Here is a 60948-nt window from a genome sequence, read left to right on the forward strand (position 1 = left end):
AACTATCCCATATAAGGAACATTGGCTCAAAGTACCGACACGACGTATAAATTATTAGTGGACACCGCCGTAGTGGCGGTATCGATGACTTTGGGAAGTCTGCTATTAAAAAATGTTTGGCGAATTCAATCTTTCTCGACTTTGATTATATAGATGAAGTTAGAATATGTATTTGCTGATTGTTACCGGAGGTAAGGAATTTGTAATTACTTTGAAATAAACAGTCAAAATATTTTTATTTTCATGTCACAAATTTTCATTAGAAAATGGGGTTGGACACTAACATATTATGTTCATTTTTTCATAAAAGGAGCAGCGTGTATGTTTGAAAATTTACACACAGGAAGATTATCATTATGTGTATCAAACAAAACATCCATCATTGCAAAGTGTTTGCTTAACGAGGAGTTATACTTGGTTTTATGACCGTCGGTGGTGAATTTCCTTAAAAACCCCAACTTCGTGGACAGACCCACATGTAATATTTATTTAAAACATAATCATCAACATGCCTCTTTCAGCTATTTTCATAAGGGCTTCAACATGAGTTCCCTAAATCATACAATCAAATAAAACATAGATCTAATTGACACAATAACTGAAATATGTCAAAACTCAAAGGCACATACAGGTCAATCATAATTATACATTAATAATATCCAACAATATCGCCAGTAGGAGTTTAATTTAAAGAGAGACTAATACTTAGTTTGAAAAACTAGCCTTGCTTTTATAATGTCACATTTGATTTGACCTTTCCCCTACAGAACATGTCTTTTTTATCGAAAGAAATAAAGATTAATTATCCAAATATGGCAAAACCTACTTCAACACTAGTAGAGGGAGTCGAAGATAATCTCCTTTCCTCTTTTATAAGGGCCGTGATCTTAACCTTTTTAGATATAGAGTACTCTCTTGTGGCCGCCTCGCCCCACAGCACCACCTCCATGCTGCTTCCACCCCTTTCTATCTGGATGGACCTTCTTGAGTACTCCGGTGTCGTTACACACCCTCCTACCTAAATATATATCAAGATGAATGATAAAAACAAATTAAGTTGAAAATAATACTTTAATCCACATTATTTAACAACATCATTTATAACTGAATACCTCCACACATTTTGTACCACAACATTTTACAACAGCAAAATACAAACCTCAATGATGTTTCCCTCTACCTTTTTACCTTCGCCTTTTTATTGCACTCCTACCCCTGACCTCTGACACAGAAACACTTTCCGGTTTGATATAAGTGTCAACCAACTCTTTGTTAAATCCTACCTGTCAAACCATTCAGTGTCTCTCGCATGAACGCATAGTACCCACTTGATTTTGTTCCTGTTGGAAGGGCATTTCGTTTTCTTTTGTTCCCCCCTCTCCTCCAGTATGCTATCCATTTCTAGATATTGTCAGATAATTACGGTGCAGTAATATTTCTCATCTGGGCCGAAAGTTGGACGTACAGACCAATACCAAAGTTTCCATCCTCTTGGTTATTATCCTTAGATAATTTGTACCAAGTCACTTTCGGTGTTTCCGTCAGCAACAGCTACTAATCTATCTATTGAATCGGTTATGGTTCATTGGGTCGGGTCTCCCCTACAATTCCCCTACCCTAAGGTGTGGTATGTGTCTATTCTAAATGTATGCTGTAGATATGTGTATAGGGTGTATAAAAGACAGTGTTGGTCTTGATGACCAGGGCCTCAAGTGTGTCATTCCTTGTGTACGACTCCTGGGGGTGATCAACATCTAGGGGTTGCCGAGTTTGCCTATCTTCCTGTGGAAGAAGAAGAAAAAGGAGTTTCTAACTAAATTCCCTGTATGGACCACCATGTAACCAAACAGTAACTTTTGGAATTTACACCGGACCATGACACAGAGATATGGAGATTCCAGTCTAAGAGGTTTCCCATTGCTACTAAGAAGGAGCAGTAAGTGGACTAAGAAGGAACAGCAAATGAACTATGAGAAATTCCACGTGGAGAATTTCTAACGAACTGGTTGACACTATTGTCGATTGGGCAAGGTCCAAAATGATCTGTGACACCTGGGCATTGTTGTTTGTTTGAATGTCTGTAACTGGCCCATCCATATCAATCCAAAGAGTGTTCACAGCATCATGTGCCAAGCTTTCATAGGTGTTCTGTAAGATACCTTGGTGCCACAATGCCATCGGTGACTGATTGTTCATGGTCCTGAGTCCATGATGGTTCCATGTAGAAACAAACTGATCCAAGGACTGTTGGATTCGAGGCAAGAAAACTCTATGCAAACAGAGTAAATGTGTTTTGTTTCTTTAAATGAGGATACCACTATCCTCCATGTATTAAAACACTACTTTATAAAATGAAGCAATCACTCAATTTGTTTCACCCCATAGTCTCTCTATTCTCTGGTTGTGAACACTTCGTCCGGTTATAAAACTACCTCGACCGGGGCATCTGTTGTCTATCATAAACCGTGCCACGTCCACATTTTCCATCCCATGGTCAGCACTTACCCTTGAAGGTATTCCAAGGGTGGTGGCCAATTCCACACTGCCATCTTCATGAATTGATACCATCTTCATTTCTGATATCAATTCTTGTTTGTTTTCTACACAAAAACACAAAAAGAAAATCATATTGTAACCAGCTGTACTTACTGTAGTACTTGACAGGTTGTGTTGTTCGTAGCAACTTTCAAGTACGTTAGGTATTATGATACAGTAGCTCTGCTTGCTCCATCAATGCAGCCATGCAAAATAAACCGCCACATGAGAAATCAGTCATGAAATATTTTGGTTTCCAGTTTATTTGCTCCCTCTTCATCCAATCTTGTATGGTCTCCAGTCCTTGCTTAATAGCAGCCTTCGTCTCATATTGGACCATGAACTCTGCCACCACACTGTATCCAACATTGGTCTTCATAGCTAAGAAGAAGAGAGGCAGAGCATACTCTTGTCGTTTTGTACATGGCATCCAGTAGGCATAGGTCATTGCCATACCTAGAAGAAAATTAAATGGAATACATTTTAACATCTACTAGGGACACAACATCACAAACATTAACCTTTCTTTTATAATGTCACATTTGATTTTAACCCTTTCCCTACAGAACATGTCTTTTTTACAATGGCAACATTTATGGCTCTATAGGTAAGCATCATACATGAAATATCTAAATCTAACTCGGTGGCATCATCATCTTTACATCAGCATTACACTTATCTACTAATATTTATTGAGTAAACTTTGGTGACAGTAACTATTTAGCCTGATAATTCCAAGTTTCTTTTTAAATGGCTTCACTTTCAGCTGCTCATTCAGCTGCTCCAGCTCAGTGATGTTGGAGACTGGCAGGTGAGCCTCCTCTCCCATGTCCATGATGTCTGCCTCAACACTCTGGCCTTGAGTATTCAGCAGACTTTGCATCAAGGTGGCATTCTGCCGACCCTGTTGTTTTATTTCATTCAGCAATCGGATATTGTTGTGGGCGTGGAAGGCGTAGACGGCCTCTGGGCGCTAGTTTTATTCCGTATAGACTGACAAACTGGAAAGGCAGGAGGTGAGTGCAGCTTTTTCACCCCCGTGACAATATCGACCGATTCTTCTTCGCTGCTTTCTAGATTACTTATCAAGAGGACGTATTCCTCACGACATGAATACTTACGCAATATAACATCTGTAATATCCATTTTGTATATTCCGACCTTGAACTTTGATTCAACTTTGACGCAAGTTAATCGCTTTATATTGCTTTCATAATCTGAGCAACAACCTCCTTCTCGGTTGCTCCACCAAGCGTACCCAGAGGTTAAATCTGTGATATAAGGAGATATAAGCAGTGATTCTTCTTCCCTGCTTTCTAGAAAGCGTTCAGGGGGTCTGTTGAGAGAATTACCTGTAATTCCATCATCCTGAACCTCGCATGCAAACCAAGGCTAGGTGTCTTGTGACAAGTCGTGCCGCTGTACCACACTTGCAGCGTCCCAGTGGGGCCATCTGCAACTCTGTCTCCCATCGTTCTTCCCCAGCCACTTGGAGGAGACCACTTCCACTTCATTCGTGTCAAGATACTCAACTATGACATATTTATCCATGGTCTGAAATAACAAAATTATCTAGTACACATGAACAAAAGAAGGTTCACTTTCATTGTTGACAAAAACATTGGTAACCTGAAACGCATCCTCCTTGCATAACCAATAAAACAATGCTTGTTACCCTTAATCTCAACCAAGAGCTCAGAATCCAGTGGCACGGTTTCTTCTTCGGAACTCTTGTTGGGCGCCACCCTCAGCTCGCACCCTTTTCCTTTGGCCAAGGTTTCTTGGCCGAAGACGACCTCCAGGAGACTTACTAGGAGAGTCTTCTTCGTCAGGCCTTTCCTCAGGCACTCACAGTGTACACAACGGTTACCAGTTCCCCACGTTCAGCAGAGGTGATTGCGCCGACCTGTTTTTTCCCCTTCTCGGTCACAACAGCAGCAGGCTTTTGAACTGTGGTGCGCCCAGTTTCGTCTGTGTTGTAGATTTCACTTGGTGAAAACTTGTATTTGTCCATCACCCGGGCAAGATTGTCAAAGAACTTATCAACAACTGGTCGGTTGAACGCAGTGGCACGTCCTAAAGATGTGGCCTCTGGATGCCTTATTGCCAGGTTTTGTCGCTTCTTGAAGCCTAACCACCAATCCTGGCCTGCCTTTTTCTCACGGTCCCAGCTGGCTGGCACATCAACATTGTTTCGTTTTGCAAACTCATATGCCAATGTACAGCACCTGTTCACTGACAGACCATGAAACATATCTGATAACTGTTTCACATGATCTCCCAAATCTGTCTCCATGTCAGGAGAAAACACCTGATGCCGCAAGGCGACGGGTGCATAGGCAGTCCCTTGTTGTCCATCTCTCCTTTCAATATAACGTTTCAGCATCATTCGATCAATGGCAAAGTCCTTAGCTGCACTCCGCACACTCTTTCCACCAGCAACAGCATCAGCCGCTCGTTCCATAACATCGCGGGGAGTTTGTCCTCGATTCGTCTTTCGCTTGTAGTTACGCATTTCTCATGTGCTTCTGAAAGATAATAATGGATATAAAATATATGTTTAGTACAAAGTCCATCTCAAAACATTGTTATTCAATTCTAAATTCCAAAATACAATGCGAATTGTTTTGTAATACTCATCCAACACTATTTAGTAAGTTGGTCAGACCCTACGGGGTAAGTTGAGCTCAACTTGCCCCATAGGGTCTGGCTCAACTTACCCCAGTCTGAACTTTCTGAGATATCACCACATACACACATTTTCTATGCATTCATTGTGTAAAAGGCACATGTACATTTGACAAAGCGCTTCGGCATGTCAATTATATCTTTGGCGGTAACCCATTCGTCGTACTTTGAAGCAGCCCATACCTCATCCAGGTAGTGAACCTTCACAGATAGTTCGTTATTTACATTTTTTGAGTCCGTAATTTCCAGTTCAAATAGTATGGTTGTAGACCATGTCATGGGTTTCAGTCCTTTCCGTGATACTGTTTTCCTCCTTTAAATTTGATGGCTCCCTCCGAGCCCACGCTCCTTGCTTCTTCCTGCACATTTGTAAGGTTTTCGATAGAAACCTTTCTTTCATCGATCCAGTAGACGATGCAAAACTTCTTCATTCTGATAGATAAAAACTTAATCTCAACCAAGAGCTCAGAATCCAGGGGCACAGTTTCTTCCTCTGAACTCTTGCTGGGGGCCACCCTCAGCCCGCAGGCTTTCCCTTTAGCCAAGGTCTCCTGGCCGAAGACAACCTCCAGGAGACTCACTAGGAGACTCAGTAGGAGAGTTTCCTTCGTCTGGCCTTTCCGAAAAGCTTGCCGCTTCAATACATCGGTTAGGATGGGTTTCCCCCCAGGGTAAAGGGGCACCAAGGTCTGATGTGGAAAAAGATAAAGAGAATGAAGTACTTGAAGTTCTTTTTTCAACTGGCACATGAAATACCAACCAACCAACACAATTTACCCTAAACCCACTGGTGCTTAATAAGCCTACACGTACATGGTTTCATGACTTTTCTCCTTGGGAGTTTGACTTTTGGTTCCCTGGTGCCTTCTTTCTTTGGTATCCCTCCCATTTGACAAGAAGTGAAGTCCTCCGCCAGGTTCCTTTTTTATTCGCAATATTTCCTCAACCAAGTACTCTTTCTCTGTGAGAATGATATTTGATTTAATAAAGATACAGATTTGTATGCATGCATGTCTAGCTCTAACTCATTTAATGAGATAGTGATGTCCTCCTTTCCCCTTAGAATGTACAACTCAAGTTCTGAAATTGCCACTGGTCCTTTATCCAAACTCCTTCTTGAGGATTATAAGTCACTTTTCGCCTATTCATTCTTCTTGTCTTTTCTTTTTGGCAAGATGAAGTAGTTATATGATACACAACACTTGACTTCAAGTTTTTGTTATTTAGTGACATGCGTGCTGTCCCACACTTCGAATTGATTTTCTCGTTAAACTCCTGCGTAGTCATGCAAGGAAGTCCGGAAGTTGTCCTGAATCGCTTCAGCACACACTCTGGGGGAAAAAAAAGAGAAAATGTTAATGACTTTAATACATCATAAAGAGAAGAGATGTATTCACATATGACATATTTGTAACACAATTTCTGTTATGTCAATAATTAAAAGTGATATGCTACTGGGAATTCATGGGGAAATGAAATAGTACACAATTGGCAAGGTGGTCCTTATTTGTACACATCAGCCCGTTCATCATGGGAGCCCCATGGACAAATCCCTGGATGTATCCCTGATAATTTTCCTTGTCCCAATATGTGCATTTCAATTCAACAAGGTTCCCTTGTGATTGCAAACTGGCTTATTGATGGCACAAAAACAAATTGGAATGAAATTTATCCACCCCCTGGAAAAGGCTGTCCATTTACATGTATCTGACATTGCACCATGTACACTCTTTACCTTTGATTTGCTGGATTTTGTCTTTGTCAAGGGTCTGCCGGTCGTTCTGGCCGACTTTGTTGGCAGCAACCCTTAACCCACAGGAGTTCCCATGGGCAAGGGTTTCATTCCCAAATACCACATCCAGGAGGGCGTATAGAAGTAAACCTGGAGAAGTACCCTTTGTAAAGGCTGCTGATTTCTTGCCAGGAATGAGGAGTTTCTTTCCTTCTGGGAAAAGTGGAACTGGGTACTAACTGTTGTCGACCTCCTGATCCCTTTTGCCGACCTCCTGATCCCTTTTGCCGTTTAAATGCCTTCCAAAGTCTAACCAATTCACATTTTAATGGCTTTAAACAATTAAGACATCCCCTATCTTGAGAAATCTAGTAGTCAGAAAGTATTGGTGCGAGTATGTTTTGAACATTTTTGTCTGTCAGATACCCATCAATGTAAACTGAATAGGAAACTATCAGAAACATCAATTTCAATAAATAAGGGAAGCTTTCATGTTCATGAGCATGGTTGGGAATGGCATGTACAGGACTAAGTTGCAAATTCATATGAAATTGGTATCCCCTGTGCAACAGTTGTTTGAATCCTTCACTTGTGTACTCTTCAAGTGGTCGCCTCTCTGACATCCAATATTTCAATGTGCCCGGTTCAATATGAGCGAAATCTCTCTCCTCGTTGCAGACTCTCCGATGCCATCCTTCACCCATAATGCAATCAAAATCGGACAGAGAATTAATCACAAAATGGGATTTCCTTGTGCTGTTGTTTATGATTCTTAGTTCCTCAAACAAACTTCTTTGTATTGGAAGTTCGATGTTCACGCCGGAGTCGCCTGAGTTCCTTCTGAACCTGTGCAGCCGCCTCAACGGCTTTGACCTTCTGAGTCTTGTTGGTGGTGGCTTTGGTGGTGGCATATTCCCAGGCCTGATAAAAACCCGATTTAAATCGGTTTCCCGATTTTTTTTATTTTTCCCGATTTTTTCCCGATTTTTTTTCTTCTTCCCGATTTAAAAAAAAAAAAAAAAAAAAAAAAAAAAAAAAAAATCATTTTTTTTTTTTTTTTTTTTTTTTTTTTTTTACCAATTTTTTTTCCTTCCCTATTTTATCCTGATTTTCCCGATTTCCCTCTTATTATCTCTATTCTTCCCTATTTTTCCCCCAATTTTCCCCCCAATTTTCCCAAGTTTGTCTCAATTTTCTTACTCGAAAGGGGGGAATGTTGTTAGATGCCGTTTTTTCCCCGCGAATCGTCTTTTTTTTTTTTTACTCGAGGGGGGCGTGGTTGAGGGGAAAACAAAAAACCTATTTTTTTTTTAGTGCTCACTATCACCCCTGTATTCCACACTGCCATCTTCATGAATTGATACCATCTTCATTTCTGATATCAATTCTTGTTTGTTTTCTACACAAAAACACAAAAAGAAAATCATATTGTAACCAGCTGTACTTACTGTAGTGCCTTGACAGTGCTTTGGCAGGAACACATGCGTTGTACTATGAAGCAGCCCATACCTCATCCGGGTAGTGAACCTTTACAGATAGTTTGTTATTGACATTTTATGAGTCAGTGATTTCCAGTTCAAATGGTATGGTTGTAGACCATGTCATGGGTTTCAGTCCTTTCTGTGATATTCTTTTCCTCTGTTGAATTAGATTTCTCCCTCCGAGCCCACGCTCCTTGCTCCTTCCTGCACATTAACAAGGTTTTCTATAGAAACCTTTCTTTCATCAATCCAGTAGACGATGCAAAACTTCTTTATTCTGATAGATATAAACTGCAAAACTAAGCCACCCAACTAAAGAATTGAAATCTTTTCACAATCTCGTAAATGACGTAAACTATGTACTGCGTGTATTGTCATGAAGATGATAAAGTTTTACAACCTTGCACTTTCGATCTCTTTCAAATTTTGGCTGAGAAAGGAAGTAATTTCCATATCAGCACGTAGGGCCGGGGAATATTTAAGCGATATCAAACCACCAAAATATCTTCAGGACCTTTCCGTGATAAGCTTTTCCTCCGTTGAATTTGATTTGTCCCTCCGAGCCCATGCTTCTTGCTCCTTTGTGCAGGTTAAATTTTTTATTATAGTATTTACTTTGCTCTTATAACAAACCGCAGTCCCAACGAGGGAGAATCAAAGAAACAAAAATATCAACGAAGCGAAACTTCTCTTTCAATGTACAAATCAAGTTCAGAAATAGCCACTGGTCCTTTTCCCAAACTCCTTCTTGACCATTATTCATTCCTACATGTACGTGAATCTTCACGAAAACTGTCAGTATTGCCAATATAAAATCTTAAACATTGAAAAGTTGTCCCCAGTAGACAGTGCCCGTCATGGGTCATCGTACCCAGATACCAGCAGTATGCCTCCCAACCATGGTCAATGGTGAAGCGGACAACTGCCGACAGCTCCTTCGGCACCCTCCCGACTGGGTGTCCACAAATCTGCCGTACCGTCTGCTGGCGACCTGACGTAGTCGCTGGCCTTATCTCCTTGTCATACAACTCTGGAGCAAGGTCAAATAGCTTGGGAGCTACCACCAAAGTTGCCGCTTTATCGAGCTTATTTCCCGACTCAGGCCTGCAACGCATCAGGAATTGTGATTCTGGGTAAGGCCTCTTCTTGAAGTGGTGATATATCTGGAAAAACAAATATAAATAAAAGAGAAAAGAACTTGCTAAGTTCAACCTTGGAAAATAAAAATAAAAGATTAAAAAATATGTTGTCATTGTGTGTGATTGGCAAGCAGCGAAGGAGTTATGCATTTCATGAGTGATTTAAGACAAGGAAAATCGGAAATAGAAAACGAGTGAATAAGAACATGTATTTCTCATTACTTACCAATTGACTGTTAAAGTGAAACTTATCACTGCCTTCCCTGGAACACCCCAGCCCCTCTCCTTTACAAGTTTCTTGGTTTCTTGGTTTCTTGGATGTTCATGATGTAATAAAGCCCTCAATTGAATTGGAAAAAGAACTTTAAAAGACAAGTTCAGATTTTGCGGTGAAATTCTAGTGACGCGGGGTCGGTTCCTTCTTCACTTCCAAAAACTCATTGACCATTCTCCTTGGGAGTTTGACTTTTGGTTCCCTGGTGCCTTCTTTCGTCGGTATCCCTCCCATTTGACGAGAAAGTGAAGTCCTCCACCAGGTTCCTTTTTCTTTTGCAATATTTCCTCAACCAAGTACTCTTTCTCTGTGAGAATGATACTTGATTTAAAAAAATAAAAGAAAGATTTGTATGCATGCATATCTAGCGCTCACTTGTTTGATGAGAAAGTGAAGTTCTCCGCCCGGTGCCTTCTTCGCTTCCAATATTTCTTCAACCAAGTACTCCTTCCAACAATGTTGAGATGCAGTCCATCTACAGCAGGATATTCATCTGTTGTACTAAAGTCTATCACACCATTAAATATTCAAAAATTATGGACTGTAGATAATTCTTTTATTTTTTTATATTATATTATTTACTTGCTCATATAACAAATCTTTTTTGGCTTGGAGTGTAGAATGTCGTCATCCAAGGTCCCGAAAGCAACTTGCCAATGAGTCCAAGAATCTGGATTTCCACTTGTGCACAAGGATTCAGGAAATCCTGTCTTATCACTCCCTGAAGACAACCACAAGTCACAGTGCCTTCTTCGAACAGCTTCAGGAAAAAGTCCTGGTGGCAATGCAGTTTTCCAAAGATATGAAACATAATGTGGAGGCGGTTTCCCCTATATCTTGGAATTAGTCCTCTTGGAAGTCCAGCATTATCCAAGTATGTAGTGAACCCTTTCAGATCCCCGCGACCGTCTTTAAACCTGAAAATATTGATTGCAAGTATCAGTTGATGGCTCAAGCACTCTGTCCCCCATAGCTTTTTACCAACATCAGCAGGCTCCATAGGTTACTGTCCGTCTCTGCCGGTTGCCTGTCTTCCGTTTCCTGGACGTTTCAACAGGCAGCCCCTCGCCATGTGGTTTTCTCCCCCGCACCTGTAGCAGTGGATACAGCTTCTCCACAGGCCTTGCATCCTCGCTCCCTCTTAGGCCGTTGGTTGGTTGGTAGGCGTGATTCCTCCCTGACGAGTGTGGTGGACTTGGTGATTGTCTCCTGCAAGAAAGCTACCGTTGCCTGTACATGTAGGTTAGCCAACTTTTAGGGCTAAAGGTGAGGGCAGTATTTGGCGTCTGCTAGGTCCAGTGGTTGTCTGCTAACCTTCGCTGGCGTCTGCTAAGCTTAATTTGGACCCTACTACAATGCGTTCCTCAATCTTTTGCCGAAGTACATTTACATTTATACGGTCTTGTTAAGCCCTATCATAAATTGTTTTTATGTTGCTAGTTCCTTTCAGAGATGATGTCTGTTTCTTTAGGTACAGTAGGTGATTTTATTTTAGACTGCTTCCTATGTGAATTTTTTTTTCATTCATTTTCCTTAGAAGATATTCTTGTTGTTTCTCTGATTGAGTAAGCTTGAGTTGTGCTTCATCCAAAGCTGCTATCATGTCATGATAATCTTGTCCTTTCCTTTCAGTTTTTGGCACTGCTCTTCTAGTTTCTCTATTTTCACTTTCCGGTCTTTTCTCTGCAGTGTTCGGTTTACATTTTTGGTATCCAGTTTAGATAACCGCTCTTTTGCTGAGCCATATGCCATTTCGAGTAATAGATCATGCAGTGATGTTTATTGATGACGTTGTGCTCTGGGAACATCTCCTTGAAGTGTGTGTGTTCTCCTCTATGATGTATTTGTCATACACAGTCTCTGCAAGAGCCGTGATTTCTGTGTTTTTCTTTGAGTATGAAAAAAATAAATCAAACGAACAAGAAAACAAAATGAACAAGAACAAGTATCTACATGTATAGAAATCAAGTAAAAAATTTCTTACATATTCGTAGCATATGCAGCCTATTATTCCAAGGTCAACTTTGCACCTCAGACTAGCATCGGTAGAGAAGGATATTTGCAAATACTCAAGCGAGATCCTTGAGGGCCGAGTGTATTTTTCAACTGAAATTCACTCCAAATTCCACAGACCTGTCTCTCTCATTTCTTGCATCTACCGTTATTGAAACTAACTTGCCTTCATGATGGACTTTCCTTTCAAAAAGTCTTCTTCATGAAAATCTAGCTGAAATAATTCGCAATGTTAGTGTCTCTGATGGCTAAGCCGTTATCTGCAATTTGGCCCCTGTCTGGTTCTTCATATTCAAGTTGATCAATATCAAAGTCTACTTCAGGCTACTTCAGATCTTTGGCCACATTGTGTAATACGGCGCATGCAGTGATGATCTTACACACTCTCCTGGGTGCCATTTGCATTCCATTGAGTAGACACCTGAATTTGTGCTTGAGTTGACCGTTTACTTGTTCAATTCTTACTCTTGTTGTAGCATGTGCTCTGCAGAGTAAAGGAAAGTATTAGAGTATAACAAATGAAAAAACAAAGAATTAAGACATTAAAAAGAAATACATAAACATGTATTTAGCGTCCCCCGCCCGCTTCCTTTTTTTTTTTGGCCCCCTTATTGAAGGCCGTCCTCTTAGCCATCTCTGTAGTGACTGGTGTCCCACCAGAAAACAACAGCACCCTTTATTCCGTTCCACAGAATCATCGGTGACGGCGACCGATTGGTTGTCTTCTCGATGTGCGCTCTTGCCACCACATGGCACTGGCCAAACTCGTTCTGAAGAATAGTCCTAGCCCTGGCATACCCTGAAATAGGATCCAACCAAGCACAATTCTCAAATGCCTCTTTGGTTAAGAGTTTTCTTCCTTGCTGCTAGTCTGCTGTTCTGTAAGATACGGCTGCCGTGTGTCAAACCTGGCCAACGAGCAACGACATTGGTTATCTTGTAGTGAGGATCACCCACAAGTTGTACGTTGATCGAATAACGTTGGTGCCAGTTTCGGTATATGTACTTGTGTGCACCAAGTTTCGTCCCATGCAAACCAACATGTGTACAGTCGATAACACCTGATATTCTGGGACAACCAGCAGTTTGGTGGAAATCTGCCATATTTCTTTGAATTTCCTCATTTTCTTTTGGGAACTTGATAACTTTTCTTTGGTATCATAAGGTTTCGGTTTATGTACTTGTGTTCACCAAGTTTCATCCCATGCAAACCAACATGTGTACAGTCGATAACACCTGATATTCTGGGACAACCAGCAGTTTGGTGGAAATCTGCCACATTTCTTTGAATTTCCTCATCTTCTTTTGGGAACTTGATAACTTTTCTTGGTACATGTATCATAAGATATCACTTCAAATAATGTTGGTGCCGGTTTCGGTAAATGTACTTGTGTGCACCAAGTTTTGTCCCATGCAAACCAAAATGTGTACAGTCGATAACACCTGATATTCTGGGACAACCAGCAGTTTGGTGGAAATCTGCCACATTTCTTTGAACTTCCTCATCTTCTTTGGGGAACTTGATAACTTTTCTTGGTATCGTAAGATATCACTTCGATGTCGATGTTCGCCTGAAGATTTTCTGCTTCACTGAGATGTACTTGACAAACTTCTATTATAATAGAAATCCACTTGAAAGAAAATGTTTCATTGTTCGTAATTGAATAACCTGAAAGTTGCAGTTCATACAACCGCCATTTTTATGAATTTTGGGAATAAATCGTAGGGAAATCTATCAAAACTTAATATTTTTATGATCCCTCTCATTCCATTCTACTGTAAGTAATGTTACTCTAAAAACAAGGCATAGAATAAATACAAAGTACGAACCGTGAAATCTTTGTATGGTAAAAGAATCTTTCATTATTTATCATTCTCACTGCTCGTTTCTGTAACAAGAAAATTTGGTTAGTGTGAATTTTCTGTGTGTTTACCCACGCAAGAATATCATAGTTCAAATAGGGAAGAATGAGGGTAGAATAAGGGGCAATAAAATATGGGAAGGCAAGCAAAATTTTAGTTTGTTGATCACCCGTATGTTTTGAGATAAAAGTTTGCACATATTATCAATATGTTTTTTCCATGTTAATTTATTATCTATGGGATAGCCCAAGAAATTTTGTGCTATCAACATCAACTAATTTTACATTATTGAAAAGGATATCGCCAGGTAATTGGGTAACTGTATTACTAAAAAGCATGAAATTAGTTTTCCCTACATTGAGTGTTAATTTATTTGCTTGGATCCAGTCTTTCACATAATGTAATTCTATATTTATAGCATCTAAGAGAGTGTGAGGGTCATGATGTGAATAGAAAATGTTAGAATCATCAGCAAAAAGGATAAAGATTAAGATATCAGAGGAATTTTTGAAATGATTTATGTATAAAGGAAAAGAAGTCTTTAATCATTTCACTGAGGTAAACACCAGGCTAGGAATTAACTTTTTTTGTGGGAGCTACTTTTGAAAATAGGGGACTACTTTCTTAAAGCAATATTGTAACTGTACGGAACCGTTCAGATTGTTATATTTATAAATATTAATGCAATTTGTTTGTATTCTATATGAAATTATGACTATAGACTATACAGAGTTGTGATTATCTGATGGGTTTAATTGTGGTTTATTTGATTTATATAATTACATAGTGTATAGTGTAGACTGACACTCTGAATTTGATTTTTATCATGTCATAAATTAAATATGTAATGAATGCCATGAGATGCCTTGATAAGTTTATCATGCATACTGTTTTGATTGAAAAATAAATACAAATTAACATGAAATAATGACACTTTTCTCATTTCAGTACCTCTTTTAAATGTTTCTCTTTTTTCACATACATGTACATGTAATAGCTGATACAAGAGTTCATTGCTCAGTCAATTCATGTCTGCAAGAGTGTTCAGAAATTTAGGTGTGACTGTGAATGTGGATTAATGTGTGATGACTGTCAGACTGTATTGTTTGCTAATGATAATCAAAGTTTGATGGATGTATGGTTAACTTACTGGTATGATATTGGTTCAGGTTTGGCTAGTAGATAATAATAGAGTGAGTAGACACCACACAAATCACATAGAAAATCTTAACTTCAAGGTTCTAAGTTAACTGTGCTGTCCTCTTCTTTTTGCAGTTGCAGAATATTAATTTTGACACTTCCCCTTGTCTCTTACGATTGACCAGGATGATCTTAGAGAGAACTACCTGTTGTAGATTTAAAAAAAAAAGCTTCTTTATTCCAAGGATCCTGTGCTAGTTTTGAAGAGCATTTCCTACTCAGAATTTAGAAACTAATTCATTTTCAGGATATCCTCTGTCAAGAGTAAGAACTCTATACAGTTTCTCTTCCTCTCATTGAGGTTTCTCGGAGCAGTTGAAGATATTTCAGACCATATCATTTCAAGAAGCTTCGTGAAGTTAGTGCATTCATCCGCAACAGATCTGTCTCCGATTTCAATCGGATGGGCATGTTTAATTTCAGCTGCTCTTTTCAGATGTTGGCCTGGGCCCTATGATTGATACATAAGAGATAGGAGACTGCAAACTTGTGATTGATTTAGGGACTTGACATTGATTCGGATCAATATCAACTCTTTGTAAGACGGGGCCCTGATGTCAAACCTTGTGACGGGTTCTTGTAGGTATGAATGGCTGAATCAAATCCTGCACATTCTCTTGCTGCATCAGAAATAAGTGAAAACTTCTCTGGTTTGATACAGACTGATAAATTGCGACACAATGACAAATTATAAAGGCAAAAATCTAATGTTACACTGACTGTAAGTGACTTGCAACCATTACCTCAATCTTCCGTGGCTTCACCACCAGCTGGACTGCCACCGTTGCCAGTGGTCTCCCCACCTTCATCCTTGCTAGTGGTCTTGTGGATGACAAATTAAGCTTCTTTTTTTGGGGGGGGGGGGGGTATTTTTTGACCAAAATTTGCATAAGTTGTGTTTTAAACAAATCATCTTTGAGTTTTTATCAATCACTCAGTCAGGTCACTCGGGTGTGAAAGCAGTGAATAACATTGTCAAACATTTTGGGGTCCATGCAGTCTTTCATTGTCAGTACAGAGTTATCTTCTATGAGTCTTCTCATTAATCTGGCCATCTCACGCATCTTCCGGCTTACCGTCTGGTAGTAGGAAGAGCTGCTTGCCTTGGTATGTTTCAGAACACGAGAACCCATCTTGCATATTAAGTCATCGTTTCTGGCCACCATATAAATTGGGCAGGGATATACCTCATATGGCTTAAGACTGTCTCTTGCAACTCTGCTGTTGCACTCTTGGACATTGGCAACATCAATGCACATCTTGACTGTAGAGTCTTGCCATACTTACTCCAACTTTTCTGAGATACAAAGCATGTTTTTGTGAGCTTCCCACATGTCACCTGACACAAACCAACCAAGGCATTCATCGCATTGGAGAAAATCCCTGTAATCAACATATCCACTTGGTCTCGAGATTCTAGGTGAACTTATAAATGTATAACCAGGTGGTGTACACTCCACAATAACTTTGCTTAACCATGTTTCGGTAATAAACAACATAGCAACATCATGTTCTTGTTCATACTCTGCTATCTCAGTGATTTTGTTACGAATAGAATGAGCATTCCATAGACATACGTTACTATTGGAATGTACTACAGAACTACATAAGATAGGCACTGCCTTGAGATTAACACCATTGATATCTCTAGAGGGCTAGAGGCCTGAGACTTTGATTTTTTTTTTGCCTTGAGATGACAACTGGTATTGGCAAAGGGATACTAACAGATGGGCCCAGAGATGGGCTGTCTGTGTCAGTCCATGTCCTTACCCTATTTCTTGTTACCCTTTTCTTTCCTCAAAGATGAGCCTGGATGCCTTAATGCCTAAATCCTTGAATTATAATCATAAATGACAAAATTGATATGCGGCATACATGTAGTTGAACTGTATTGTAACAGGTTTTCCCATTGTAATTTGTCAATTCAAATAGCATTTGTAAGTGATCTATTACTTATCACAATTAAATATGTTGCAATTTTCTTACCAACATGTTAAATGCGGCGCATGAGTGTCCGTCATGCTGCCTTGCTGACTGCAGCCCTCCCACTTTCCATCCTGCCCCCCTCATATCATTGGTTATTCCACTTCGGAATTTCATGTATTCCCTGCATGATGGTAGATAGAAAATGTCTCCATCATTTTCTTACTGACATGACAGATGCAGCGCATGAGTGTCCGTCATGCTGCCTTGCTGACTACAGCCTACCCACTTTTCATCCTGCTCCCCTCATATCATTGGTTATTCCACTTCGGAATTTCATGTATTCCCTGCATGATGGTAGATAGAAAATGACATGTCTCCATCATTTTCTTACTGACATGACAGATGCAGCGCATGAGTGTCCGTCATGCTGCCTTGCTGACTACAGCCTACCCACTTTCCATCCTGGTCCCCTCATATCATTGGTTATTCCACTTCGGAATTTCATGTATTCCCTGCATGATGGTAGATAGAAAATGTCTCCATCATTTTCTTACCGACGTGACAGATGCAGCGCATGAGTGTCCGTCATGCTGTCTTGCTGACTACAGCCTTGCCACTTTCCATCCTGCTCCCCTCGTATCATTGGTTATTCCACTTCTGAATTTCATGTATTCCCTGCATGATGGTAGATAGAAAATGTCTCCATCATTTTCTTACCGACACGACAGATGCAGCGCGTGAGTGTCCGTCATGCTGTCTTGCTGACTACAGCTTTGCCACTTTCCATCCTGCTCCCCTCATATCAATGGTTATTCCACTTCGGAATTTCATGTATTCCCTGCACGATGGTAGATAGAAAATGTCTCCATCATTTTCTTACCGACATGACAGATGCAGCGCATGAGTGTCCGTCATGCTGCCTTGCTGACTGCAGCCTACCCACTTTTCATCCTGCTCCCTCATATCACCGGTTCTTTCACTTCGGAATTTCATGTATTCCCTAACCCTACATGACGGTAGGTAGAGAATGTCTCAAGAGACAAATTACTAGGATATTTGCAAAGTATTCGAACACAAATTTAGAGACCGGGTTTGGCGTACCGTCTGATCTTGATTCCTTTCTGGGCATATTTTATGCCGGGATTTCAATAAGATGATGGGACAAGTTTATACAAAAAGGGAACTATGCAGATTCTTAAATACGGAATTCAATGACATTAAATGTCAGACTGAAATATTACAGACAAGGTGAAATTTCCTCAATGAAATCGCATGTTTAAGGCCATATTGGTGAGTTTGAAGAAACAAGGAAAAGATTTTGTTGAGCACAAATGAATGATGACATGGTCCACACAGTCCAGCCCAGTACTGGTCAAAAAAAAATGTTTGAGCACTCTGCCGAGGCAACCCGGATAACTCCGAGTTGAGCTGTGTAGGGAATGTGGTCTGGTCATCCAGTCCAGGGTCGGGCTTTCCATTGGTCGAGCTGTCTGAAGCTACCCCTACCAGGTATTAACGTCCTTGGGGTCATCCAACACAGATGCAAGCCACATCTAAGGGCAAAGGTCTGAATAACCGTGTAGACATCAATGGGTGTTGATCTGGGTACAAGCGTAACGGGTAACCCATCAACTTAAGTTGTTCCTCACTCATAGTTGCCCCCAACCAACTCTTCAGTCTATTTAGAGCACTGAAGCTATGCTCAGCTTCACGGCTGGTGAGCGGAAATGTTGCGAGTATCACTTAGTATTCTTGGAATGTTTGGAAAATCCCTTTTTCTATGCATCTTGCATATTAAGTCATCATTTCTGGCCACCATAAAAATTGGGCAGGGATATATATTGGGTATTTGCCTTCCCTGTTGGGTTGAATTGGCAATGAATCCAGTAATGACGCCTCCATTTTCCTGGGCTCCACAGCTAATAGAACCCTCTGTTGGGTCGAGTTGGCATTGAATCGAGAAATGACACCTCCATTTTCCTGGGCTCCACAGTTAATAGAACCCTCTGTTGGTTTGAGTTGGCATTGAATCGAGCAATGACACCTCCATTTTCCTGGGCTCCACAGCTAATAGAACCCTATATTGGGTTGAGTTGGCATTGAATCGGGCAATGACACCTCCATTTTCCTGGGCTCTACAGTTAATAGAACCCTCTGTTGAGTTGAGTTGGCATTGAATCGAGTAATGACACCTCCATTTTTCTGGACTCCACAGTTAATAGAGGGCAGGTCCAAGCTATTGTCCCCTCTGGGGGTCAAATTTCATCTTTATATATATTTAACAAACTATACCTCATTTTAAAGCTGAAACTATGAATTTTATGAATCTGATAAAAAAAAAAAAAATTATCAAAATACGAAGAGTGCCAAGGTCACGAACTTCGATTTGTATTAATTAGCGTGACGTACGGGACATTACATTTTTATTTTTGTATCTCATTTGAATTATTTGTTTAAAATTAAATATCTCAGGACATGAAGACCATCATGCTAGAAAATAGGAAAAAAATACAAAAACTTTCAAAATTAATTAATTATGCAAATGAGGTAGGTTCCAAAGTGTGATGTCCCGTACGTCACAATTTGATCATAATTTGTTTAATTTTAATTATGAAAATAATTTTTTTTTTTAAAGATATTCTAGGAAGTTCTAATTTAGATGAATACCTAACAAAAAATAGGTTTAACAAAAATTTCGAAAATTCTGTGTTGATTACATAATCAAATTAAGAAATGTGACATATGGGACAAGTGTGTGACGTACGGGACAACCCCATATAAAACCAATGCGAGATGTGAAAAAGGAAATGACCAAAAGGAGAATATATACTGTGTTAGGAAACTTGTTGTATACAGGGATATATGAACATTACAACTGGATCCCTTCTAGGAATTTACTTGTTTGTACTTTTGTTGTTGTTTTATGTAATTGTTGTTAATGTAATTAGTCTTCAAGCCAGACCCCTGGTATTATCAACTTTGGTATTTTGCCAGTTGATGTCTCCAACATTGGCAGGATGCTAAATACGTAAATCATAATAGTGTACTAGTTCCTGGAATGAGTCTAATGAAATTATATGGTAGTGGATGCACCAGAAGCTGGCTTTTACAACTCATAGATGCTGCAGGTAAGAATAGCACATGTATGCTATCAAGCTCTCCATGTGAGGTTTTTTTATATTCTATTTAAATGTCATATATGATGGTAAAGGATTACAGCATGCACTGTACATGTTATGGAGCCAGCTCGGGAATTCTGATCTCCTAAAAACTAAATCATAACTTTTAAGGAAGGATAGCCTTTTTGAGTATTTCACACTCTCACCCACTTAAGATTTTTATCACTTTTACACTCATGCATTTTTGTTGATTTTGCTTTAATCTTTTGAATTGTGGAAAAGGTCACACAAACCTTTAGGGTTTTAATTTCTTATATCTGGTGGTGTTAATAAGATGTTTTAATCAATACGAAATACATTCAAGATTTATATTTTTGTATCCATCTTTCACAAACATGTAGGCTACATTAATGTACATCAAAATTCTTGAATATATGACAGCAACATATTCATGTTCTAATCTGTGATAAAAGGATATAAAAAAGACAATATGTCCAGCATTATCTTTGAATTCCTTCAAAATTCTATGATATGACTATCAAATAATTCAAACAAGCTATGAAGAAAAGACTTCATATTTTTAATGTATCTTTGTTCACAAATACTTAGAACAAAAGAAATGTTCTTTGACAAAATATGATGTGCCGAGTGTGCCCCTGTGTTTCAAACAAGTTTGAATAAAAAATTTCAAGTTCAAGTTCATCTTTTTCATTAATTATTGTTTAAAAACATTTTGCAATGTTGAATGTAATGGATAAAAGAAATGAGAAAAGAAGCATGACTGCACATGATCTAGGGTAAATGGAATAAAAATGGTAATATAGTGTGTATGAATATTAATTCAATTTGTTTTCTTTGTTAAAGTAATATTTGTATTGATTTACCTCACAGATGATATTAAATGATGGTCAGAGGATCTAATTGGGTTCTAAAACACACTAATTGTCACTGATTTAAGTTAAAATTGTTCACATTTAACAAATTTTGACGAAAATTCTCCATTTCAATGCATTTTCCCATAGGGAAAAGTTGTCCCGTACGTCACGTGTCCCGTACGTCACATGCACACATTTATGTTTTGGTATATTACATAATAACGAAAGGTCAGAAAAATATGGTAATAGTTGTGATTAATGCTCGATTCCATAATGAATTAAGATATCATTACCATAAATCTCATAACTTAATAAATTCAGAGAACTTTTATGATGAACTTATTTTTGAAAAAGTCAGAAATTCTCTGGTCCCGTACGTCACGCAGCACATTAATTACATTAAAAATTAATTTATGAATTGGTCAGAACTAAAACTTTCCACAAATGAACTAGCCCATAATAGCCACAGACTCATACCAAAAGATAGTCATATAAATAATGTCATCCATTGTTATTTCTTGTTTAAAGTCTCTGAATGTCCCGTACGTCACAAAGCAAATAGCTTGGACCTGCCCTAGAACGCTCTGTTGGGTTGAATTGGCATTGAATCGAGCAATGACGCCTCCATTTTCCTGGGCTCCACAGTTAATAGAACCCTCTGTTGGGTTGAGTTGGCATTGATTCTAGCAATGACGCTTCCATTTTCTTTGGCTCCACAGCTAATGGTACCCAGTTGTTCTTGTTCACATTGACCGGGATGAAGACCCACTTGTAGTTGAGGAATTGTACCTAGCATTGAGAAAGTTAGGAAGGGTAATGATCAAAAGTAACAAATATACTTTTTTGAACACAGGTGCACTTTTAGACTTTTTTGAGGGTACAAAAGACAGGTTCATTAATAATTCACCAAGTACAGTACCTGGATAGAATATTTTGATGCTAAAGAATCCTTGAGAAGCCTCAAATGTTTATGCATTGCTTCTGGGGATCATAGGATGAAACTGATAGTGTACCCATGTAGTACTTTGGATTGGTGTTCCTTCTGGGCAAAGTTTTGTCACCTGCTCCATCAGATCTCTGGTTGATACAGCAACTGCCATGAATCCCACAGTTGACTGACGCCTTTCCTGGACACTGGTAACATTGTTCTTGTGCTCCCAAAACACAGTGAAACGGTCAGAGACATTGTCATTCAAGGATCTTACATGTAGGTCAACTATAATATCTAGGTCTTCTGCATCTAATGCTGTTTGGAGACTGCGGTCCAACTGCGCTGCAGATTGATTGGTGCTGGTACTCACATCGTTTGTCAGTTCATGGTGTATGTCCCACAAAATGTAGTCTGGCGATTGGTAAACATGCCATAGCTCTTGATGAGATCTACATTTGTTTGAAGCTGGTCTAGTTGAAAAGAAGTTTCTCGAAAGTTAGATCTAGACCTTCTAAATGAATGTTCCTCTCTATATTGTCTATGAATCCGGCTCATGTGGGTATCAAATCCCGAATATGAAGCGAATGTATGTGTGCAACCAGCGACACCACATGGGAAATTAAAGTTACGGACATATCCGACTTCTGAGCTGAGTCTGTCAGGCCTCAGGCAGTCAGAATAATGTCTAGACTAGAGATAGAGTAGCCTACTAGGCTAGAGGGTCTAGATTAAAGACAAATCATAATCAAGTGAGATAATCAAGTAAACCCATGATTAATCTGAATTTACAATCTTACATGTCCATTAGTTTACAAAAGAATAAACAATTTAATCACTGCAATAAATTAATAGTAAGTCAAGAAAATTAGCTTACCAGATTCGTACAAGTGCTCATCTGGCCGGTCCAGTCCTGGCGCTCCCGATGCCGGGACTGCGGACGTGACGGGCGTGGACGACCTGGAAGATTCCAGCACAAGTCCAGGGGGAGGGTTCAATGGGGGCCTGCTGCCGAGGAAACTGTGCAAGTCTCTATAGAACGGACAACTCGTCCTGTCTCTCCCACTTCTGTTATTATACCGATTCGTCTCATTATAACTCTTTGTCATAGCTCTGATCTTGTTCTTTATCTGGGTCCACGTCCGAATATACCCAGCCGATTTCATGCTCTCGCTCATTTCCTTGAACCCCTTTTTACCCACGTTTGGAAGGACGCTTAGAAGTCTGGTGGAGGAGCTCTCCCTGCTTCCACATCGCTTTCAAAAACTTCACCTCACCATCAGTCCAATGGGAATTGTTCACTTCCATGGTGAAAATATTAATCAAACAAAACACTCAAATACTACTAGACAGATATCAGATGGGAATAACGATTGAATAAAAGGTGAGTGAACGGAGTTGGAAAGAACGGAGCTGAGTGAACGGATGACGCGACGATGGAAATGCTATAAATATCAGACGGGAAGAACGTGGTTTAAAAGAGCACGGGTAACAATCCAGAAGTGCCGAAAGTCACGTGACCTAACATCGCGATGTTACAACTGCCGTTCATACTTGCCAAACACGCCAAAAGATCACACTTTGTTTTGGAATGTTTCGGGCTTGGCATGTCTGCCGGTAAAGCGTAGTTGCCCTTGGTAACATCGCGGTCAGGCTCCGGTTTGGCATTTTTTGGCGTGTTTGGTAGACAGTGTAAATGCCCCTTGTGTGCCCTTCTTTTCCCTGGTTACTGGCTTGACCGAGCTAAAAATTGCTGAAACATATCAAACTGGACTGGTATCTTAATCGTTATTTCAGAGTCATGTCGGCGTTGAACATTAAGGTTTTTTTTTTAAATCTTGACAATGGTTAATGCCATCAATAAAAATCAAGTAAAAAAATTTAATTTCATGAATCTCCTGATTTATATTTAACACCATATTGCTTGTTACAATTTACATTGATGATAAAAAAAAAAAGTATACTAACATATTCCATAAACTTTTTCCAGAATTTGAGTCGTAGGCCAGTGTGCTGTTTTTCGGATAGTATTTCCCTAAGGGTTTTCTCATCCAGTAAGTCAAACGCTTCGGCATCCAAGTCCACTTTCCAGAACTGGATTGTTTTCTCAACAACGTGTGCATGGTCACCATGTTCATTAACTATACGGTACCACCAGTTTTCGTCAACTAAGTAGGTTGATAGGCTACCCAATGTCGTCCAATACAATGCATGTGCCCTTCTTTTCCTTGGTAACTGGCTTGACCTGAGCTAAAAATTGCTGAAACGTATCAAACTAGACTGATATCTTAATCGTTATTTTAGAGTCATTTGGGTGTTGAACATGAAGGTTTTCTTTAATCTTGAATTTCAAGTCATGTTTGAGGAGACAAAGAGTATCAGAAAGATGTTCTTCTGGTCTATTAACAACATCTTCTATAGGACGCTGCCACTCATTGTAGCTCGAACTTCAACCAGGGTAATGAATATGCACCTCTTTCTGGCCATTGGTCACCGTCAGTCATTCCCCTTTGATCTCATCTTCCCAGAGCTGGCTAGTTGACCAAGTCTTTTTCTTCATACATGTACCATTGGTCTGCAAGGGTTTTCCATCGTGCAGGTCTACGTAATCAACACGATCTTTGCTCCTGAGATTCATCACTGCATTGAAAATTCAAGAATATAAACATATAGACAGCAGTTCCCAGTGCGAATGTCTTAGATAATCTTTTACATTTGGTGGGACTTCTACGTAGCTGGAATTGAAGTATGGAAATCTGGATGTCACACACTTCCTTTAGATGTGATGATACTTTGTTGTTTCACAACTCAATGCCCTTTTGTTTGCCCAGTTTCCATCAACTGGATAATACCATTTTTCCTTGTGTGCTAACACTAAGTGATGACAAAAGTCTTTTTCATCAAGATTTGCAACTTTTTGCCTCTTTAGGCAAACCATAGACCTTCGGCCGCGAACATCTTCATTCTCCTTAGATATGATGTCTCCTACAGTCCTACTTTGAGGTTTCGATGTTTGTGGACCCACTTCTGGCGGCTCTGCAGCTCCTGGAGGTACTCTCTTCTCCACGTAGCGCAGAACTCGTTGGCTGGATACTATACTCACCTCCACCTCTTGCGAGAATAGAGGTCCTCGCGCTGGAAGGCTCCCGGCGGAGGAAGTACCACCTTCGCCTTAGCTGTAAGAAGGTGGTTTGAAGTCGATGGTTCAGGGGCCCCGAAGTCGCTAAGATTGGTCGTTGTTTGGGGCCTTGCATTGATGATAGCCTCTGCTTCTGTCAGAAATGTCAGGAAAGCCTTGTCGTCCAGCTGGGTGGTTGGTCTATGGGCAAACAAAGTTACTGTCATTATGAAATATTTCTGTATAGATTCCATCTTATACTACATGGTATGTAGCTGTTATTGTTTCTGCCATGTGACATGGACTGGAATGTCACGGTAATGTTTACCGCTACCGAGGCCTACCAAGAGCTCCGATGGTCTGCAGCTGTTACTGTTTCTGCCACCTTTCTTTCCTGCAGTTACTTTGTTAAAGTTTCCATCTGTTAGTGGAGTGTGTAAACCCAATCTACCCGTCGAGAGATACGTTCAGATTTCTTAACGTCTTCCTTTTGATCCTAGGCATGGCGTTTTTAAAAGATTGATGATTTCTTTCTCCATTTTCTTCATTCTATTCTCAAGATCAGAATTTTTGTGTTCTAAGTCAGATATTCTTTTGCACTCATACTCAACTGCTTCATTGAGTTCAACTTCTAGTCTTTTAATCTGAGAGATGAGTGTACTCACCGCATCCTTCACCAGTGCTCCCGTGCAAAGTCAAACACGTGACCAATGCCATTAGACCTCTGACCATAGGTAACATAATCCTTATACAATCTTTTGTGTTACACCTGAAAGACTTCAACATATGCTAGTCATATATAAAATCCACATCATCATACATCTTATACTTATCTTGACTTGGGAGGAATGATTTTATGGGTAAGTCTTTTGCCTTCGTCGTACTCTGATCCGTCATACCTCTAAAAGAAACTCTATTCTTCACTGCGTACCCGTTGCACACAAGATGCATGTCATTTTGTCTGTCCAACGTTACATGCCCAGCCTTTTTGGGCCATTGTACATTATCAATGCACATAGCGAACCCTGGATCTGTGATGAAAGAAAATTAACGAGTGAATTAAAATCAGTGCATGTACTTTAAATATGTGACATACATGTACATGTACATACTAGGTTATGCATACGGTACTAAAATATTTATAAGCATCCTATTTTTTTTTTTAATATCTAATTTTAGGTCACACACGTGACTAAAAATGGCAAAGAAAGGCCCACATAATCTATATGATTATATACTATTTAGGTCATCATCTGTAGTGAAGCCAAACTTTATAAGGCCTGAAATAATGTAAATCTCCCAAATTGTTCATACAACATGATGAATACCATTTCTGAAAGGAAAATTATGGTCCATGGAAGTCAACGTTTATTTGGGGGGAAAACGGCTTGACATTTTCATACCTACCTAAAAAGCTGCAAAAACTTGAGGAAACTTTTTTGAAATTGCATTTTACATACAATGTAAATAGGTAGAGAACTTGTCATAAAACAAATCTATAAATAATTCCATAAGTATAGCAATCAATTTCTTAGGGGAAAATAGGATTGTTCCTCACTGCCATAAGTTGAGTTATACCGCAAATGAACTTCTATCGAGTTAAGCTTCAATTTAAAAAGAAGATTAAATATATGCGACAACAAAGTAAACAAAATGATGATTGTTCCCATGCATCAAACTAAGCAAAGTACTCCTCAAGAGATGGTGGAGGCAGCCCGAAGTAGTGTGATGTGGCATTGCCATACAGGCATGTGTGGGCATTTGTAACGAGTCCTGCCACCAAGTACATCTTGCCACATGCAGACAGGCAGACTTCTTGGTTCTTCTTAAAGTTATTTACAATATCTCCAAAAATCCACTCGACGCTCGCCCTCGCACTGCTCATCGATTGGTTATATGCCCTTTGATCTTCTGTGAGGTTAGCACCCTTGAACGGACATTGCAGGTGGGCCCTCAGTGGGTATGCAGGATCTCCGTACACGCACATGATGTTGCCCTGGGGATCATGGCTGTGCCACTCCATCTTAGTCAGGAGACCATACTCGCGAAGTAGGTAACTGTCATATCTCCTGCCCTCTACTGGCCCAAACAAATGTGCAATAAGCCCATTTACTGCTGTTACCGATTGGTATTTCAGGGCGTGCACTCTCTTATGGCCATTATACATGACCCTCTGGTTGACTTTGGAACGATAGATGGGGCGCACCGTCCCGTCAATGAAGCCCCAACAATTATTAAGCGCCGCCCCTTTCTCGCTTACCGCATGGGCGTAGATTGCAAGGCTAGTCTTTTAATCTGAGAGATTAGTGTACTCACCGCATCCTTCACCATCGCTTGTATTGTAGCGGAAATAGAACAGGTATCATCATCGCTCTCATGCGGGCTAGCTAGCGAGCTCATATCCAGAAGTTGTTTCTTCCCCTGCTTCTTTCCCTTGGAGGAATGCTCCTCATTTTGACAAGTGAGTAATGGTCAATGATCCTCTTGCAAGTAATAAATTAATCTTGGTAAGAAGTAGCCTATAATCTAGGCGGAGTGCAGAGCTTTTTTCTTTGCTGCTAGACTAACCTTAAGCAGAACGTCTGATACGGCGAGACTACAAACCATGAGCCGCGAAGCGGCTCACCGCCTATAATCACTGGTCTAGCTAATCAATATTCATATATATTCAAAATGGCGGATATATGAATCATTCAACAGCCCTACCAAATAAGGTACACCTATGTTACGTTCGACCAATCAGATATAAGAAACCGCAACGAAAAAAGATTGCGCTCGTCCATTACTAAATAGGGGTAATAAAAAGGAAGAAGGGGAGATGAAACCAAAAAAATCTTTAAAATGATCATTTTACTACTGTGAAATATCAAAAAATTAAAAAATTGTAGTTTTATGTGAACAATAAAACATATATCTTTGTATGGTAAAACAATTTAAATTATTTACCATTTGGTGATGCAGTGGCTTTCGTCCACTACCACTGCACACAAGTTCTGCTGCCATTTTGGGCTCATCAACACGTCGTTGCCTCTTTTCCCCAAAACACTTTCCGGGCTCATGTAAACGATGGAAATACATCCATTTATCAGGTCGTGCTCTTCGGCTGAACTTCGGAGATACATCATTCAAATACACGGCAGAAATACCAAGGCTCTGAAGCTGCGTCACCTGCGATCTCATCAATGCAATCAATGGTGAAATTACCAAGCAGATCGACGTTGTTTTGGTAGTGCCAGTAGTGCCACTAGTGGTACCGGTAGTTTTTACGGCGGTACTTTCGTTCTGCCAACGGCAACGACTCGAGTCATCATGATCATAGAATCCGTGGTCGCGTAGAAAATCACAGCACAAGGGGATTGCTTGGTATATTGCACTCTTTCCAAAACCAGTAGGTAATGCAACAAAAATATCCCTGCCGGCTTCAATAACGCTACGAATAGCGGATTCCTGCAGTTCTCTGAATTTTCCATTAGGAATGCCTAGTTTGTTGGCCGCATATGATAAACTTTCTCGCAGAAGATCGTCGTCGCATGAACTACCCGCCATCTTGGATGAAGAAAATGACGTAATGTCACGTGATTTATAATATGCATATGCATAGACTCTTCTCCATACGTGTTTCTGATTGGTTGAGTTCATTTCGTATTCATGAGGTTTTTTCGTACGAAAAACTGCCACGGATTCATGGTCGATAATAAAAAAAACGACGACTAAAGCTAGACCAGTGATTATAGGCGGTGAGCCGCCTCGCCGTATCAGACGTTCTTCTTAGGGTTAGTCTAGCAGCAAAGAAAAAAGCTCGGCACTCCGCCTAGATTATAGGCTAGGTAAGAAGTGACAATAATTATCTAGTAAAAGACGATATCTAGGAGAGGTGTAAAATGTGTGTGTTCACTAGCGCGCCATCTCCTTGTGCGAATGTCTTAGATGATCTTTTACATTTGGTGGGACTTCTACGTAGCTGGAATTGAAGTACGGAAATCTGGATGTCACACACTTCCTTTCGATGTAATAATACTTTGTTGCTTCACAACTCGATGCCCTTTTATTCGCCCAGTTTCCATCAACTGGATAACTCCATTTTTCCTTGTGTGCCAACATTGAGTGATGACAAATATCTGCTTTGCGAGATTTGCAACTTTTTGCCTCTTTAGGCAAACAAAGTTACTGTCATCATGGAATATTTCTGTATAGATTCCATCTTTATTAGAGCTTGAGGCTGTCTCTACATTGTTTTCCCCTTATACTGCATGGTCTGGAGCTGTTATTGTTTCTGCCATATGACATGGACTGGAATGTCACGGAAATGTTTACCGCTACCGAGGCCTACCAAGCGCTCCGATGGTCTGTAGCTGTTATTGTTTCTGCCACCTTTCTTTCCTGCAGTTACTTTGTTAAAGTTTCCTTCTGTTAGTGGAGTGTGTAAACCCTTTCTACCCATCTTCTTGATAAAAGATAGATGGGTTTGAAGTACTGAAACCTTTGCAGCCACTGCCAATGAGTGCTTGCACAGTTTATCATGTCTGTATCTACCACATGCACAAGAATAGAAACATGTTCTTTATGGAGGAAAACATCAACCACGCTGTTCTTTGAATGATTACTAGCTACTTCGAACTTGGCTGATCCATTGCTTTAGAAAAGCTTTCTCCTGAATAGCGCGAGGGTGTTTTAGCAAGGAAGCTACTTCTGCTTCTAGCAAATTAGCATATTCAGCAGTGTAACCAAAATACTGCTCCAGTTCTTTGGCAATGTCGACACCAATCTCTTTGAATTCTGGTGCATTCCTGTATTTTGGCCACGGTTCTTCTTTACAACAGAAAATATCTTCAATAGATAGCTTGTGCACGTTCTGTAAGTACTGCTTCCTATCTTCCTGATGCCACTGATCATACCACACGTCTGGCGGAACCTGTAGGTTTGATGCAAAATCTGCAAGCTCGTATTCTTGGCTCAGTCCAGTGACTGAAACACACAGCTCTTCTATTTGATGCTGGTGTATGCTTTCAAATATGTGCTGTGTAAATTGCAGCTTATTCATCCTTGACACATGGGGATTTTCCTGTAAGAAGGCATCACGCTTGCATTTCATGATTTTTTCATACTCTCTGATGCATTTGTGTACGACCTTTCCTTGTCTTGCATTCCACCCTTTTTTCTCACTTCTACCATGTGCCCTGCAATCATGCCAAAGTTATTGTTCTTGTTGGAAAGAGTTTAATCGCTTCCTGAGGTCATCTTCGTCTTTGGCATCTAGAATGCCTTCAACTTTCTCTTTAACACCAAAAGTGGCATTAAGGAACATGTTTCTTGTGTATGTGGTATATATATATATACCACATACACATTTTTCAGCTGTTTTCAGCTGTTTCACCAAAATACTGCTCCAATTCTTTTGCGATGTCAACACGAATTCTGGTGCATTCCTGGAATTTGGCCATTATACTTCTTTGCAATGGAAAATATCTTCAATAGTTAGCTTGTGCATGTTCTGTATGTACTGTTTCCTATCTTCCTGATGCCACTCATATTGACGTTTCGACTTGATATTAAAAGTTTTCTGTTGACAATATCTACCCTGTCACTAAGCTGGTGAAACTCTACAGACATTACTTAATGAAAGCTCTCAAGGATATAGTGCTGGATGGGGTGATATCCTTGCTGCCTGCCTGGCTTGCCATCTCCTAGTTCGTATACGACTTTCTGGATGAAATCCCACACATTGCTCGCTTGCCATGGGTAGTCCAGCCACATCACATATATCGCTTTGAAGCACAGATCAATGCCTTCCAGAAGGGATTTGCTTGGGATGGCAACACCATTCACTATGACAAACACCATTCACTATGACAAACACCATTCACTATGACAAACACCATTCACTATGACAAACACCATTCACTATGACAAACACCATTCACGATGACAAACACGTCTTCAGGGCGAAGGGGATTCCCCAGGAAGGAGCATGAATGGTTGCTTCTGTTCATTGCTTTCGATGTAGTCAGGGATATTAGTCCCAACCTGCCAATTAAAGAAATAACATATTACCCAGCCCCTATAAACATTATTTCAATAACTTTGATATGCAGACCATTGGCAGGGATTGCACTCTTTTCCACTACAGCAAACGCCTGTTCTGGACTTTGGGTTTCGCCCAGCACCAGGATGGAGGGCTGAGTCTGATTCTTCGTTTCTAGGTACTCTGGAATGTTTGTACCAATCTGTGGAAGATGAAATATGGACATAACAAATAAGAATAGAATAATAAAGTCAGTAGAAATGCTTGAAGTTCCTAATTATTAAGATTTGCCATGCTTGGATATCTAACAAGTTTCAACTAAAATGTACCATGCCCTCCAAAATTACTTAACTAGAATCACAGCATCATTGACTTTTGCTGACACTTTCCAAGGTTAGCATGAACAATGACTGCCCAATTCTCTCGAGTCTCAATTATTTTAACAAAAATCTATAATAAATCTGAGTGAATTTTGTACATGTCAATGGTGCTTGCAGTGCATGGGGGATATTCGTCTGTGTTACTGAGATCTAACTTAGACTATTCCCGGTCCTAGACCTAGATCTAATGACCATTACCTGCCTTGCCGGGCTGGCCTTGCCCTTGGCCTTGCTGTGACTTGTGTTGGTCTACAGACTACACTGCCACGGCACTGGCTTGTACACTGTTAAAAAAATTCTCCATAAAAATACAGAAAAGTGCCTGCAGCAGAGTCTCGAGAACTCCTGTAATTTTACAGAACTTTGTTATCACAATTCACAAGTCATCAGTTTTTTAACAGCAAATATGGAGGTGATAAATACAAATTTTCTGTTTTTTATATATATATTTTTCCAGAACTCTAGAGAACTCCAGTTTTTTTTACACCATATTTGTAACCATAATTTAAAGCTGATCTGTTTAATAACATACAATCTGTAAGTGATTATAACATTTCATTTTTGTAAAAAAAAAAGACAGAAAAGTGTCTGATTCAGGGTTTACAGGAATCCTTTAGCTTTGCCACATTTTTCTTTTCACAATTTACAATTCATCTGTTTTTTAGCCGCAAATCTGCATATGATAAATGAAATTTATTCTTAAAAAAACAGAAAGATAACTTGCCGAACTACAAGGAACTCCTGTAATTTTGCAGCAGATCTACTATCAAAATTTACAGCTCATCTTTTTAATAACAAGCCATCTGTGATACATGAAATTTATCTTTAAAATAAAGACAGAGGAGTGCCTGAATCAAGGTTTACAGGAGTGCTTTAATTTGACTACATATTTCTCTTCAAAATCTACAGTCCATCTGTTTTGAAACAGAAAATCGGCATGTAAAAAAAAAATGAATAAAAAATAAACAAAAATAAAAAATAGAAAAATTATAACGGAATGAAAAAATAATAAAAAGGGCAGGGTGCTTGCAGAAGTCTCGAGAAATTCTGTAATTTTATAGCATGATTCATAATTTACAGCCAATCTGTTTTATAACATTTGTGTGTAATAAATGAAATTTCTCATGAAATTATTTAAATTATATCCTATAGAAATCCTACAAACATGTTCATGAAAAATCTGTAAGACCTTAATGCTAGAGTGTGTATGTACAAGTTACCATCAAAACACACACTAAAAAAATAAATCTTGTGACTGCTGCAGGCACCTGCTTTAATTTTACAGATACACAAGTCAGTCAAACAAACAACTGCAACATTTTGTAGTTTTTCAAGGGTTTATTTATCATTACCAATTACAAACATGTAAATACTGATCTGCAAGGAGCTTAATCAACAGTAAAACAATAAAAGCAAACTTCAGTAAGTAGCAAATATATCAAATGTAACAAAAACTATATGGCCTAACAAACAACTGCAACATTTTGTAGTTTTAAAAGGGTTCATTTATCATTACCAATTACAAACATGTAAATACTGATCTGCAAGGAGCTTAATCAACAAGAAAACAATAAAAGCAAACTTCAGTGAGTAACAAAGATATAAAATGTAACAAAAAACTATATAGCCTACGGGGTGCCCCCCCCCCCCCCCCCCGATGATATGAAATCGTAAAGAGTCATGTTTAACCGAGGTATATCATTTATTGCTAATTCATGATCGACATGCCACCACTTCTGGCGCAGGTGAAATTTTATTTCCTCTCTCTCTCAAAAAAAAAAGGGCCTCCTGTATAGACAAGCATGACATTCATGCTATAAACCTGATAAAATTTATACCAAATAAAAGAGGAAGATACTCTTTTAGGACATACCACAGTCTTTGAAGAATAACATACATTAGAGATTATATAGATTTTTGAAAGTGGACTTTTTTTTTCTGACTCACCCTGTATAGATGCCTAAAGAAAAGGGCACCTGCATTCTTCATTCCTTTACAAAGATTATTTTGGCTCAAACCAATAATGAAAACCTTTAAAATCTGGAGGCATAGAACCTACTGCAACACATGACTTGTATGTGATTGGCATATTTAAACACATACAAAACATAATTTAACACATTTCTAAAAAAATAAATGATTGGCATGATCAGATATCATATTGCAAATAGTGTGAAGTGCAGAAAAATACAAATCACAGTCCAAGGATCATAACATGTCGCTCTTCTGGTTGGGTAGAAGAGAAGCCTTCCAATCAACCATCTAAACCAAATTCTAACGGGATCCCTAAGACCACTTTGAGGTGCTCTTTCAGATGTGCTATAACAATGCTAAAACTGTGCCGGGGGGGGGGGGGGGGGGGGGGGTCTATTTCAAACATGTCCATTGTAACATAGAAAATGTAAACAAAATGCACACTAAATCTAACCTGATGATATTTTGATGCAATTCTGCTCGATTTGAGGGTCACACACTCAATGGTCGGAATTCACAAAGGAAGTTTAAGTTTAGACCATGGTTTATGCAGATTTTGTGTATGATTAGCTGACAAAGATCCAGTATAAATGCACGCTTTTGGCAAAGTACTAGAAATTCATGATTTTTGCCATGGTTTAAAGCTATGGTTTAAAATCATAGCAACAAGCATGAATTGAGCGCCCTTTGCCATACAGCGTGCCTTCATATTGGACCTTTCTCAGCATACACACTAAATTAAGCGCAAATTATACACAAAATCTACATAGACCATGATTTAACCCCCCACAGAGTTTAAAGGAGAATGAAAGTCAGACATTTACATGATTTCAGTGAATGGAGAATACCAATGAGACTTAACAGTAAAAGTTTGAGCAAATTTGGATAATCCTTTTTTGGGTTATGGATTTTTGAAGTTTAAAAAAATCCTTATTATGGACTTCCTTAAGTTGGCAATTCCGCTAGAATTTGTGATGTCATTGTGCTCAACTCTCCATTGGTTATGTACAGAGAGTTTCACAACATTTTATTTTTATAAAATATTAAAAGGGCAATTGTATTGATTCTTTCAGACATACTGCAGAATTGATGTAGCCATGTCATACAAAAACAAAATACACTGGCGGAAATATTATTTTTGATGAAAATTAGAAAAAAGTGAAACTCTCTGTACATAACCAATGGAGAGTTGAGCACAATGACATCACAAATTCTGGCGAAGTTGCCAACTTAAGGAAGTCCATAATAAGGATTTTCTAAAACTTCAAAAATACATAACTCGAAAACGGATTATCCAAATTTGCTCAAACTTTTACTGTTAAGTCTTGTTGTTCTTCTCCATTCACTGAAATCATGTGACTGTCTAACTTTTATTCTCCTTTAAGCCTCCTTTGTGAGTTCGGGCCAAGAATATCAAATTAATATGGCCATCAGTTCTCATGATTGAAGATGGCATAATGTACATTATTTTCCTAAACAGCATACAAATGTCTATTTTTGTTCTCAAAATACCCACTTGCCTCAATGAAAAATATGTACATGTTTCCAATAAAAGATGAAGATGATGTACATAGCATAGCTGCCAACCTTTGAAAACACAAATTAGTACATACTCAGCACCTCAAAAATTTGTATTTTTCAACCGATCCTCTTCTCAACTATTTCAAAATGTAATATTGTTGTATCGCAGTATCGCAGACCCCTGGGTAGCAAAACAAATTTCCTTGCAAGTCACATGCAAGCCTAATGTGACAGGGCCTTAAGGAAATGTTGCTCTTACCAATGGTATTAATAAGTTGATCTGTGTGCTATCAGAAGTGTGTCAGGCATTGTTCATGGGACACCCTGTATATAAAGTTGACCAGGGTAAACACCAACATGGTATAATGTTTGCATACTGTAGCATATATCATCAAGAAAACACTATAAACAACCTTCAAAAGAACAAATATACAAATTATATAGGTATAACATTATAAATAGGACCTGCTGAGGTTTTCTTACATTACCAACAAAATCTAAAAAACTCACTTTGTTCCTTGGCAAGGACTATCTTGGCTCTTTCCAAAAATCAAAGCCTTTCACATCTGGATGCATACATCCTATACTATACTAATACTTATATATATTTTATTTGCATTATGTTGGGGATGTTGAGAAAAGGCTTTCAAGATGAGGCACAAATAATAGAAATTTACAGGTTTCTTACATCACATTGTCTCATCCATGTATTCGTCACAATAAAAATCGTGCATAATAAAGCACATCTCAAAACAAATTGACAGAAGCATAAAAAATGAGAGCTGGATGTCTGCTACTCTGTTTTCCAGTCAGATTCGAACTCTACGATTCCACGAAGGAGGGCAATTATCTTTGGAGACACGGCCGATTTCTTCTTCTTCTTTCCTCCACTCTTTACTGGACCCCCAGGACTGATGCCAATGAGTTCCCTGAAAATACATACAAACAGAGATGTTATCTTGCAAATTAATATTCATACTTCTAACTACGCTTAACTTCTCGAAATTTGAATATTGAAACGAAAGAAAATATGTCGACTTGGAAAATAATGACTTAAACAACTTGTCAAAAGTCTGTACCTTGTCTTATAGCAGGAATCCTGCTATAAATGCATCTTTTTATAGTGGCTTTCCCACATTCCCCATCGTTTTGACTATGATAAAATATGAGGATTGGCAATAAAAAGCTGCTTGCGGGATTCCTGCAGGGGGGGGGGGTCTGTTTCTGCTTATGTTTGTTTTATTGGTTGGATATGGCTGAAAATGAAATGATGTGAGGAGCGATTTTGTTTCCAATTCCGTTATGGACTGATACTAAGCTAGCAACTTGCAATAATCTGTATGAAATCAAAACACAAGTAGTGCTCTAACCATAAGCTGGTGATTAAAACACCTCTTCTTGCCAAAACAAAAAAAACAAATACCACCTGAAATTTATTGAAACATTTTTTGTCCTTCAAACATGAATATACAGCATTGAAATGTACGAATAATGAACAAAGTAAACAAACAAACTAACAAACAAGCAAGAAAAAAATCACAAAAGCTTTTCATACCAGTTAAGAACTCGATGTGAACAATAGCCATTCATTTAGCAACTTTTCACTTCTGACTTTGATCTGTATTCAGTAGTACTGTGCATTCAAGCATAAAATAACCATTACAAATGAGGTATCAATGTAAAGGGGAATAAATGAACCTTCCATTGATATCAAATTCAATAATCATAGAAAAGGAGCAAAAAAGATATTAAGGCTCAAAATTGATCTGCAGGACTTTTTTTGAGGAGTTTAGATTAAAGATAGAAAGAGAACAGACAAGAGAAAAGAGAGAGAGGGAGAGATGAAGGACGGTAATATATCACAAGGATACCATGGTGGAGGTTATTGTCAATATTCCGTAGGTGGTTTTCTTCCAACTCATCAAGGACAATGGAATAATGCACCACCAAGGAGAGAAGGAGAGAGCATGAATTCCTCTTGCATAGAGAGGTACAGGCACCACCCCTCATGGAATGACTTGTGTTGCAGATATTTCACACAAAACGCCAAGAATGGTTGCATCTTCCAGGTCTTTTAGGTTGAAGTCATTATGTCATGCTGTCACTATGGTAACAGACAATAATGCAACATCGAGTGGTAACTGGGGAATGTTCAGCAATGATTCTATGATTAAGGACAACACCACTGTTCTTGCCATTCATCTTGCAGCCATCATGCCCTTTCAAACTAATGATTTTTCTGTTTGTTGTTGCAACCCAACAAAAGTTAGTTAAAATACCCACCTTTGGATGAACTCCATAGTGACTGATCCCTCTGGTGGGTACTCTAGGGAAAGAGCGTAGAAACAGCAGAACAGTGTGATCACTGCTTCCCGGAATGTGGCTATTCCATCATTGACGACAGATCCTTCTATTACAAGATAATAGATGTTTCGCCCTTTGAAGATGTCTTCCCTTGATCCTGAAATATAAGGTGAGAAGTGTGATAAGGACACGTTCACGTAAAAGTGGACAGGAGGATCCAAAAAATAAGGTAGATTGATATGAAACAAATTTGGCATGATATTAAAGCCAAGACTAAATATTTTCCTGATATGAAATTTAAAAAATTTCACTTTTGCCCCCCCCCCCCCCAAAAAAAAAAAAACAACCAACAAAACTATGATTATGTAGTCATTATTTATTTTAAGCTTGAACTAGAGAGACAAACGTAACAAACTCAACCCATCTTTGTCATAAAAAGTAAATCGATTTGATTCTAATGATACATAAATTATGCTGTTAGAAGTTTTCAGTAACACATTTTTCTCAGTAAAGATTTTTGTTTCGCTTCAGTGACTTCATACATTTTGCAATGTACAATTAAACAATATACGATTCTTTTCACTTCCATCAATTAAAATCAATTAATTTTATGTTGTTTATGATCGAAATAGTGTTGCCAATGATTTAAATTTACAGATAAGTACAAAAAAAACACAACAAAAACAGTAAAATAAATAAGAAATGAAATATAGTACCAGAATTGTTTTAATGTACATTTGATGAGAAATCCTAAAAAGATGGTCAGTAGCAAAAGTTAGATAGTTCATGATCTTTATTTTAGATTTACAGCCATTTAAAATAAATTATGTATGAATTAGTATAAATTAAAATAAATTGTAATTAACTTTTGACAATAAACTATACAATTTTGAAGATTACATTCTGGGTAGGGTGTGTGCCAATTGCTGTTGCGATCGTGCATTCAACAGCCAAAACCTTTAAGGGGGCCCTTTTGGCACAGCCCCCCCCCCCCTATCTCGAGGGTTACAATCTGTCCTTTCATTACCATCATTCAGTAATAGGAGTTCCCTTTAAAACCTTGGCCATTAGTTGTGGAATCACACCGAAAGCCGACATGCTCATAACCCTCTTACAGTCAAATTCAAAAACAAATAGTAATTACTTTAAATAGGCAAATTTATGCATACAATAATTTTTGCCTATAATTTTCTTAATAAAGCTCACTGGATGCTGAAATGTAGTGTAACCTATGTCCAGCATTTGTTAGGACAGGGTTATTATCAGAGAAAGAACTCAACAAAAAGAAGACCTCTGTACTATACAGATTGCATGCACAACCAAAAACATGAAAAACTCACCAATTATGGCAATGAATGGACTCTGAGGCTTGTCCTTGTCACCATCAATCTTCTGCTTGTTACCATCAACCTGAAATAATAAAATTTAGATGTTTAGCAAAATAACAGATGCTTGGAGGGGTAGGCATAAGGCACCTACAAACCTTTATATAATATTGACTGCCGGGCCTTGAGGGGGATAACACATACTGTATCAGCCGTTATTTTCGCGAGGGTTTTATTTTCGCGAATTTCGCGAGTCGCCTTTGAACCGCGAAAATAACAATACGTGTGTTGTTAATTTCACAAGCCTTCGCAAGCGCGAAATTAACAACGCGAAAATGTCTGATGAGTATAGCGATTCGCGAAAATATCTGTAAGCAAAAATATAGGCTTATAGTTATACAGTATATTGCCCAAAGAAGACACATATTGTCCCAAGCGAAGACGAGGGCAATATGGGTCTTGTGAGGGCAATATATGTGGTATCTCCCGAAATAATAGCCCGTCAATATTTCTATTATTATCCAAATCAGACATCTAGAGCAAATACATGGCAATCTCTTTCACCTTGTGTCTGATTCATAGTATTTAGGCAAGTAACGTTTGTCAATACAAACGTTACTTGCCTAAATACTATGAATATGGAGAAATTTCCAGATTGCTTTTCACCACCAAGCTAACATGGTTGCATTGCAATATTTAAATACAAATTGACTGCTCATTGTTTGGTATGTGTCTAAGTGGGGGAAAAGCCCTGAATAATTACAATTAATATAATCACTGCTGCTTTACACAAAATGGCGTGCAACATTTGCATCAAGACAGTACGACTTGTGTATTATTTTGACTAGCTATTGTGACGTATTGTGACAAGTTGTGGGTAAAAATCAATTGTGACGTATATTTTTTTACGCGTATCCATTGTCTAATAGGCGTGCTGCGCTGCATGTTACGCGCAGAAATGCCCGGATGTGAGACCGAGGAAAATACAAAGGTTTATTTTCACTCGTCTCCACACGCAAACTATATACGAGCAGAGAGACCAAGGAAATTACAAAGAATACTACACTTATCCAGTTCCATTACAAACAAAATTTGGGCAATACGGTTTTGTAAATGACTGGCTCAGATGTCTGATACAGGTAATAATAGGTAATATCCCATGCAATTTGAATATTGTTAATGGCCGAGGAGGAGTCAATAGCTCTCAATGGATAAAGCCTATAAACCGCATACTCAAATAGTAGGTAAAGGACAAGCGTGTCTTTCAGTGGGGAGCATGATATGCCCAGTACTCCAGTCACTATGCCACAAATATCAGAGAAGAATCAATTAACTTTGTCGCAGTAGAGGAAGGAGGGGGGGGGGGGTGTTCATGGAAATTATTTCAATTATGCATTCTAAAGCAATTCCTAAAATTACTCTTTGTTTTGTGCATTTGGTTAGTGGGAGAGGGGTCTAAAACTGGCTACACTGGATGGCCCAGAAAGAAAATAATGCCTCCGGCCCAACCTTTGGTGGGCGGAGGCATAAAAACCACTAAAATCCTTGATATTAGGGCAATAAATGGTATTAGGGGAGAATTATTGAATGCATTCAAACATTTATTTTCCAATAATATGACACTGAGATCATCCATTTTTGCCCATGCCTTCATTAGTTATGGTTCGTTCCGTAATAAGGAAATGTAATTTTCAAAATTTGCCCTACTTCTGTTAACTTTTTAAAGAATAGGTCTAAATCGGTGATCTTGGTGTCATATAATAAATCAAGAATTTTCTTTTGAATGAATCTACTAATTATTTCTTAATATCATTTATCGCCCTGATATTAAGGATTATTATAGTGGTTCTATTCTTTTGGGGCCACTACATACCCCATAGAATCGGAATAGCTGATCTTCTTTGTCTTCAAAGTAGTTCACGAGCAACAAGAAAACACCTTGTAGTTGCGGCTCTGTTGACTTTGAGTCTTCCACCTCAGCCTTGATTATGCTCATCCAGCGTTTCAGATCCTCACTTTTTTTCTTTCTTGACCCTGATAATATGTAGTCATAGATGCGACTCCCCTTGTTTCTAGCTATTAGTGACTCCTCAAAGGCAGACTCAGGGTTCACTTCTGTAAGCATGTAGAAATGTTCTGAGAGACATTTGTAGTTGAACAGAAAGGGCCACTGCTTACCGAGTTCAATAATGGGCATACCACTGGAAACATCTCTCCGCTGAAGATAGTAGGTATTACTCATTCGGTGTTTCACTTCCTCAGCATCACAGTCCTGCTGTTTCAGATTCTGTAGCTCTTTTTTCATCTCCATCTGTGATTTGAGATCGTCTTCGTTTGGAGCATTTGGTAACCACATGCCCTGTTTGCAGCCATACACATCAAAGTCAGCAGCAGCATCCTCTGTGCTTTCATTTGGCGTTGACTGCAGCACTTCAGCTTTGCGTTTGCGAATCTTATGAGTCTCATTGTAGATGCGATTCTCTAATCCAGAGAAGAGAGACTGGTATCCACTGCCCAGTTTGGTTCCTCCAATACCCCTGTCTTCGAAGGAGGAAGGGTATCTGTTACAAATGTCTTCGGCAGCTTTGCGAATGGCTGCACGTTTGGTAACACCTACTGCCATCATTTCATCACTTACAATTCGCTTAACTTCACGTGTTTCAGCTGCATTAAGACTCTGCCCACTAGTACACTTTCTTGTGACAGTGCGTGGAAATCTATGCCATGGGATGGTGAAAACAGATTTGATGCGATCCGGCTCAGGAGTAGAGCACCCACTGGAATCTTCAAAATCCGTCTCAGGAATGGTAGTTATTGAAGACATGGAACTATCCAACAGGGATGTTTCATGACGATCTCTGCTGTCAGAGGTAGTTCGCAATCCTGAAAAAAAAAGTGTTCAACTAACATGAAGATTTCAGAATACATGTACATTGTAGGGCTGCATGCTATGAGTTCACATATTTTCCTTCAGCTTAGGCTCACATACAGGGATGCCACTGGGTCACCTCCAAAATCTTATATCTTATCGCAGTCCGGGGGCAGTGTCCCAAGACAGTGTCCCAGGATGGGGATGGGAGCGTAGCAATATACTAATGCAGCTCCAGTCTATGTTTTGATATGTATTAACCCTAACAAGGCCGGGGTATTTTGGAAGATCATATGGCCGGGGGGGGGGGGGGGGTCTCGCAGACAATCCCTTGAGATCTCAGCCGTCGACCGATCTCAGCAGTCGACTGATTTTTTGTAGGAATATTGTACAAGTCAAAGTCTTACAAGTCACAAATTTCTAGGACCTGTCTCATACAGTTTTGGAGATATAAGGCTCTAAATATGCATCAAACATTTATAAAATGAAATTTGACACAATGTTCGGTGACCTTGTGCGCAGAAACGAAAGGTCTGTTTTGCGCCGCAATAAATTTTTCTCTTAGAGGGAATAAAGTTCTTCCCATTTCCAGATAATGAAGTTTACTGGATCAAAATTCTAGCTAACCATTAGACCTTGAGGCAAGATATTTCGGGATTTTCCGTCTGACACTTCGAGGAACATTTGGTGCAAGTTTAAAGAAAATTGAAGGGGGTCGGGTTAAAACCATTGGTTGATTTGATATGAATTGACCCATATACAAAATAATGCGTATCTTCGGAACCGTGTACCCTGGCGTCACAAATTTGGATGCGGGAGACTCAAAGGAAAAACATCACGGCAAAGCTTTTTGCGGGCCTCTGAGACCCCCCCCCCCCCCCCCCCCCCCAGCCTAGTTAGGGTTAAATGGGCATTTTGAGCTTAATTGAATCTGAACTACATAACATGTTCTGGTGCTGGGTGATGCACTTATAACCAGTTTCAAGTAGAATTGGAAATAAAGAAAAAGATGTGAAATTCATTCATAGATATAAAACTTCCAAGTACATCTGTACATCTGTACATCTGTACATAATTATGGTAAGTATAACAACTGATTTCTACAACATGACACTCACTAATCACTGTCACTTTTTAAAAGCAAATCAGTTTTAGATCTTAAAATTGGAGCTGTAAATGGGTAATATACTTTAAGATACATCTCAAATACTATGACACTATGCAGCAAGCAAGCAAGCAGAAGCCTTTTGAATAGAAAGGGAAGTTTTAACCCACTGCAAAAGCAGCAGGAACCATACAGTATGTGGTGGACAGGCAGGGGCAATATCTCCCCCAGAAATTCCCCATTCGACATATTTACTGATAACAAGACCAAAGGAATTATGTACTGCAATACTTACTTTCAGAAATCGCAGCCAAAAGTTTCCTCCTCCGTAACGGTTTTAAGAAGAGCAGATCCTCCTCTGTAACATGCTGCAGATCTTCAATTCCATCACATCCAAGTTTGTCCAATTCAATCCTTATCTCTGTAACAGCAGAGTCCAAGGCAGGAAAAACCTGGGATAGGAAATGTGTTAACTCTGTCTCCTCTTCTTTGTCCATTGTGCTTTCTGAAATAACAGACATAAGGCATATCATTGTTGGGATTAAAGTGTATCCCGCTACATTTGAAGGCTATATCAACATTTGCAAAAGAATGTCTTAGAAGCAAAATCAATGCAATTAAATGAAGAGGGTTTTCTCTATTCATACTTTATAACAATCTGAAGTATGTCAAGCCACTTTCATAATATACCTTTTCCCTCAAGGAACTAAGCAAATACCTGCCAAATGGTTATATGGGCAATTCCACAGTTAGGTGGACAAATAACCAAAGTTGAATTTGATTGTATTTCAATTCCTGCTACATTTTCCAAGATAAATAATTCAGGAGTCATAAATAAAAAAGGAATGACTTTTATTTCCCACCTTTCTTTCATTCTCAAATGTCTCCATCTGTGATAACCAGAACTGTACACAAATTGGTGATGTAGGACTACATATGCTGAAATTGTACTTTCAAATCATTTTAAAGAAAACAGTGATTTATTTACAACTGTTTTCATTGGATAACGTGAAGGAATGTTCAATACACAAATCCAAGGCATTGTTTTTCCAACTTAGATTTATTAAATTATCATGGGCAAATAAAGTGTCATGGACAAATGTAATGTTACTAACGGTAACGTTACTAACGCAGCTTTTGATGTAGCAGTTAAAAGTAAAAATATTTCTTTCAATAAATTATATTTCATACAACTTTCCAACATATCAGCAATGATATAATAATCAAACTTAGTCACAGATGAATCCAATTGACCAGGAATTTTGGGACAAAGTCTTGTAATCATTTTCCATGTCCTTTTTTGTAACGTTCATGTACTAACGGAAATTCAAGGTCATGTTGTTAGTCACTGAAACGTGATACATGATTTAGAAAGATGAGATAAAGAAGGTACTAAAATGAGGAGAAAATATTCATGTATCTTCATGTAGCAGTCAAATATATTGCAAAAAGTACCATAAAATGTAACTGTGAATTGCCCATTATAGTCATAATTCCAAGTTCCAACCACTGCAATTCATCAAGTTTAAACAGGTAGATATTTTGCTACAATGAGTTTGACAAAGAGTTACATGTAAGCACACAACATGAACTCTTTGAAAAAATGGCCTTATCACTGAAAATGTATTCATCTTGAATTAAATTAATGAGATGGTAGAGTCATCATAAGATTTAAAATAAGACCACAGGGTCCACAGTTAACAGTCCATCTGTGCATCTAGTAGAAAATCCATGGTTCAATAAAGTGCAATTGATTGTCTGCCTACAAACCTAATAACCTAAATTCACAGAAGAGGCAAAAACAAAAATTGATTTCCAAGATAATGTTCCATATTTTCTCACTAACAAAACTTACTTTTATGACATACATATGTGTGCACAGTGCATGCATGGAATTTAACTTGTTGATATGACCTGCGGATCCAGTAGGAAAATAAAACTCAAACGTTTGCGTATCCAGTTCACTTGTGCTCAAGGAAGCAGCAGGGCATAAGTGTTTTGTCCTCCAAATGTTTGAGGGCACAATTTATATATATATATACATGTATATATATATATATATTTCTCATTTTGTGACATAAACTTATTAATTAATCAAGGGTTCGAGTACAGGGTCCCGTTCCATAAAGACTTGTTATAATAACAAATGCACAAGTTTAATATCAGCTAATCAAACCGAATGATTTCAGTAGCTTTAAACTAAATTATTGCAAATTTGTTATTATAACAAGTTTTATGAAACTGGCCCCAGAACTTTTCAAACTCTCACAAGATAGTTACTACAAGCGTGAACTTAATTTCAGCCACATTTACCTCACACACAGATGGAGTGCTTCAGGGCAATGCAATTTCTGCGATGAACAGTATAGGCGTGGAGTGGCTGGGTGTCTAAAAGTTGCTGTCTGTCAAGACATCTCAAATTACATTCCAGTGCTTCCTGATTGGATGCTTCAAGTAACTCGTACAATCCAAGTGCAGGGTTGTAAGAGCTTCTTATGACCGAGACAAGAAAATGGCATGTACCAGAATTATCACTGCCCAATATGAATGATTGAATGAGACCAAAGCTCAGATGGAACCTATCCACAACAGTCTGATTAATGATGATATATTCCCCTTTCATGTAATGTATGCCATCAATATCAACAGAGTCAGAGATGTGAACATCACCACCAGAATGCATCCCACATTTATCTACAGCAGATTTCACAGAAGTGGCATACAAATTTGAATGAAATGGAACAGATCTTTCAGCTGAAATGCCAACACTGAAGTACTGGCCATGTCTACAAAAAGCTTGCAAAAGCTGATGCTTTTCAGCTAGGGATTTTGTAATGTTGATAAAATTGGCACAATGACGAGCATGAGATTTGAAGTAAGAATGCTTACTTTCAAATCTCATGGTCCATGATCTCATCAATGGACCACACTTTAGGATAAGCTCCGGATAGTGTCGGAGAAAGTGGTGTTTTGGTCTTAGTTTGATCAAAGGAAATGCTTCTCTTCTGTCTATCAAGTACTCATCAATCAAAACCCTAAGAGTCAAGACTTGCCCATGTGAGATTCTTTGGGAGCAAACAAACTGAACTATCTCTCTGAGACGCAGAATCAGTTGCCAGGACTGATCCTCTGGATCCTGAATAACAGCGTGTAGAAAAAAGGGAAGAGTTCTCAGAAGGCACCAGTTCTGGACAGCATGGCCAGATATTTTTTCACCTGAGCTACTTATTTCTGGTGGTTTATCATTTGCATCAAAACCTTTCAAATGAGCATTTTTCATGGTCCTATTCAGATATTCGTATGAGAACCATTTTTTCTTTACAAGGTCCTTAATGTACAGTGCCAAATCATATCGAACAATGCCTTCAAACAGGTCATGCCCTAAGCAAGGAGGCAAGCCTGGACTACATACATGAAAATATCTCAGTCTATTGAAGATAGAATTGCTGACAATTCCCTTGAATGGTTTTTCATGTTTTTCAAGATGGGTTTCAAGATGGGCGATAGCTTCCTCATAGTTGTCAACTGTTCTAAGTTCTGCATTAGTGAGAGGATTTTCTCGGAAGTCGGCATGTGTGATTAGACAAAATCGGCAAATGAAAGGATGCGATGAGAAGTTTTGACAAAAACCCCCAATACAATGGCTACCCAAATTATCCCCAAGGATAAAAAGAACAGAAGTGGGTACATTTTTGCATCCAATTTTGACTCCATTTTGCTCTAATTCCTGCAAATCGGACACCAGCCTCAGAAAAACCACGTCCATACCGAAGTATTTGAAGTCTTTCTCTTTACAGAGAAGGACCAACTGCATTGCTTCAATTTTAGTCCGATTCTGGGGGAGTAAATTCCCAAAAGTTGCATAGACCGCCAAAATTTTGTGCTTATTTTTTGCTGATCCTAACGGATTCACGACCTCGAATGCATCTTGATAAAGGATAATAGGCACAGCCTCAGGATCTTTTCCAAACAGTTCGTGTTCTTTGAAAATCTCACCACAATGAAAATCTTCATAAATTTCACTGGGAGCATTCTGTTTCATTTTGTATTGCTTCTCTACTGATGGATCTTGAAAGAAGGACTCGACTGTCTCACGAATGGGGACATACTGATAATGCCTTTCTGAATTTTTCCCATCTCTACCTAGACGTACTGATACTGGTGAAATATAATTTAGATGTTTAGTATAGAATTTCTTTCTACAGTAATTTGACCTTAAAGGACCACTTTGACTGTTGTTAACTAAGTGAAAAAGATCACTGCTGAAAACTTCATTTAGTATAATAGGGATTCGGTCAAGAGCTATCCCCTCTTCTTCAAGATGTTTTTTCAATTGCAGCTGCAACTGCTCTTGGCTAACATCATGGAAATTACAAACACCAGTAATGATTTTCTGTAAAGTGGACTGGGGTATATGCTGCTTAGATTCAAGCCCTAAATAAAACAAAGCTACACTTTCAAGAAACATATCAGAAGACAAACTTTCATCAGAAGGTTCATCTTCCTCAACTTCAGGAAGTTGCTGCTGCATTTCAATGTCCTCAGTGTCTTTGTTGCAGTCATTTGATGTGCCACCCAATGAAGGAGGCAGAACAGAAGAATCCATTCCAGTGGCTGAAATGGGTATCACTGGTTTGCATTTTAAAGTTGGATGAATTCTGTACAGATGAGAAGTCAAGGAAGATACAACCCTATACTCAGAAGTGCAATCGTTAAAAGGACAGGTAACAACATCTCCATTTCTGATGTGCTCCTTGAGGTGGGATAGCAACATATTGTACTCCTTACAAGGCATCTTACACCGAGTGCAAGTTAAATCCAACAATTCATCTTCCAAGCCAACTTCCTCAAGGTTACCAATGTCACCTTGGCTACTGCAAGGAGCTGAGGTTTCGTCAGTAGGGGCAGTTACACTGTCATCCAAACACGCCAAAAAATGCCAAACCGGAGCCTGGCCGCGATGTTACCAAGGGCAACTACGCTTTACCGGCAGACATGCCAAGCCCCAAACATTCCAAAACGAAGTGTGATCTTTTGGCGTGTTTTGGCGTGTTTTGGCGTGTTTGGCAAGTATAACCGCTCGCAGTTGTAACATCGCTATGTTAGGCACGTGACTTCCGGCACTTCCGGATTGTTACCCGCGCTCTTTTAAACCACGTTCTTCCCGTGTGATATTTATAGCATTTCCATCGTCGCGCGTGTTATCCGTTCATTCAGCTCCGTTAACTCATCCTTTATTCAATCTTCGTTATTCCCGTCTGGCCATATCTGTCTAGTAGTAGTATTTGAGTGTTTTGTTAGATTAATTAATATGGAAGTGAACAATTCCCATTGGACTGATGATGAGATGAAGTTCTTGATTTCGATGTGGAGGCAGGGAGAGCTCCTCCACCAGACTTCCAAGCGTCCCTGCAAACGTGGGGAAAAGGGCTTCAGAGAAATGAGTGAAAGCATGAAATTAACAATTAACAACGATGATTTTCTTAACCTTCCCATATCGTTTTTACTACTAGATTTCGATTGAATTTGGGAAAACTGAATCAGCAGCCGTAGTCCGTACTTCGTAACTTATCCACTCTTGCCTCAAATACTACACGCGAGATAAACAAAACATATCGCATGCATGCGCATGGGATGTATCGCTATTTAGCTAGCTATAGCGCTAGCTGGAAATTGCGCGCGCTAAAAATCTTATAGCAGGCCGGGGTCAAAGGTCGGGAAGACTGCACATGCTCATTACCAACCGAAACACGCCAAAACATCGCTGAACAGCTCCGTCGGTGATGTTTCAGCACAAGTGTAACCGGGTGCACGAAACATCGCGACTTTTCAAAATGAGGTATTTGACAGTATAAATGCGCCTAGTGATACAAGAAACCCTATAGTTGACATGGTCTCTGGAGAGATGTGAAGTGAAGCTTTCATAAACCCTAAATTCTCTGGTACAACCAGGCACACCACAAGGAAAACTTGCATTATTAATGTACTTATGGATAGTATAATGTTGAGAATAATTTTTTGGTGAGTTTGATCTGTAATGGCAGTGATGACACTTGTACATACCTAGCAAGTCTGGCCACAACTTTTGATTTTAATTTTAGTAAAAGCATGAAGGGAGTCAAGGTCGCACATATACACATGTACCTGGAAGTGGAAGAAAAAAAATCCAATTACACAAGAAATGTTGTAAGGAATGAAGCATTATTTTTCCAAATGTAACTATAGGCCAAGTAAAAAAAACAAAAACAAGTAGAACGCCTCTGACAGTCTCACCTGCATTACGCAATTCAATATCTATAGCAGCAGTGCTGACTTTACAAACAACAAAAAATTAATGAATTTTTCAAAAAGCGAAGAAAAAAACCCTATTCATTTGATAATAAAATCCTGAGTTTGTTGACCTAGAATGACCTTTGACCTTTACCCAATGACATGAAATTACAATCATCCATTTGCCGATAACCAGTAAGTTTTATGGAATAGGGACTTAGATTGCAAAATAATCTTTAAAATTCAAAATGTTAACTTGGTTATGTTTTTTATATTGATACCACAACATGGTCAAAGTTTGTTGACCCTAAATGACCTTTGACCTTGATCATGTGACCTGAAACGCATGCACGATGATAGGTGATACTTGATTACTCTATGTCCAAGTTTCATGAACTAGGTCCATACACTTCCTATGTTATGATGACATTTCAAAAACTTAAACTTGGTTAAGATTTCAATGTTGACGACAACGCTGTCGCCGCCGCCATCAGAAAAGCGCCGCCTATAGTCTCGCTCTCCTGGCGAGACAAAAAGAGAGCGAGAGAAAAAAAAAGTAGTTTCGCGTCGACACCCACTTCGTTATTTTCCTGGTACATGATTGATTGATTTATTGAGGTTTAATGACACTACCAACACAATGTGTGTGTTATAATATAAAGTGTCTGAATATTGATCTATAAAGTTAATGTATGTTAAATGGTAGGATTTTATTTCTTAATATGATCTATGGATTGAATTACAAAAAAAATGGAGTAAATAAAAAATGTTAACTACTTCACTGGGAATTCTATCTCCATAAACCACATTCCATATTTAACCTTGACCTTTGATCTTGTGACTACAAAATCTAGTCAAATCATTCTCTCTCCCAAAAGTAAACATATGAGCAAAGTCTGAAGTTTATCAAACAAACTGCTCTCAAGTGATTCCAATAAAAGCCATTTTTATGTATTGTATTGAACTCTGTGACCTTGACCTTTGACCTTTTGACCCCAAAATCTATTCAGCTCATCATCACTCCAATATGCATACATGACCCAAGTTTGAACTGGATCCGTTGAATATTTTTTTTTCAGTTATCGCGAGAACAGAAACGGGAAGGACAGACAGACGACTCGAACACATACATACATGTACATGTATGTAATGCCTGAGCCGGCAACTACCTTCGGTGGGCGGAGGCATAAAAAATTACTTCCATGGATGTTTTAATCAAAACCATTACACAAAAGAAAGGAGGAAAAAAAGAAAGAAAATGGATGAATCTGCCACCAGAACAGGGCCCCATCTTATAAAGATTTGAGATTGATCTCAACTCATTTGAGATTGATAATATATCAATCGCAACTCCTATTGAATCCTTGATGCTGATTGGCTGTGGTTAGAGTTGTCATGGTAGTTGCGATTGATATCAATCTCAAATGAGTTGAGATCAATCTCAACTCTTTATAAGACAGGGCCCAGAAATGTATGGTCTGTCTCTGCTGATTATTTCCATTCTTGAGATCTAAAATAACACCCCTAAAATGAGACCTCCAAATCTGAATAGTTCATTGTCCCTCCTACATGTACATTGATACACTGGCCAAATTAGAAGCTGATCTGTAGATCAGTTCAGAAGTCTTATTGCCATTTTGTCCATTTTGTCCAATAACCAGTTGGTCCAAGTCCAATAGGCAATTTAGCCATTTATTCCATATGCAATTTGGTCTAATTAGACTAGCCGAAGTGTTAATTGGGCGAAATGAATAACAAGAAAATGGGTATTAGGCTTAGACCAACTGGTTACCAGACGAAATGGACACTTCGTCTTCACCAGTTAATACTCTGTGATTGATTGTATCTCTTCATGTAACAGGCCCCTGAGTATTAGACCAAATGACAATTAGGCCAAGTGGTTATTAGACTGATGATGATTTTTTTTTTGGGGGGGGGGGTTTAATGGCAACCAGTCAGGTTTAGACTATTTCGCTAACTATTTTCATATTTTTTTAACCTCCTCTTTGGATTTGCATGTATTCTGATATTTTTATATTTATTTATTTATAGATCTACATTAATTTAATGATTTCTATATATTTTGTTTTTCCTAATAAAACTTAAAAATCATACAAATTATTTTATTCCCTGTTTTGAGGGTTTAATGTTTTTTGTGGTTTTTATTTCGCTTTTTTTTTCCTCTTTATTTTTCTTCATATTTTCTTTTTCCTTTTAGTCTATTCCTCTTTCTTTTCTTTTACTTTTCCCGGAAGAAAGGTTTCTTAGTGTACTAATAATTTAATTCATTGGTTTTCATAACAAATGGGGGGGGGGGCGGTTGCTTTGGACAAAGGGTGAGGTTCAATTCGATGAAGCGTCTCGGTGATCAATCGAGATGAAACCGAAGCCAAAACCTTTGAGCGGTAGTGTAGACTACTTGAATCATTTGAAAATCAAACCCCCCGTTTTGTGGAGAATAATACATAAGCCTAGTAGTAGTATGGGGCATAGGTCCCTCACACCATTGCACACAAGATGGCTAGCCGTCTGTGTAGGGAAAAAACATATTTTCTTAAATTAATGTTCCAAAACTCTTCCAAACAGATGGATTTCATGTTAAAGTAAACTATAATTATTCTTTAAAATCATTTGGGGAGAACAGGTATGTTACCTTGTTTAATTTTAATAAACGGTAGGGTCTAACAAGTATATAGTGACGTATTGTACCTCCGGACGCTATCAATGATTCCGGACGCCCCGTGCACGCCACGTACTGCGCGCAGTGGAAGCGGAGATTGAATGAAATTTGAACAATACACATAAAAACATGTTTTTACACTAAAATTTACCAGTGAGAATACAAACTTTTCATAAAATAGTATGTTTTTGGCATTGCCGCGATGTGCGGAACCGCTTGTGTAAAAAAATTGGGTTTTAAGACTTTCAAAATGCTATATTTTACGTGGTTAGCGCAGCTGAGCTCGAGTTGCGGTTTGCATTGGGTTTGCACGCAAAATCCGACGTCCGGAATCATGATGTGATTTGAGCGACGTGAAAATAATTATTTTTTGAGAGGGGTCAATTCAAACATCTAAGTTCTAGTTTGTCGATTTGTATTTGAGTTATCAATTGCCCTTTTGAACGATTAATATTTATATTTTCAATTATGTGGAGTATTTTGTGAAATAAATAAGAGAGCCACAGTCTGAAGGCAGCCTGCCAACAATAGCCGTCCGGCAAAACGATGTAGAGTCAACTACCGTATAGAAATTTTGTTAAAACTCATGAAGTTACAACAATACGAGTGCTATGCATTGGAGTTTGGTGGCCGCCGAGTTGCAGTTGCACACATATATACTTACCGGTATGCGCCTGAGTAAAACGCAATTCAATTGCCACAACAACATTGGGTCATTGGGTGTCCGGACAGGTTAGTCCGAAGGCTTACAGACGGCTACATTCGGTTCCCTACGGTCCCTCTGTATCCCGTCTGAATCCCGTACATACCGGTATGTGTTGAAGTTCCCGACTGGATTTCAGACTTGTACTAATGAATGTGGAATGGAGACTTCCGGGTTCCCGTGAGCCGAGCCCCATTCATTAGTACAAGTCTGAAATCCAGTCGGGAGCTTCAACACATAGATCTACCGGGTATGTACGGGATTCAGACGGGATACAGAGGGACCGTATAGGTAACCGAAAGTAGCCGTCTGTAAGCCTTCGGACTAGGACAGGTTGGCCGTTGGGTATCCGGACAGAGGTTTTTTCAATGCTCATTTCATCAACAACATGAAATGCAATATTCTATAAATTTTTAGAAAATTATTGATGATAATAATTTAGAAAGGGCAAATATTCACAATATTTACCACTACTGTAAAAGTGGATATTTTCGCGCGATTAATTTTTCGCGCTCAGCCAACTCAGATGAATTTCGCGGGTTTTTAATTTCGCGAAGAGTCGGGGACCATTTCGTAAAATTACTCGTACAACGCCCATCTCACCGCTGCCACACACGCTATACCGTTCACAATTGTATGTGACTGTGTGCACAATTGACTTGCACTCGTTTACAACGGCAGTAAGTAGTACATTCACGCTGAGTACAAGTACAACTTTAGACGAACAAACGTGACAAAAACTAGCATTAACATCGCCTTTATACCCCCAAATATCACCTACCTACCTTGAGGTCAAAGATGAAAATTATGTGACTTAAATTTTGCATGGTAGAGAGAGATTTTTAAAAGGAGCCATGCAACCAGAGATCGGTGCATCGACTAGAATCAAATGCACAGCTCTAGCTAGTGCTGCTGATCTGGCTAGGCACACGTGAAATGCATTGTTGTTGTTCTCGGAGACGCGGACATTCGATCGCTCTGCACAGCTAGCTACACGCATGCATCTATGGCATGCAATGCACACGCTCCATTACTAGTACATATGTATGAAGCTAGCGATGCTGGTTTACACAATATAATACTAGGCCTACTACTCAACACAGCAAACCGGGCAAAGCATGATGAACGCATGGTACATAGTAGTACCTGCACGTTCGTCGCGCGCACACTGGTAATACAAGCGTGCATTAAGGGCGCGCCGACGCGTTATGTTCGAGCGCAAACAAAAAAAATGTAAACAAAAATATTCGCGCATTTTTATTTTCGCGCCATTCTCGTGTTGCGCGAAATGCGCGAAAATTTTCACACCGCGAAATATTCCACGTTTACAGTATTTGATTAATATTTTTCGCAAAATCAAAGGGAAATCGTGACAGCTTTATTTTTGTTAAGTGTCCGGACACCCACACATGGGAGAATGTAGTACAATGTCAATGGTAACTCAACGCAGTGTACAGCGTTATGCACGCGGGTCTTTTTTATTCACAGCCTTTTTAGAAATAGCGTTATCGACTCGGCGCGCGTGTGTATTGCCAATGTAAAGTCGGCAATATTTTAAGCCCTCTATTGGCACAAAAATGTCAACAGGTTTTTGCAAGTCTGCCTCGCAAGTGGTCAATATACTATCTTGTAGATCTAGTTTATTTACCACTTGCTTAGCAGGTGTGCCGGACACCCAACTCCCATCCTACGTTTTTAGATCCAAGGACCAAAGACAAAGTCCAGAGACCAAACCACGTGTGTGAGAACGTTTGGCATTTTCGATCTTGTAGATCATTAAATAGACCTAGTCCTAGACTAGACTCTAGTCTAGTCTAGAGTCTACTAGATTCTACTAGAGTTTTAGACCGATTAAATCTGTCTCTGTTTTGGGGGGCCTAGTATTTACAGTACGGTCATTAATCGGGCGGCCCTCCCCGTTAATGACCGTACTGTAAATACTAGGTCCCCCAAACATAGACCGAAGGCTCCGGCCGTGTGTGTCGCTCTCAGTCATTAACATACGGACATTCTCTTTTTACCCTCTCTCCACTCAGAGGGTAAAAAGAGAATGTCCGTATGTTAATGACTGAGAGCGACACACACGGCCGGAGCCTTCGGTCTACCCCAAACAGAGACAGATTTAATCGGTCTAGCTTACTTTACTAGAGTTTAAGCATAAATTCTCGAGTTCTATCCGACTTAAATCTCATCGTGGTGATCACCAACAAACTCAATTCTTAATACTATAAACACTACATTGAAATTCTTGTTATAATACCTAACGAAAAAGAGACTTTAATTGACAATCGACTTACCCAATCCAATTCAAATCACAGGCAGGCCCAGGCTCAGCTCACGAACGAACTTCGCAGGTATGTACTGCATGCATTATGTACATAGATCAGACTACACTATGAACATGACAGACAATGAAAGCGGACAAAATATACAGTTCCTCAGGTAGACAAAGGGACAGCCCTTCACTGCTATTATGTAAAAATGTGTAGAACAGGTGTCACATGCATATTCACCTGTTCTACACATTTTTACATAATAGCAGTGAAGGGATGTTCCTTTGTTTTCCTGAGGAACTGTATATTTTGTCCGCTTTCATTGTCTGTCATGTTCATAGTGCTAACTAGATAACTTCTATGCTGCACTGTACATGTACGTACGTACACATCATGGTAAACATGCACAATTAATGCATGGCGCGCGCGTGCGAGTGCAAGCAGCTAGCAAGCTATAGCTGGCGCTGGCCCGGCGCGCCCGGCCGGTTCGTTCTGATCTGATCGATCGCCATGCATGCATATATGGGCGCGAACGAAGTGCACGCATGCATGTTACACGCTATCGCTAACGGTAACAAAAAAGTTGGCGGCAAGAAAAAAGAAAAGAAAGAAAAAATAAAATAAAAAAACAGAAATCTGAATAAGATATGAAAGCACTATTAAAACTTCCTGTTAGAAAAAAGAAAAAAAGAATAGAAAAGAAGAAAAAGAAGAAGATTAAGAAGATGCAGAAAAATTACGGTACCGGTATAGTTACAGTTTCAGTTCGTGGGAGTTCGTGTTGTTTTTATGGCATAAAAAAAAAAGATTTCTGAGAGGTCTACATGAACTTTGAAGTATATATATAATTATGCCTAGCCTACTAAAATTTAGGCCTATATAAAGCATAACCTCTGATAAAAGCAGACTAATTTCCGGTAAAAACGAAATCTTCTTTCCCTTTTAAATGTGCCCGAATTCGGCAGCTTGAGTCAATTAACAGAAAGGTTTTGTATTTTTACCGCAAATTATTTTACGTTGTTGAGTTTAAGGCATTAAAAGGCAGTTAAGGTCTTTTTTTTTTTAAATTGAAAAGGGTATTTTGTAGAACATTAAATATCTATAGGGGATCTGAATGTCCTTGAAAAAAACCCTCATCAACTTCTTTTTTAGATTTCTGTCAAATTGCAGTGAAATTCAGCTATTAATTTTACAGAATTGTTTACGGTATTTTCCTCTATAAATTCTGTCTTTTTTATTCATTAAACTAAATGAGATTGCTTTGAATAAATCGACACTTTGTAGAATTAAAAGCAAAATCTGCTTAAAAACATAGGCCTACGAATTTCCATAAAGAAAAAAACAATCCTTTTTTTAGAGAGGGAGAGAGATCCGTCCTTTTCACAGCAGAAAATGTCAAGTAACATTAATTATCAGAGTGGTTCTGTATTATTGTTTCCTGTATTTTTTTTATTCATTAAAACATGAGGTTTACTTTGAATAAAAAGACACTCCATTTATTTACATGGGATCTTCTTTTTAGAGATCTGTTAAATTGCAGAAAGTTTCTAGTTTACATTTTTACAGAATGAATCTGTATTTTAATTTCTGTAGATTCTTTCTTTTTATTCATTAAAACATGAGGTTTACTTTGAAAAAAAAAACGCTCTGTAGAATCATAATAAATCTGCATATTGGATCTGAAAGCATACAGAATTCCTATTAAAAAAAAACATCTCCCTTTCTTATAGAAATCTGTCCTGTTAAATTGCAGAAAATTCCAGTTACATCAATTTACAGAATGGTTCTGTATTTTTGTTTTCTGTAATTTCTTTTTTATTATCCGTTAAAAAATGAAGTTTTCTTAATAAAAAAAGAACATTCCGTAGAATTGTAAAAAATCTGTATATGGGATCTGAAATCACGCAAATTGCCTGTAAAAAAACAAAATCTTCATTTTTTCTAGACATTTGTCCTGTTAAATTACAGAAAATTTGCTGTTACAACACTTTAAAGAATGGTTCTGTATTTTTTTCTCTGTAAAATCTACTGTTTTTTTTAACAGTGTACATGGTCTGGAGTCTGGACTGTAGCTGTTATTGGTTCTGCCGTATAACATGGACTGGAATGTCACGGTAATGTTTACCGCTACCGAGGCCTACCAAGAGCTCCGATGGTCTGTAGCTGTTATTATTTCTGCCACCTTTCTTTCCTGCAGTTACCTTGTTAAAGTTTCCTTCTGTTAGTGGAGTGTGTAAACCCTATCTACCCATCTTCTTGATAAAAGATAGATGGGTTTGAAGTACTGAAACCTTTGCAGCCACTGCCAATGAGTGCTTGCACAGTTTATCATGTCTGTATCTACCACATGCACAAGAATAGAAACATGTTCTTTATGGAGGAAAACATCAACCGCGCTGTTCTTTGAATGATTACTAGCTACTTCGAACTTGGCTGATCCATTGCTTTAGAAAAGCTTTCTCCTGAATAGCGCGAGGGTGTTTTAGCAAGGAAGCTACTTCTGCTTCTAGCAAATTAGCATATTCAGCAGTGTAACCAAAATACTGCTCCAGTTCTTTGGCAATGTCGACACCAATCTCTTTGAATTCTGGTGCATTCCTGTATTTTGGCCACGGTTCTTCTTTACAACAGAAAATATCTTCAATAGATAGCTTGTGCACGTTCTGTAAGTACTGCTTCCTATCTTCCTGATGCCACTGATCATACCACACGTCTGGCGGAATCTGTAGGTTTGATGCAAAATCTGCAAGCTCGTATTCTTGGCTCAGTCCAGTGACTGAAACACACAGCTCTTCTATTTGATGCTGGTGTATGCTTTCAAATATGTGCTGTGTAAATTGCAGCTTATTCATCCTTGACACATGGGGATTTTCCTGTAAGAAGGCATCACACTTGCATTTCATGATTTTTTTCATACTCTCTGATGCATTTGTGTACGACCTTTCCTTGTCTTGCATTCCACCCTTTTTTCTCACTTCTACCATGTGCCCTGCAATCATGCCAAAGTTATTGTTCTTGTTGGAAAGAGTTTAATCGCTTCCTGAGGTCATCTTCGTCTTTGGCATCTAGAATGCCTTCAACTTTCTCTTTAACACCAAAAGTGGCATTAAGGAACATGTTTCTTGTGTATGTGGTATATATATACATGTATACCACATACACATTTTTCAGCTGTTTTCAGCTGTTTTACCAAAATACTGCTCCAATTCTTTTGCGATGTCAACACGAATTCTGGTGCATTCCTGGAATTTGGCCATTATACTTCTTTGCAATGGAAAATATCTTCAATAGTTGGCTTGTGCATGTTCTGTATGTACTGTTTCCTATCTTCCTGATGCCACTCATATTGACGTTTCGACTTGATATTAAAAGTTTTCTGTTGACAATATCTACCCTGTCACTGGTGAAACTCTACAGACATTACTTAATGAAAGCTCTCCAGGAGATAGTGCTGGATGGGGTGATATCCTTGCTGCCTGCCTGGCTTGCCATCTCCTAGTTCGTATACGACTTTCTGGATGAAATCCCACACATTGCTCGCTTGCCGTGGGTAGTCCAGCCACATCACATATATCGCTTTGATGCACAGATCAATGCCTTCCAGGAGGGATTGGCCTGGGATGGCAACACCATTCACTATGACAAACACGTCTTCAGGGCGAAGGGGATCCCCAAGAAGGAGCATGAATGGTTGCTTCTGTTCATTGCTTTCGATGTAGTCAGGGATATTAGTCCCTACCTGCCAATTAAAGAAATAACATATTACCCAGCCCCTATGAACATTATTTCAATAACTTTGATAAAGAAGACATTGTCACATATATCTTTGGAACAGTTGTTGCGCCACAAAGTCACTGCACAACTAAACCACTGGGATCGATACAAAAATTGTTTTTCCCAACCAGTTTGCGAGTACTGGTTAAGAGATTCAAAAGGAAGAATGAATGCTTTCATGATTCAGTAACCCTGTGTCATAGCAGGACTGCTGCGAGTAGAAATGGACACATAATAGACTGCTAGACCAGCTACCCTCTCCCAAAACACTGAAATATTTCAGGCATGAGTGGAGCTCCAGTAGGTGGCATGAAATATAATGTCTATGCGTGGTGTAGTGGAAGTGAGTTTATTATTGGAGTGATTGAGAGCTGTAGTTAGAGCAGGACCTACAGACACATTTGAAATAACATTTACAAACAAAGTTCCTTGATCATTGACCTTTGAATTTTGGTGGATTTGGCCCAAAATCGAATCATTTCGTCCTTGTGTTTGGTGATGAAAATAAAATGTGCCTTTTGCAATAAGCACCATCATGCATATCCTTTATTAGAACATCCTCACTTGGGGTGTATTCAGATGCTATTTTCAATAGGTCTGTGTTTTCAAGCAACACCTTCAGTTGGCTTTCAATTGGAACATACTGATATATTGTTTTTTGAACTTGTTGGACATTGTCAGTTTCTGGATTATTTTGCGGAAAATAGCCAATACCCAAAGGTAACTCCTCAGGTTGCACAAACAGAGCACTATTCTGGAAAAATTTCTTCTGCTTATACTCTGTATTCAGATTTGAAAAAGGATGTGAAACATTCTCTATGTCATGTACCAGGGCTTGGAGGTTTTCCTCTTCAGCATTTATGCCAGTGGCTGCCGCAAAACCCTGTACTCGATGCTTCACATACATGCATACGTCTTCAACAAGTGAAGATGTGTTCTGAACAACTTCTGTGACGGCTGAGTGAGTTACACTGCTTGAACCAAGGGGACCAGAAATAAGCATGGCAGCCGTTCTTGAAGCTCTTCGGCACTAAAATTATCCCACATCTCTGCAGCAGCATCATATTGCAAGTGTTCTCCATCATGTACATGTATGTGGTCACCGTTCCCATCGTCATCATCTGGATCAGCTTGTCCATCAAAAGGTTGTGGCATAAACTGCAATTCATTATTTCTATGGTCACTCTCCAAGTGGCGTCTGAAGACTTGAGTTCTCCCAGAGAAGCTTCTTAGACAACCTTCTTGACCACATTGTATACTCTTTGTAAAAGTACGGCCATTAATAATTCCATGAACATGCTGAAGGTGCCAAAGTAACACCTTTGCATCCCCTTCCACAAGATTCCCACACTTAGGACAAGCATACCCCATCACAATCCTGAAGATATGTATATTACCTGAAGCTCATTGAAGTGCTTCAAAAATCGCATCCTTGGTCCTACTGGCTTAATTATCTCGCAGATAAATGAACTGTCAAGCATCAAAAAAGAAGTCTCGTCAATTTCACTTTCTGCAAAATATGAATAGAAAATCATAATTAATTAACACTTACATGTACAGGTGTATCAATATTTTGCATCTAATTCTAATTTTCTTGCTGTAGATTCTCTAAAGCATTCTCTGATGCATAGCATGCCTTAGGCCTACATTCCTTCCTATCTTATACCGATATGATAAAAGTTACACTTACGTTTGGAGCTTAACAGTACATTTCTAAGCACTTGAGATCTACTTGTACAATTATTACCATGGTCATGACTTTGCTCTGTGCACGGCTTGTGCGTGTACGTCAGAATGACAAATGAATCTGTGACGTCACTCATAACAGCATCCAAACCTGGTTTGCATACAGACGGTGGAAAAGTTATGTTTTTCTATCCTACATGTCAGCCTTAATTATTGTTTTCCCTTGTTTTTGCTTGAAATTCCTTTTTTTTTTTGCCATCATGATTCCTTTTTTTGGTCGCACAAGGTTGGCAGCTCTGCCATTGGGTAGTGCACCATAAAATGATACTTTGGGAGAAGGTTGGTGTTTTTTTTTTTTTTTTTTTTTTTTTTCCTTCTTTTTTTTGTTGCCAATATATTCCAAGTGATTGTTCCAATTCAAGTGTAGGAGAATCCCTGAACTATTTGAAAGAGTTAACCTCTCAAAATAGTTATTGTTTATGTTTATTACATGAATCGTCCACATGGCTAACATCGGAGGTGAACCTATTATCACAAACTTTTACTTTATAGTCTAGAGTTAGAGCCCCCCCCCCCCCCATCAAATATTCCTCTAAATAGAACTGTAAAGAACTGTGGAAGTTGCATTGGCTGACTGATACAGATAAATATGACCATTTTGAAAACTTGTTGCAAATTCATTAATTTTCCAATAACAAAATGTTCAACTAGTAGGCATACATGTACATAATAGGTTAAAATAGTGTATCTGGGGCATTAGTAAATGTTGTTACAGTGCATTGGGGTACGAAAATTAGTTCCAGACAGTCACAGCCACGGTCTTCGATGGCGTATCCTGAGGATTTTACCTCCCAAGGACCCCCCAATGTAATATTTTGGTTGCCCCCCTTTCTCCCGCGATTTATGTGACAAATCCTTCAATCGACTGAGGAGGTGGCACTAAAGTCATGGAGCAAGGGTGCCACATACGAAGGGGGGTAAGAGCTTATCTTCCATTTTAGAGCCCCCATCAAGTGGTCTTTGGCGCCCCCTCTCTTTTGTTTATTTGAAATCATTAGAAGAAGAAATAAAGTGAAACAGGAACATGCAAAATTAGCACTGGTAAACCATTTTAATTGTTAAATTACGCACAAAATGCGGCATAAAGACGATTTTATCTATATTTATACAA

The 60948-nt window shown here is 38.9% G+C and overlaps 2 protein-coding genes across 5 annotated transcripts; both read right to left on the reverse strand.

Annotated features, from left to right (window-relative positions):
• Positions 1–4375: 4375 nt before the first annotated feature.
• On the reverse strand, positions 4376–5050 carry LOC764371. Its single transcript, XM_001200652.1, has one exon. The coding sequence runs from the start codon at positions 5048–5050 to the stop codon at positions 4376–4378; it is 675 nt and encodes a 224-aa protein (XP_001200652.1).
• Positions 5051–32611: 27561 nt separating this feature from the next.
• LOC105437795 lies at positions 32612–54532 on the reverse strand. 4 transcript variants are annotated; one of them, XM_030986755.1, is made up of 8 exons: positions 54342–54532; positions 48455–48535; positions 44705–44883; positions 42687–42896; positions 40291–41300; positions 38433–38502; positions 37072–37249; positions 32612–35717 (listed from the first exon to the last, which is right to left on the reverse strand). In XM_030986755.1, the coding sequence occupies exons 4-8, from the start codon at positions 42886–42888 to the stop codon at positions 35582–35584; spliced, it is 1596 nt and encodes a 531-aa protein (XP_030842615.1). In that variant the 5' UTR covers positions 42889–42896; positions 44705–44883; positions 48455–48535; positions 54342–54532; the 3' UTR covers positions 32612–35581. The 4 variants fall into 4 exon arrangements, with proteins under 4 accessions (XP_030842615.1, XP_030842616.1, XP_030842618.1 ...); XM_030986756.1 differs by lacking the exon at positions 44705–44883; XM_030986758.1 differs by lacking the exons at positions 44705–44883; positions 48455–48535.
• Between the last annotated feature and the right edge of the window lie 6416 nt (positions 54533–60948).

The sequence above is a fragment of the Strongylocentrotus purpuratus genome, unplaced genomic scaffold (genome assembly GCF_000002235.5).
Source record: "Strongylocentrotus purpuratus isolate Spur 01 unplaced genomic scaffold, Spur_5.0 spur5_scaffold_16, whole genome shotgun sequence".
Taxonomy (NCBI): Eukaryota; Metazoa; Echinodermata; class Echinoidea; order Camarodonta; family Strongylocentrotidae; genus Strongylocentrotus; species Strongylocentrotus purpuratus.

What these genes read in the sequence shown, in the direction of transcription:
- LOC105437795 (XM_030986754.1), bottom strand. Translation starts at nt 48,452, where the DNA reads ATGTACAAGTGTCATCACTGCCATTACAGATCAAACTCACCAAAAAAT. An exon ending in ACTATAGGGTTTCTTGTATC is followed by an intron (nt 47,292 to 48,257) that starts ACTAGGCGCATT and finishes GTAACTGCCCCT; the next exon opens with ACTGACGAAACCTCAGCTCC.
- LOC764371 (XM_001200652.1), bottom strand. Translation starts at nt 5,050, where the DNA reads ATGCGTAACTACAAGCGAAAGACGAATCGAGGACAAACTCCCCGCGAT.